The 72089-nt window shown below is 40.5% G+C and overlaps 1 protein-coding gene across 1 annotated transcript; it reads right to left on the minus strand.

Annotated features, from left to right (window-relative positions):
* Nucleotides 1-407: 407 nt before the first annotated feature.
* On the minus strand, nucleotides 408-47874 carry HSPA12A (heat shock protein family A (Hsp70) member 12A). Its single transcript, XM_042863899.1, has 12 exons — nucleotides 47837-47874; nucleotides 35337-35422; nucleotides 33057-33184; nucleotides 28648-28834; nucleotides 27651-27755; nucleotides 25286-25402; nucleotides 8487-8658; nucleotides 5704-5790; nucleotides 5100-5204; nucleotides 4082-4340; nucleotides 3257-3360; nucleotides 408-2038 (listed from the first exon to the last, which is right to left on the minus strand). Exons 1-12 carry the CDS (start codon nucleotides 47862-47864, stop codon nucleotides 1404-1406), a joined length of 2013 nt encoding a protein of 670 aa, XP_042719833.1. The 5' UTR covers nucleotides 47865-47874; the 3' UTR covers nucleotides 408-1403.
* Nucleotides 47875-72089: the final 24215 nt, after the last annotated feature.

Consider the following 72089-nt stretch of genomic DNA (forward strand, 5'->3'; position numbering starts at 1 on the left):
CCTTGAGAGAAAGAACGCCAACAGCTGGACTGCACAAGGACTGCCAGCAGGATAAGGAAGGTGAATATTCTTCGCTATTAAGACCTGGTGAGACCACATTTGGCATCCAGTTCTGTGCTTCTCAGTACAAGCAACAAGGACTTGGGGGTTGAGTCTGTCAAGGCATCAGATGAAGGGATCAGAGCATCAGTTGTAAGAGGAGAGGCTGAGAGATCTAGGACTTCAGACTCTAGAAGAGCATGCTTGTGGAGCAATCAGGAATGCGTATAAATGCCTGACAGAAGACAGTAAAGAAAATGGAGCAAGACTTCTCAGCAGTTTTCAGCGAAGGGATAAGAGGCAATGGGCACAAATTAAAATACAAGAAAATGCTTTTAAAAACATGTGGTTCTTTGTTGCTGTTTTTCGTTTGTTTGTTTTTGTTTTTTGTTTTTTGCTTTTTACAGTGAGCATTGTCAAAGGCTGGAATAGATTGCCCCAACAAGTTTAGGCATCTCCAGCTTTGAAGATATTCACAGTCTGAAAGGACAGAGCATCCTGTTCTAGCTTAGAGCTTATTAGGGCTTAGGGGTTGGACCAGTTAATTTTCAGAGATCCCTTCCAACTTCATCTGTTCAGTGATTCTGGAAGGAAACTAATAAATATAAGTTTCTAAGACCTAAAAAGGGAAATAACTTTGCTCTTATTAAATTTCTGAAGTACGAGGGCAATGTTAGCTACTTAATCCAATAGCTAGTTCAAAGAGCTTGACAAGAAAGGCCTTCTTCTCAAGCTTGGGCAACCGACATTAGGCTACTAAAATATGTATGTTTCCTAAATCTACTTTTAAGGATTTCTAAGGATTTTCTTTTCAGTGTGATCTCAGAAGTGAAGCCACTCACTTCCTACTTCTTCTCGTTCCTGATTTTCAGCACTTACATTTTTGAAAGTGCAGGCCAAAAACCAAAAGAAAGCTGTAACTTGTTTCCATGCTCAGAGGATGGTGCTGTTTCAGAAAGACAAGCCATACAGACACCCCCCTACACCAACCACCTGGACTAGCAAATGTTTCTTGGGAGGAAGAGGAAGAAGAACAAGAGCAAGGCAAAGAGATTATGATTTTATATTTCTTAACCAATCTTCAGGATGCAATAATAATACTTAGTAAAGGCAGATCTTTACACATGCTTGAACAACTAAATAACTTTTACTACTTCTGGAACTTTTCCTCCTCAAGCTTTTTAAGGGTCTTTTAAAATCCAGCTTTTGGTCCTTCAAGGGCACAAGCATGACATACCCCACCTTATTAGCTGTTCTCATATAGCCTGCTGAAATTCAAGATGATTACGTGACACATGAAAGTCAAAAAATGAAATACTGGACGATGAGTCTCACAAACAGGCCACGGTGGGGCAAATGATCTGTTAGTAGTTTAAGAAATCAATACCAACTTTGACACTTTTAGAGGTGGCAACATCAATGGCCATGGCTTTGATCTCAGTGTCCCCAAACTGCATAAGTGTTTTGATCTCCCGTCTGTTTGGCACGGAAGCATCAGTTCCTGTGAGATCCAGGCGAAGGGTGCCACACTTTTTCACTCCAGATTCAGTGATGAAGCTGACATTATCTTGTTCTGAGCTATAGATATTGATCACTATTACTAACTGAGAAGGTTTGGCAGGTGTGTAACTGCGTGTCACAGTTTCTCCAAGGGCGACAGATTGGTCGGCAGAGATAAATTTGTCAAAGACATCAGTGCACCAACGCGTGCCATCTTTGATTAGCAGCTTCTCCGGTGGATGCTTCCCTTCCACAAACCGATTCAGCACACCCACACCATAGGTGAGAGGCGAACGCCGTACTTTGATGACAGCAGGGTCTAGACCAAAGAGAACAGCTCCTTTGAGGATAGTGAGCCCCACATCCTGAGGAATGATGACTCGACATCTCGAACCAAAAGCGCTCTGGACAGCTTGCTGGAGTAGAGGGGATTCAGCGAAGCCACCCACCAGGAACAGAAACTTGACATTGGTCACTTCTGGCTTATCGAACACATCACCTATACAGAAACAGAGCCCATTCAATAGGGAAAAATTCAGTGGCAAAGCAATTCATTTGAAACTCCAAATGCCTGACGCATCCATGTTCCATGCGCATGCATAAAATCTGAAACACTCACATCTGCGCCCCCACTGCTGCTCTCAACATGCATCAGTTCCACTTCTGAGGTTTCTTACTACGTTCTGTTTCAATGGAGCAATGACTGTGAATGAAAACTTGCTTCAAAGCAGATGACATTTCTGAGGTAGCATTTATGGTTTCTAAACAGAATTTTTATTTGGGTTGTACCAGCGAAGGGAGACAGATTTTTTGCAAGAAATCTCCTACGTTGAGGAAAATCAGACAGTTCTGTTGTAGGCTCATCCACAGTCAGTTCAAATAACTGATGCAGCACAACTAAGGTATCTGTCACAATTAATGTGAGGCCTCTCCCTCCCTGCTCACACGGAAGCTATTCTGTCCTAGTTGTCCCACTAAGTTGTGGTCTCTCAATTCCACTTAACAAGTCCTCACACAGCAAGTGTGCTAAGCTGGATATTCTATTCCAAATACAATTTGATTAGCACTTTGTAATGAGTAGAACAGCAATACTTCACTCAGCATATGTATTATACTCAACACAAATCCAATCTTTCATGAAAGAGAGTTTAAATAACAGATTTCCCAATAAACCTGTGTCACTTTTCATTGCCAGATAAATAAATCTATTACTGCTTAAGATTCCTATGGCTGGAATTTATTTTATTTTATTTTTTAACAGGAACCATCATTTATTTATTGCGTTCCTGACATCTCAGTGATTCAGAGAGTCATCAAAAAATAGGACTTTTTAAGTCCTCCCACTGATGAGAAATGAAATACAGGTCTTAATTTCAGCAACAATCAGATACTAGTTATGATTCTGGCATTATTTTGTTCTTGTCTGAAATAAGAAAAAGAAAAGTAGGATCTGGGCTAAAGCAGTGCTCTTTAGGGAATGATTGTAGCCCTGGAAACACAGTTTAGGCAGCAACAGGACTGAATCACACTGAAAAACTAGCTCTAGAAATAGGTAGTTAGATGCATTAAAGGCGATGTCCCTTACTTGAAATTACCTTCCTAATCACTTTTTAAAGGACAAATGTTTCAGAACTAAACTCCTTGCCCACATTTAGGGCATAATAGCAGTCTTCAGTCTCAGCTTAGTCAGAAAATGGAATTACACACAGATACTCACTCAGGTGTTGAACAATCTGGTCAATTGTAGGTTTGAAGAGTGCATTCATTGCATCTGGGCTCATCCTCAACATTCCTTGGGAAGACCACTTCACAAAGTCCACGCTGAAAAATAAAAATAAAAGCATTTAGAAAGGATATTAAGAGAGTACAGAGTACAGTCAAGCACTCATAAGACATGACACACAAATAATGAGTTTATAGAATCTGTATGCAGTTTGCTTGGAAAAAAGTACTTCATCTAACTTCAGCCCCACACCAAATGGAACAATATAAAATTTCCAGGGACAATTGCTATTTTTGCTTGTTTAATTGCTGTGTTCTTTGCCTGATTGCCTCCTGCAGCATTACCAATGTTTATCTGCCCTCTGAAACAGCTGGCAGTCAGTGCACTGTTCACTCATCTGAAACAGCACTGATTCAACCCCAGAAGGGCAGCATTTAGATTATAGCAGCAGCAGGCCAAAGCCACTGAAAACAAGCAAGCAAGCAAGCATGGGAAGTCTCAGGAGAAAGAGAAAAGAACAGTACTTTTAATGAGCTGTAATATTTGTTAACTGAATAGAGGCATTATATGATTTCATTATGCACATCCATATAGCTTAGGAATTTCCTTCTCATTCATGCACATCCTATGTTATCTTTACACTTCCTATCTCATTATTCTGTTAGTTTCAGTATACCTGGAGAAACACTGCATTCTGAAAAACAGACACTTCTTTTGCATTACTGTCGTTCAGACTACATGTAATTAGGATATTTTAATTGCCTGTCTTTTTAAAGACTAGGCAATTCTGTATCTATGTGGGTTCAATCATCTACTCACTTGCTTTTCCTCAAGGCATGTTCTACACTGTGACCTCGAAACTTCTTATAGTAATCGATGAAGGAGAAAGGCAGAGTGATGTTTAGTGGATTGGTCCTGTCTGGAGCTGCTGCCCGTTTACGGGACTCAAATGCTATCATCAGATCTACCCAGGCAGCAGGACGCTTGATTTTAAATTGCTCAATAAAATCTTCTCCAAATATTTTACACAGGAGCTTTTCAAATTCATAGTCCACACCTAGGGAACCATATGGCCCACCTGTATTAAAAATAAAACACAACTTTAATATTCTGAAAATCGCATTAGATTTCAAGTAGACCAAATACACATCAGATTGACACTACAAGGACTGTCGCTGGAAACAGTCTGTCTAATACAGAATGTGATCTTACCTTTGCCTCACTTTTACACCTACATTGTCCTAGACTCTGTAAAACTACAGCAGAAAGTTGTCTTAAAGCCATCAAGACTGAAGACACTCAGCAGTGAACGATACAGATGAAGACCAACTCAAGTAAGTGCACAGGCTGTCTTACGGGGTTAACAGCTTAGCAAAGACAAAGAGGGGATTATGGAGTTCAGGAAGGGAGTGTCATTAAAGCAATTGCATTTTATTGCACTTATTGTTGTGGATCTATCATTGTGAGCTGCTGTCAGAGGATGGCAGACCACCTCTGTTACACTGGCTGCGGAATTACTGGAACATACAAGCCTTCCCTAAGATCTAGGGAAATTTTACAAGGATCTCGATGTGACACACTTGGCTTTTCGTACCTCCACAGCACTTCTCAGAATAGCTGGTCAGAGACCTCTTAAAGGAGTGGAAGATCACAAATTTACTAAAAGAAGGCAGACCAGGACAGTGACCCTTGTCCAGACAGCAGATAGACTACATTATTTGGAATACTGCTCTGATTCGAGGAAGAATTGTTAGTGAAACACAGTGATCAGTAAAGACATGTATTTTCTCCACAGACAGAGTACTGCATAAATGCAAGCACTGGAAGTGCCATCTACCTGTTGCTTTGTACAGTTCCTTAAGATGTCCTTCAGGGAGCCTGATCTGATGGACAGTCATATCCACTGTGCCTCCTCCACTGTCAACAACGATGTAACGGTCACCTGGTTTGCCAAAGGAATAGGCAAACGTGATGTATATTATCACAGTGACATATTGCAATGAGAGAAAACGACTTCCACACAGTTATAAATCTCTATTCTGAAAACTTCATCTTTATTAATAGTGATTTACAGTAAATACAAAATTTAGGTATCAAAAAAGATTGGTTTAACACAGAAAGAAAAGGGATTAATGGAATTGCTCGTGCTAGCGGTGTCCACTTTAGGGGGTTACCAAATTAATACTGCAGTATATTCACAAAGCCTATTCTGAAGAAATAGTCTAGCTGTACTTTGAAACTTGGCTTATACTCTGTCATCTCCTTAATAAACCATACATTGCTATACAGAACTGCAGTTTAGCTTTAGCAACTCAGAGCTGCATATGCACTTTTATTTCTTTGTTTTCCAACTCATAATCATTCTGAGAACAGTGCAGATTTGTGAGAAACAATATGTTCGTCAGCACTATAAAACCAGTTTATTCAAGAAAGGACACTACCTTCTTCCAGTTCGGACCAGATTTCTCCTATAACATTTTCCACCAAAAAGGTGCGACTCTGTCGATTGCGACGGACGTGTTCCTTAGCTAGTCAGAGACAGAGAAAATTACTGAGCATTACGAAGCATAAAGAATTTGATAACACGTGGTGCAGAAAACAGGTGCAAGTATGCTGACAGATCTCGTTTACTGCTTCTTAAAACAAATGAACAACCACTGCACTGGTTTGGGGAACATTATAACATTACTTCTAGAAAGAGCAAAAAAAACACATTTTTCAGATTTTCTGTTCTTTGTTCATACTACTGGAATTAGAAACAACGACTTAGTGTGAAAGCTATGGGCAAATCCTTCACAGTTACTGTATTCTGACTTCCAAGTACAAGCTGGAAGCTGTCCCAGCTGCCAGCCGCGTTCAGGCAGACACTCTGCCACACGGTGGCAGCCCTGGTCCACCGCAGACCTGAGCTGTGATGGCAGGCAGAGAACACAAGATTTTCAAAAGCAACTTCTGGGGCCGTGTGCTGGGGCAAGGCCTATGGAGACGTTCAGGATGTCATACTGCCTCAATGTAAGCAGCCAAAAGCACTGCTTCACAGCTTTGTAACTTCTCAAGTCTCAAACTGATCACTAAATCTGACCCTCTGATAACTCAGACAGATGACTGAAGAGATTAGCAACTATTTCAGCCTTTACTTCTGAAAATCCTGGTTTGTTATGACAGCCTGTAAAGCAGAATCTAGTGCTGCCACGATAAGCAATTAAATTATGTCTTGACTAAGACTTGACCTATTAGAAACATGGAGGACACTGGCACAGCATATTTTAAATTTACAGCAATTAAAAATTAAGCACAATCTCACACCAATACTTCAGCTTACAAGACTTAATTTCTACTTAGACATTCAAAAGATGAAAAACAGTCTGTAAAGAGAAAGTAGAGCAGTGAGAGCCTTTGCTATTAAGCTTCTAAATCAGTCTGTACAACTGGATGATCAAAAGTCATTTCCTGTATTACTTTCATTCATTTTCATTCAAAGGTGCTATATAAAATAGTACAGAAGATAGACATCCTGCAATATGCGAAGTAGGAAAATTGTTGAATGCATTTTCCTTCTCATTTCTATAGTGTCTATGATCAGGAGATGAGAGGCTTTGCTTTCAGCCATACCTGCTCCATAAAGACCCTATGATGCAGACAAGTTGTCAGCCTCATACACCAACAGCTCAAATCACACAGCATTCAAAGACAGAACAAGCAAGAGGTCCAAGCAATGGACCTAGAGTCCACAGAAGTCAATGGGAGTCCTTTCACTTTGTTTCTGTGGACTAAAAGTAAATGGAAGAGCCAGTCTTTACCTGGCTCTACAACAAACAGTAACTTTTTTTGTTCTGACTTCACTGCAATAAGACAGCCCATGGAGTGCATCTGTTCATAGCTAAATGGTTTTCCTCCTTAATCTGTTCTCAGCTGGTCTTGGGTACCTGCCATGCCTTTATGAAACTTTAATTTTAACCCCAAATTAATTCCCTCAAACTTTATTTTCATTAATTTTGACAATAAACCTTTCTCATCCCCAATGTCCTTTACCTTACACAATTAAGAAAGAGAATGGTTTCCACTTGCAGAAATCCAACATCTGCCAGATTCTGCCCAGCTTTAAAACTTTGCCAAACACAGAACTTTTTTTTTTTTTTTTTTTTTAATTATTATTACTTATTTTCTTAGAAGCAAATCCCCCCCCCTGCAGCCCGAAAGCAAGTTCATGGAAAAGTGCATGGAAGTGGAACAGCGCAGGATGAGACCAAGGTGGAGAATGTGAGGGGCCCTTGAAAGGACTATGCCCTGCACAGACCTCCCTAAAGCTGAGCACATCTGACAAGTGCTAGCTGGGAGTGATGTGGCTAGGAGAAAATAAGGAAATGACTTATGACTCCAACTAAGAAAAAATGCAATCTGGTAAGTACAGGAATAGCTTTACAGGCTGAATTTTCCATGTGCCTGTACCATTTTGACCTAGTAAATATGATGACGAAATGCAAATTCTTTTGAAAAATTCCTCTGGGATAAACTGATACAGTAACACTTACATCAGTGCAACTACTGCAATTCACACGGAGAGGAAATCGTTATGTAACAAATACACCACAGCAGTCCACTATTTTCTTTTTTTTGCCCTCCAGTCTAAGACAAGATACTAAATCTTGCCTAAGTCTTTGGTGACGAAGGATTTTTTGGCAAGTGACTTACACTGTGGGCCCATCTCTGCAAGTCAGTCTTAAAGCACCAACATGAGCAGCAGATCACAGGTCAGTAAGTTAGAATTGCTGTATCTAATTTCTCTTCTGTGAGAAGACAAATGCATTGCTGTATTCCATTACCATGTGCTCTTCCAAGTGTTCAAAGTAAATAATGGTATTTCACAAAGATGACTTCAAAAAGCATCTGCTGAAACTCTGGAAGAATACTTCAGACTGAAAGTCTCATTGAGATCCAATAATAATGCAGCTAATTGAACACTTAATTGCTTTCAACAGATTAAATATAAAATGATCCAGCATAAAGTATTAATTTCAATAAAGGCAGAAAAATACTGCAGTGAAAACGCTATGGGACAGGATGCTCAGGGAGGTGGTGGAGTCACCATCCCTGGAGGTTTTCAAGAAACTTGGAAACATGGCACAGAGGAACAGGGTTTAGTGGGCAAGGTGGGGATGGGTTGATGGTTGCACTAGATGATCTTAATGGTCTTTTCCAACTTTAATGATTCTATGATAAGCACCTTGTGTAAATCCAGTTCCGATGGTGTCACTGGGGCTATAGCCATTGACAGGTGCTCTGCTGCTCAGCTCTATCATCTGGTGAAGGCGGAGCTTCCGGCAGTAGATAGAAGCTGCCTCGGGTTCCAGGGCGATGATCAGCTGCTCGGGGTTTTCGGGGCTTGCCATTCCTGCCTGTGAGAGAGAATCCATCAGAGAAGCGAGCTGAGAGGTCCCGTCACCTAACAGACTCTTCCAGCAGGAGAACAAGCACATCCCCAGCTCCCAGGTTCAGTCAGTCAACCCTCGAAGTTAATACACAAAGAAGCTGCTGCTGCTCCCCAAAAGCCTTTGGCTGGGATTCATCCTGCCCACAATGGATAGCCACCACTTCACAGGCTGTAGCAGGGAGGTAGGCATGCACTTACCATGCTGTCTAACTGAGCAGCTGTGTGCGTGACGGGAGGAGAGAGGAAAAAAGTCCTCCTGAGGCCTGTGCTGAACAGCCTACAACCTGACCTCCTAACTAACCCATGAACCTGCTAGCAGGGGCTCAGCCTCCTGTCAGAAATACCTTTGGCATCTCTTCTCCCAGTGACAATTTTAGTATGCCTTGCTTTATATCCCAGAAGATATAAGACATACATAGCCCTCGCCAAAACCAACCTTTCCCCCACTGTGCAGCTTACTAAAATATATGATACACTTTGCCAGTACTGCATTTTTTGACTTAAAATCAACATTTCTCTAATCCAAAATAAATTTTAAGCACAATCAGTTTTATAATAGCTCAAAAATGCTCAGTTTTCAAGGAATTGAAATACAATAGGACACATTCCTTAAACTATAATGAGAAAAAGCCTAAAAATACTTTAACTAACTTTTGCAAGCCTACTCATTGCAGTGGGTTGGAATTGGATGCTCTTTGAGGTCTCTTCCAACCCAAGCCATTCTATAATTCTATGATTTGCCATTCTTTCTATTTGCTTTCTGGATTTTCAGTCTTCACATACAAAAAAAAAAAAATTGTTTTCATTTCTTTCATCCTCACTTCTGCCTACTGTACAATTTTCTGTTAAAAGATAACTACATTCCTTCAACTCTTTCTGCTCAACTTTTTGGTCTGCTCGTTGTGGTTTTTCAGTTAAGTGTGTGAATATAAAAGATTAAAATATAAATGAACATTCTATTGTCTCCATGGTCAGTCTACCAGCAAACTCTCACTTCAACTTACACATATACATTGTGTTTGTTTCAGAGCATCCCCAAAAGAAGGCAGAATCACATGGAAGACTGCTAGCTTGGACTGGACTTAGCTTCCTTCATCAGCTACGTTGTGGGCCATGCTATTGGTGGCCAGGCTATATCTGCGGCTAGAAACTCAGAGTAAAGCTTGTTCAAAAAATCAATACCAGGGTAAAATTTGGAGGCATAAAACAGTCCTTCTCCTTTACTGATTCATTTTTCCCTTTCTATTACAGCACATAAGAAAGATGCATCTTTATTGAAATCATTTTCCTATTTTTATCGGTAGCACTGGAAGGTGCAACACTCCAGACATGAATTAGTTCTTGGTCCCTCCTCACATGTTTATCTAACATGTCACATAATTCCAACAATGTACAGTCTGCTCACACAATCTATTCCAATATTTTCCTGTCTTTGCCTTTGGAAATTTTGTAAGAAGTCTCATTTGAACCTTTCTTGCTGCAATTTTAAGACCAGCACTTTTTGTCTTATCCAACGTGGGCACAGAAAACAAGCAGTTCCCTCCTTCCCTGCTGCAATTTTCAGTCTTCTCTACGTACTGGGCACACATCAGTAGCACAGATACAGCAATTCTAAGCCTTGTGTCATATGTGCCCAAAAAGAAATAACTGTGTTTTAGGGAAAAAATAATTTGTTGCTAAGGACATTTAAATCCAAAGTCTGCATCATAAAGTATTTGCAGAGATGACAAGAACTGAGTTATGTGCATAAGAAATGCACTGGTATTTCCTAGCTAAGAAAAAAAAGAATATATTAATTACAAAGTCATCTATTCTGGGGGAAAGGGGAGATTTAGGTGCTTATTTTTCCAGGGCTGGTCCCGCTAAAGGAAAACAGCAAACTATTAACACAACCATTTGCTTCTCCTCTTCTCTAGTTCAGTCTGTATTAAGAACTTTTCACATTGCAGCCTGCATCAGTAGAGAAAGGCAGTGACCTGCGGAGCCTGAACTCAGATCCACGTTCTCAAACCCTCCAAGTATAGCAGATGCTATTCTTGCTACTTTTTCTGACTAGATACTATTTTAACAGATTCAAAATATCTCCCGAGGAAAACATTCAACAGAAATGACAGTTTTTAACAGTTCAAAGCACAGTTGATCCTAATAGAATTTCATGAAGCTTTTTTTTTTTTGTTGTTATCGTTACAAAGCTTTCCTTACAGAGTTTGACAGGCCAGTTAAAAACGAGGAACATGTTATTTCATCTCAGAAAATAGCCATACCAAGAATTGTGTACAATGAAACATACGACATCCTACATGTATATATTGTAATGCGTAAATCTACATGTACACATACATATAGATCAATACTGATGTTATATAATACACTGCATACATTGTATTTTTCTCCATATATCAAGATAGCACATCACTGTATATACATATCTAAAGAACACACAGAATGGGAGAAGGGGAGGTGAGATAAATGTGACTGGGTTCATGCTGCTAGGGAAGAAAGGAATGATGAGATTACGTTAGTACAAGGTCTGGGAAGATGAAGACATAGGAGGCAGCATCTGCCCCATTGCTACCGCTAAGGAGAAAGGGACAGGAGGAAAAGCATGCAGAGAAAGAGCAGTAAAAGTACCAGGCAGTCAACGCAAAGAAATGGTGATGAATTCACTAGAAATCTTAACTTTAAAAGTTCCAAAATTTGCTGTATTTTCCATTTGTCCCATTCCATCTGCCTTGCCCACTACTGCCCACTTGCCACTGCAAGTAGGTGAAAAGTTTAAGAAGTTCACAGGGTTGATCAGAACGGATCTAAGCAATATCTCAGGCCTTCTTACACAGATCATTTTGGCAGCTGACTGATTTGCCACGGGCAATTAACAGTGGACTTTACAACAGACCACATCCTGCCTCTAGTCTGAGATCTTTTTCCTCACTTGCAGTATAAATCCAGCCTTCACCAATGAAACATGAAGGAAGCAGAAAGAATGCAAATGTGGAAAACCATCACAGAAGATCTCCCTCTTTTTTTCATCACAGAAATCTTGTTAGCATTAAGTTCCTAAAAGTGATTTTCTGAGGACTGTTGCAGCTATACACCTGGAAGAAGCAAAGAACTAGATACAGAGTGCCCCAAACTCACTCTGTGCATCTGTTTGAGCACCAGGACCTCACGCTATGACAGGGCAACTCCCACACTTAACTCACTCCAGTAAAAACACACCTCTGAGCTGCTGCCAGTGCTCTGCTGCTCATTCACGAAGATGCATCATCACCCAAACCTCAGAATGCTTCAAATCCTTAAGCACTGGAGCACATATAACTTTTCCATCTGGATAGAGGATAATGCTTATCATGATACACCAGCTTTGCTGTTGCAGCCAAAGATGTCTTACTGCATGAGAGCCATAGCTGACCTCAACTATATTCCACCAAGTGTTAATTTATCTCAGAATTTACAAATACTGAGTTCTGGACTGTGGCTCAGTACAGCAGACTGAATATACACAGAACTAAACGATACTCATTTAACATGCAGGCTCATCACTACTGCAGATTGAAGACGATAAAACCCAGCCCCACATGCCACGATGCACTGTGAGAAAAAGCAATACGCTTTCTTTTTTTTATTTAATATTATAACTTGTAAAGCCCTAAAGTCATCATCAGAGTAGAATGGAGCTTGAGTCTTTCTAAAAGGTGCAATGAAAGCCATGAGGTAGATCTTCATGAAAATTCCCCACCTCTGAGGTGTAGCTATAGGGAATTCATCCAATTTGAGTGGAACAGACAGAACGCATAACCTGAAATTGAAGCAGAACCCAAAAGTTATCCAAAAACTTAGCTACTGAGCTTTTCTGGATCCAGTCAACCAAATATACACACCAGAAGCCCACTAGGAGCACTATCTTCAGAGATGCAGCACCTGCTATGAACAACCAGTCCTTGAAAGTACCAGGCTGCTCAGATTGGAGAACATCTATTACATTTTTAGCATCACAATGAAGCGCACCAAGTTAAGACCAAATTACAGAGGATCCATGCTAGTTGGCTCTAGGAGGGTCTTAACTTCTTTGGATCTGAAATGCACAGCCCTGCTTTGATCATCTTCTTGCAAGGGCTGGGGAGATAAAAATATGAATAGAAAAAAATGATGCATTTAATTCCATGCACATGGGATTAGATTCATGTGGTTCTTGCATCAGAATGCTATGTAAGGTAGGCAATAACAAATCTTCAATCTGTCAAAATGTGGCTGCATGCATGTAATATAAAATGAGCAATTTCATTATGGCAAAAATGAAGCTAACACATGTATTAATCTCATCACAGCCTGTGAAAAAAGGCTCAAAAATATACAAGAGAAATGGTTAAGAGTCCATATATATTAGAAACAACAGAGGTGACAAAGGAGCATTCCTCAGATTTAGAGCTAATCAAATCTACACAGGCAGTCTATGAAGTCTTGACCCCTATTTAACGAGAATTTGGAGTCAGTGCCAAAGCAAACTACAGCTGGGTCTACTACAAGGCAATGCTCACGTTCACTTCCAGAGCTGCTGCAAGAGGAGGCCAGAGACCACTCTGATCCCACGGCTCCTCTTTGGTCAGGGGAGTAGCTCCATCCAGTCCTCTGAACCAGAGACAGTGATCTGAGCTAGGCTCATTTTCTTTCAGTAACGTTTGCTGTGTCACTTTACATCACTTCCAGTGTTAAATGAGATCAGTGAATTATTCCCACGTACGCACATAAATTTTTAAAAATGCTTTTTCTCTGGATAAATACAAGCACTGTGCTTTTACTTTAACTCTGCTGCAGTGCAACCAGTCAGATGATCCTGGGCAGGCTCTGTATCCTTAGCAGCTCACGTTACCTACCCGTAAAATAGGTACACTGCTGCCTTTGTCCTTTATGCACTGAAAGGCAGTAAAGGAAAACACTTCATAACCTAAGTACAGAGTAATATACTATGTTATTTTCACAGTGGGTTAAATTTTATCTTTCAGAAAAAGAAATAAAGAATCGGGTCTGACCGGAGGAATTCTAATTTACTGCTTTAATAAATTTTATAATCATCTGAAGTTCAGTTCAGTACTGTGTAGGTGCCATAGGCGCTGTAGTCACACTTTATAAGACAGTTTCAGATACAGAACAGATCAGTATAAACAAACTGGACAAATAAATACGTGCAAGAAGAATCCTCATTATACAGCTGGAGAGACACAGAGACTAAATGTCTCAGAATCATAGAACAACTTGGGTTGGAAGTGGTTTTTCAGGGGCCATCAAAATGGACTTCAGAGCCTTGAGATGTCTGCTGAAGGAATCAAGGGCACAGCTCCACGGTGGAACTGGATCAGTGATGAAGCTGATTTCAGAAGTCCACGCTATTCAAGTGTTGGGCCTCCATGCAGCTTTCACAGTTGGCCACCTCCACCAAGCATGTTACTCTATTTGCTTTTGAAGCAGTGGCATAGACTAGGTGGGTGTAACGATCTACTCTTCTTGGTGGCAGAAAGAACATTTAAAAACTGTTTTTACCACTAAAGGCATATTTCCAGGCTCCAGAGATAAATTTGAAAAGTTGGATTCCATGAAATAGCTTTGTAAAGACAATATGGCTCATTGGGAAATAAAGCCCTGCTTTATTTCCTAATAAAGTACAACATCATTCAGCTAGAAAAACAGAAGCTGTGAATTAGCATCAACATTTCTGTATTTTCCAAGATATTTATTATAATTAGTAACAATAGGAAAGCTATGATTGCAAGTTAAGCACTATGCAGCCTGCACGAAGAAAGTATTGTGTGACTCCATCCAGGCAACACAAAACAGCAGTTGGAAATTAAGAGCCTCGTGAAATTTCACTGTTTAAACTAATCAGTTCATTGTGTTAACAGATTCATGATAACACCAGCCACTTAGTGCCTCACTAAGCAAGCTCTTCTCTAATCCTCCTCCTTTTTCACTAGCTAGCACTTTCTCCAGTTTTATGGCATCAAATTAGGATGTCACAAATAGATGACTGAGACCTAATTAAGGCAGAGAATGCCAGAAAAGATGAGCAACATGAGAAATGAGCCTCAGTATTGTTACTCAGAAGCACATAAGGAGAAGCTGGGTTGACAGGGAGTGAGGCTAGAGGATGTCATTTTGACTGCACCAAAAATACAGTTTGTACAGTTTTGATAGACCTTCAGCCTTGACACTTAAGGAAGACTCATGAAAGACCAGTCTGAAAATCACTATGCCATCATCACAGACCAATGCTCTGCCATTAGTCTTCAGGAACAACGAGAGTACCGCAGTGCAGCGTGCAACTCATGAATAAACACAGCAGAGGGAGGTCAGGCAGCACCTTTAGCTCAGGCAACTTATTGGTTCAAAGACAGGTTCTTAAAATTGCTCTGCAGCCACAAAGAAAACAGAACATTCAAATGCACCCAGATTCCTATAGGTACCACAGCACAGTGACTGGTTTAGGCAAAGACAGCAGGAGGAGCCACTGGGAGCTCTGCTGCTTTGGAAAATTTATCCTTGGATTTTAAGTGCCTAGATGAAAACAGAGAATTGATTTTTCCTCCCATTCTTTCTCTTTTTTAAATAGTCAACCCAATGTTTCAGTGATAATTGATTCTATAAAGATCTGATACTTGCAGTATCATAGTATCACTTGCTGCTTTTCAGAACCAAGAGCTTTCTGCTTTCTCTTAAACATTATTTGCTATGCATATATGCAAATATATGTTAAAAAATGCATATATTTTCAAACTATTGTAGTCTGTTGCCCTAAAACTAGGTTTGTGGCACAGGCTGTCCTTTGTCCTATTCAGATCTGGTCGCACTGATTGTATTTTGTATTTCACAAGTGAAAACATAATGGATAATTATCATGGCTACAGAATTCCTTCAGTGTACATTTCTCCATCTTATAGTTATCTGCTAGGACAGAAATACTCATCTCTGCGTGAGAAAACTACTTGAGAGAGAAGTGAAAACTCAGGTTATGAGTGAACAGCAGTAACTTCATTTTGCAGACATAGGAAATACAAATCATGAAAGACAACAAACATAAAAGCCAATCATTTTAAAGAAAGGGACACTAAATTGGAAAAGACTCTTGGAATAATTCTCATTTGTACACTTGCCATTAGCATAATTAGAAAACACGAAAGACTTAGAATGACAAATCCCAATGGAATTCCATCTTCAAATGGTCCTTGGGATTTGGAGATTACAGATAGCTTTCTTTGAGAATCCAGGTGTCTTCCCTTCTGCCTTGACAAAGTAGAAACCTTATAGATGTGTACACACACACACACAAACAAAACTTTCCCCTGCATTTAAGAATCAGAATGTATGCTTTTCAATGCTTTTTGAATTCCCAGTGCCAGCATATACCAGCAGCTCACACAAAGTACCTAATCCACAGAAAATTTACGCACTTCTTAAGGCCCTCATACAGGAAGCCTGAACTGCTGCTTACTGAGGAGCTGCAGGAAATCAGGATAGACGATTATAAAATATCTCGAAGTTGAACTCTTGTAGTGGGTTTGGTAAACATCACCAACCAATATATATTAACAAGTTTATTCCAAGAACTGGCTGATGTGGCTGCCAAGCCACTCTCCATCACATTCGAAAAGCCGGCAAGCAGGCCTACAAGGGCTTAATGAGGGCTTAATTAAATGCCAAGGGCAAGGTGTTGAACTAGGGTTGGGGCAATCACTGAGATGACTACAGAATGGGACAACAATTCAGTGACAACAGACTTGTGGGGAAGGACTTGAGGATCCTGGTGGATAAAAAGATGGACGTGAGCCAGTAGCATACTGCTCGAAAGGTCAACATTATCCTAAGCTGCATCAAAAGAGGGGGGGCCAGCAGGGAGAGGGAGGCGGCTGCCTCCGTGCTCTGCTCTTGTTGAGACCCCATCTGGATGCCTTTGTGAATGCTGTGTCAATTCCCTGCCTACATCAGTGAGCATTTGGATCTGACAGTATGACAGCAGAACAAGCCCAAAATTATTCCGGACCTTATTTATTTCTGTACAGAGTTCAGTAATTTTAATGAGAAATTTAGAGTCTTCTGGGATCAAGAGGAAACATTTCTTACACAGTCTGAAGGCTACACTATTTATGTCTGAAAACAAAAAAACACAGCTGTCCTAAGAGGTCCTGTAGCTTTACGCCACAGTCATTCTAAGAAAAGATTAAATGCAGAGAAGACTATAAATTCACTGTATTGAGGGTGCAGAAGTTGAGTTTAAAGCACAAAAAAACCCACCATGCCTCAGTTCACTGTCTTTTCATGGAAGGAAACTCAATTCCTAAGTAATTTATTTTCTTATATTTGGCTGCAGAGAACCAGAAGACCACAGGAGAATCTATTTCATACTTTATTTCTATTTCCTACTCTGTTAATAAAACTATTCCCCTGAAAACAAAAAGCAGAATCGGTAATAGTGCTTCCTCCTAACAGCTGTTCAGAAACCATGGCAATATCCCATTCTGAAAAGCAGGAAGACAAAAGTGGCACCTGGAGAAGTAATGAAGTGTGACTTTTACTTTCAGCATGCTCTTTGAATAATGAGTTTTGTGGACTAGTATTGCCTAAAGTCAGAACTTCTGCATTCGTGTGGTCACTGATTAGATGAAGGGATTTGTTATAGATGGCTTGGCTGTCTTATGCAGATAAATGCCTCTGCTAAGCATGGTGAGACTGCCTCAATTTATCTTGCCTGAGGTTGTTGTTACCCAGCTCAGCGTACAGCTGGTTCAGATGGCTTACCTGTACACTTTCATTCTTTATACCATATACCTTGCTTCTGTAGCTGACTGTGACTCACACGTTACTAAACGGCAATTTGGTGATGGAGAGGCTGTGCTGACAGCCTGATGGAAGGTCAGTGGGACCACTGAGTCACTGAAGCAACGTTAGGGTGATGTTTCTGCAGCCTGCCCCCAAATGCTTGTTGCAACAGATCCCACTTAAACACTAAATGAAAGCATATCACCAAGTGGTATCATCAGGATTTTTTTTCCGTATTTTATTCCCTAAGATGCAGAGGACATTAATTGCAATTTTTATGACTAGCATTCATTAGAAAAATTAAGCCATCAAATTCTCATAAGCTTTTCAATTTTTCATCTTGTATCATTTCACAAATGCCTTTAGTACCATGGGCATGTACTGATTACCACAACAGAGAAGCCTGACTCTCCTCCTTTTTAAATATCTGCCCAGTGTGTCACGTTCTCCCATTCCATTTGTTTCAAAATAACCCAGATGTAAGTCCTTATGTCTCAGGCTGATTTTTATTACGGACACAAGTGGCTCTCACTGAGCTGTTTTGTTAGTCGCATCTTATTTTTTACCTTAGGCTTTCTGATTTTGACATTTTTAAGCAGAGTTTCCAAATTCAGCTTCTATTACTCCTTCTCCTGTAATGAAATACTAGCACTTAAGATGTCTTTTCGACAGATCAATTATCTTCTTTCATTGGCTTTCCTACAGATATATCATAAGTAATCCTAACCAGTAGTTTCAGACCAGCCCCTATTGATTTACAATTGTTTTGCAGCCTTGCAGCAGTCCCCCACTAAGCTCCCCACTGTAGTTTAGAATCTCTCAGCTGGTCATTTTCATCTTTTGACTGGAAACATCCACATAGCACAGTCTTTCCTCTACATGGAGGGAAGATTCTGATTTCCACCTATTTCTCTTAGCTTCAGGGTCCTTCCAGGCAATTTCTAAGATCCTAAGAAACACATGTTGAGCGTAGCACACCTTTCTTCACATAATGGAGATTCTACCTTACAGGGAGAACTACTAGAGCAAAGAGCCTGCATTCAAGGAAGCTACATACTTTGCATGGCAGGCACTAATCTGTTTATCTGCTCATACCTAGAATGCTACGAAAACCTGCTTTACTTGCAAAATGAAAAGCTGCAGAAATTCCAACTTGTGCCTCAGCAGTGGACAATCAAAACCTTACAGAGCTGGATTAGCAGATGGTTTTGTCAAGTGCCTGCACCTTCATGTAGACCTGGCTAGGTAATTAAAATGTGTAAACTGAGATCAATTAGTACACATTTCCCACTGTGCTGAGCTCCCACTGTGTAGATATTCGCTCCTTGATTAATCATTGCTACAAGATGCAGAATCCTCCCAAATATATCACTTCATAAACATCTTAATCCTTATGATTAAGAAGATCTTAATACCACAAAAGTGAAAGCATGGACTCAGCAGAACCCCAGGCACTACAAATAATCAGGACGCTTGATACGTAACACACTTCTGCCTTTGCTAAGTACTGCTTTCATGCTTTCACCAGCTTCTCGCTTCTGCTTATGCCTGAATACTATTTGCTTTTTATGCAGTTTACAGGAAGTCTGTTGAGCTGTGCCTACACACAAACAAATTTCAGTTGTAAGTGCACCACATGCCAAAAAACAGACTGTACTTAAAAGAAAAAGCTCAGCTTCAAATCAGATATCAAACAGGTTAAGGCTCTTTAGCTGTCTTTTTAAATCACATCAAGAGAGGAAATGACAGAACAGTAAGAGCATGTTCAGGCTCATAGCCTATGTTTAAGAAGAACTTTAGGTCCCTCAGTTTTTCCATCAGCACTGCTCAGTGCCTGCAGGCTGGGCCCAACATGCAGGCAGTTTCGCCACTCCACACCAATGGTAGGTTTAGGTAGCAGATGCTGGCAAGGAGCCCGGTGCTACTTCAGGAACCTGTAAATAGCCCAGCACAGGGCTGTTGCTCCCACTACCATCTCCATATATGGTGGAAAAGGGCCCTAACTCATTTTTCTTGCTGTTCATATAAAAATCCTGACAGAGCAGCAAGGCACAGCTGCTGCTGCCTCTGGGTCAACACTGCCAGGGGTTTCTAAAATCTCAGCATGTCTCGCTCGACTGGAGAAGCAGAACTATGCTAACTAACGTGACAGATGCAGTAATGCATTTACTGTCCTTTAATTAAAGCGACTCATTCACCAGTTATATTTTCAGTTTACACAGTTACAGCTCTCAATAAGCACAACCTCCTTATCTGTTCTGACATCTCTATTGTCTTCAGCTTCCTGCCTCTGTGAGTCCCCCTCAGAGGACAGCCCCAGCTGCGATACAAGCCAGGAGGACCGCAACTATTTTACTGTCTTCTTTCTCTCTTTTCCTAAAGTAAAAATAAATAAACAAACAAACAGATAAATAAATAAATGCTTTCCAAAAGGTAGAAAAACACGTGACAACAGAACAAACATATCTCAGAGAAAAGCACAAAAAAAAAAGTGTGCTATTTTTATTACATAAATCCTCCAGAGATTTACAAAGCGGAGCCCACCTAGGCAGCTCGAAGGGAGCCCTTTTAAGCCAGTGTCTCATTCATTTCAGCTGGAAGCACGGCTTCCTTGCTTTTTCTAACCAATTTCAAGACAGACAGAATCTAAAATCTTTTTTTTTCCTCCAAAAATATCCTAACTAAGAATAAATGCAAGCATCATTATGTAGGAACGCTGGTTCAAACCAAAATTTACTTAGCCCGAAACATCACTGTGAAGATATTGTGATATCTAGAAAGTGACGTTCCACAGGACCATCTTAACACTGTTGTTTGCATCAAAGCTCACTGCGGACATTACGTTTGGATGCTGGCTAAATCCTGACACTCGAAGACTCACAGCCTTTTCACATAATATGACAACATACATATTGAGCTCAGCCTGAGTATCAGCTCTTGCAGAACTGCTCAGCACCCAACTGTTTGTAATAAGCAACTGCTACGTTTTCATCTGGAAGAAAATTGTTGCCTTTAACAGATTTCCTGCTATTTTAGCAAAATATTTTTTGCTTAAAGTTGTGCACAAGGACAATATTAATTAATGGTACACAAAACACTGGTTGGAGATTAAAATGCAAAATGTTTCTGGGTTTCTGCATATAGCACATTTCCGCTTTAATCTTAACAGTACCAGTCTTTTCTGAGAGTGGCTTTTGAGTTCTCACATAGTTCTCACACTTTCCAGGTGTATTGGCAGAACTATTCTGTTCTGAATCTATTCCTGTTCAGTAATATCCTTTTGAGGCCACATCAGTCATAGGCTCACGATCTAAACAAGGCTGTAGGATTTATACACAGGAAAAAGGTGTTGCAGTATTCTCCATATTGCTCACTGTTCCCACTGCCCCTCCTAAAATCCTAAAATCTCGCTTTGCAGTTAGAAGGAGTGGTTTTGTGTTGTTGTTTTTTTTGTTGTTTGTTTTTGTTTTCCCTGTAGCATCTCTTTTTGATATGATATAATCCATTTAAAACTCTTTCAAGCTTGGCTATTTATTGCTACATTCCAAGGTATTCACGCTTATACTGGTGAGAGATTCTGTGCCACCAAGTTACTCTCTTTACAGATTTGTTTACTCTTCTAAGAAGATTCCTACAGAGCAAGCTAGTACTGATCAGTGCAATGTAATGTAAGCCAAAAGACAATGTGATAATAATTCTCATCATGTTCATTCCACATTGACACTAATAAATATTCAGTGTAAGAGCCAGTTAAAAAAAATCCCCTACAATTCCAGGCTCACACAATTAATCCTACAATCTAGATTGCCTGTTTGTTTATACAAGCTTAACACGCAAATAATTTTATTTGCTATTTGTAATTGGAATATAAATCTACTTAAGAGTCCTGAAACTTCATTTCAAAATCAACAGCTCATAGTGGAAGAAAAGATGCTAAATTATCTCTGAGTAAACCAACAGACCAACGTTTGTAAGACTATAGATATTTCAGGCCAGCTTATGAAAAGCATCATCTTTCCCTTTCCCTTGGTCTGCCCTGAGTGCATTTGATATACCATATTTTGCTTTTCTATTTTACAGCTTCTGCACCAGCATAATTCTCTCAAACTCCAAATTCTCCCTTAAAACTTTATTTCTATTGGCACATTCAAGAAATTCCGGTCTGTAGATTCTGCTCCATGCTTACTGTGTCTGAAGAATTTGCATTGAAACACGAGCTGTAAGAATGCCTTCACTAAAAAGAAAGACTCTGCCAAGAATATCGGATCTTGTGTCCCTCTGATAAACAATCCACAGTGCCTGAATTTCATTTGGAAAAGGGATTAAATTTGCTGCTTATAGTAAGTAATATGTTAAGACAACAAAGTGCTGTTAAGACTGAACCAAATATTCCCACCTACCAGCATTCCACAGATTTCTATACAAGTGGTCTTGAATACTTTCAGAGTTTCATCTTCCCACTAGCAGACACTTGTTTTTGACCATCAGTAATCCAGGACCAACAGAACACTGAATTCTCGTGTGTCCATAAGACCTCAGATGACACGCAGATGGGATCCTGGCTTTGTGTCCATATTCACACGCCGCGCTACTAAGGCTGAATGTTCATAAGCAGGAAGTGGCCTGCCTAAGCTCTCTTCCATGGTGAGGTCTAAACCTCTGCCACAGCACAGCTCGGTGCATTTGGCAGTCCCTCCTTCTTTGAGAACAAGAATAAGAGCAGGTCCCAGCTGGGTGAGTGGGATGGAGTCCTCCCACATGCTATCCAACTGGACCACGCTGCCAAACTCACCAAAATAAGAAAGCATTTCAGTCATTAGGATTAATTTCTCAATGCAAATTCTTCAGGAGAATGGGAATCCTTCTAAGGCTGGTAAACTCACAGCTTCTGACGGAACTACAGTAAAGCAAAGTATTTGCAACAGAAGAACTAGAATACAAACAAGGAAAGTGAACACTATTTATGATGCCCTATGTATTTCATGGTGAGGACAACGGGAAACCTGACTGATACATCCTAAGAGTCAGATGCAATGAACCCTAAAATCTGCAGACATGCTTCAGGATCCTACAGAGATGACATGCTCCACTCTTGCCACAGAGCTCTCTCCTGGCGTGACCAGACCTCAACAGCAGTCACACGGCTTTAGAGCTTTCTGGATGCACAGAACAGCAAGAAGTGTCTGTGGACTATTATCCAGAAACAAAGCTATTTCAATTCACAAAGTGAGGCTGTAAAGACATGAAGATCTCTACAGCCTACCAAACTTAATCTTTTGAGAGGTCCCAGAGAGCAAAACAAATGAGAATAAATGCCTGCTTCGCAGAGGTAGCAATTCAAGTATGAAGAAAAGGAGTTAAGAATATGAAAAGTACAACAGATGAACACAAATAGCGCAGGCAGGGTAACAGCAAGAAGCAGTGCAGAGCAGTTTTCCCATGTCAGTAGTTCACTCACTGTCACGTTTTTGTAGGCGTGACAGAATATGCATTTTAGAGAGGATTTCAGAGGAGGAAAATGAGTTAGCATTATAGACACTCATGGCCAGGACATGCAGCTTATGTCTGAAATGACACAGGTGGAGGAGGCAAATGCGGGTCGACTCCCTGTCAAACGTGAAGTGACAAAACCCGTTAGTGGCAGCATTCTAAAGGGATGCAAAAGAGGCCAATTACAGTTGCCAAAGCTACGAAAATGATGTTGCAATAACTGAGATACAAAATCAGTGACAACTTTGATGAGAGCTCAGAATTATGCACAGACATGAAAAGCTGTTATGCAGGTAGAATTAGTAAGACTTTGGTAGGCTGGATGGGAGGTCAGAGGAAGAATTGTGAGCTGAAAGGAACACCCAGATCATACCTTGGAATGACAAAACAGCACAGCATCTGGAAGGGAGAGTTGCGGGAGCCCTCAAACAGACTAACAGTTCCAGGAAGTGTTTTGTTCAAGGCAAGACAATGATGAGTGGATGTCAGAAATGCATTGAGATTGCAGGCCAGACAACAGCTGATAGATGTTGAGAGCAGAAGCAGACCTACACCACTTTACCTGACCTTCATAACTCCATGTAATATTTAGATTTGCCTAACAACCACGTAGCATTTTGGTAGCATTGGGAACCAAAGACTGAAGTCATCAGTATTTTTGTTCTCTCAGAGTTACATCACTTGCCACAGATTACCCAAGCAATTGCCCACATCTCATTTCATTTCCCACTATCAGCAGCAATTGTACCTCAGCATGTTTTCAGCAACAAGGTTTCTACCACTGCCTTTTCAACGCTGTTCTCTACTCAGTGCTCCAATTACTCTCATGAACACAAGCTCTTACTTTCATGACGCTTGCGTGCTTTGATAGCTAACACCAAGGGCTGGAACTTCTGCTCTGTCAGCATGCACTGGTTTGAAACACATGCTGGATCCTGCAATAGGAATCTGAAGACTGAATGCTAAAGTAGAACTCTCAGTTTTCTGCATTTCTGTCTTTGTCCCCTTTCCTATAAATATCAACTGTGTCAAGTAAACATACAATTACTTCCCTAGATGCTTTTTTTTCCCTGTAAATGATCACACACCCTGAGTTAAAGGCCTTGCCAGGCCTTGCTATTTATCAAGCTTGCCGATAGAAGAACACAATCACAGACAAAACCACAGACACAGACACTAATCAACAACATTCCATTGTGCCACAAATGAGAAATGCCAAGAGATCTACCTCTCTCTGCCCTGCTCCTTACACAGCTCCCGTTTTACGAGCACACATGCACACAGACAGCAGGCAGACAACAATATACGGAGATAATGAATGGGTCTCTAGTGTTTCAGATTTACCTACAACCGTGTCCTTCCATCAGAACTTTAAGAATGTTTTGCTTCTGGCACTAGCATTAGCAATCCCACAATAAAGACTGTTAAGAAAAATGTTGCTCAACATTAGAGATAGTCAGGAACAGTTAAAAAAATTCCGGGTGCTTTCCAGGAGCACTCTGCAAATTACACACAAACTGCTACATGTTTCACAAACCACACATGACGTATCTGCTGCCAATGGGTTATGCAAGTCTGTGACAGAAAATAAGTAAAATAAAATGCAACGTGAGTATCTTGATGAAAAGAAGAATGCACGCATCGAGTCTACCAGAGACAGAAACTGAATTTGAAATAAAGCACATGCGATATGGAATATGCATGACTGTGGGGGCTTAGAGGGGAGGGGAGAGGGTTAAATGCTGATAAACTGGTGAAAATAACATTTTTATTTAATTTTATATCCAGACTATCTGGACATGGTCTTTTCATTCCTACTGTGGGAAAATGGGAACAGAAAAAAGAAGTCCCTACTGTGGAGGGTCTAAGCTTTCCCTACTCTTCCTTATATTTTCCTTATTTGAAAAAAGCCCGTGATGACCTAAAGAAATTAACAAAACAAAACTATGTCCACTGTTTTACATCAGCTTTCTCTTTGGTCTCAAAGCTGCATCTGTTCCACGTGCACTAAATTCAGCAGGAATATCACGTACAAGATGACTACAATATCAGTCTGCAGTGAGGGACACCAATACACAAAAGCAAATACATAAAAAGGCATTTAAAACGTGAATACATATGGTGTGAAGCCACTGCTTTGTTGAGCTAAATTCTCTTTCAGAGTTTCTAGCCCAACTGTTTCCAGACTAGCTTATGTATTTTATATTCGTGCTAACTGTCCCAAATACAGTTTAACATTTAGCCTATCAAGTAAGGCTTTAAAGGGTATTTTTAAGCTCACTCTGTAACCTTACCTTGTAGGCAGCTTGTCTCATAAACTGCTTCGCAGGCTGCTTCCAAATAGCAGGCACTGTAATAACCCATCTTACTTCAGTATTTTCAAAGTCTGAACCTGCTTGGTCACTGAGCTCCTAAATAAAGAGAAACAGAGGTGAATGTAAACTGATGGGCGTCAACTTGGTAAGAAAATATTTTCTGCAGGTTCCAGCAACAGAAACTCTTTTCAATCCTTTTTCTGCTACACCTATGCTACAAATCCAAATATTGAAATTATTACCAACCTTTCAAGAATGCTTCACTGTGCCAACAGCTAGGATTAGGGCTGACACTTTCTGAAGGAGGCCCACAGAAAAGTTTACTACTTAACATGAAATAGAAAAGTTACTTTTTCCAAAAGCAGCACGTGCACTGCCGAACATTAGAGAATGTTTACGTATACTCGTAGTCATAGTGGGGGATTTGCAGCTAGTTTGAAGAATTCATGCTTACATCTGGATTAATACACAGAAAAATATCAGAAGCATTGATGAACATTAAGTTTTACAATCCAGATTTTTCAATGACTCCTTTATAAAGCACTCACACGTAAATTAAACTTTTACAACTCAGTTAACAAGGCAAAGTTACAGCTGAAGTCTTAAAAGAAAAAAAAAATCAACTGATTGCTCCTTGAAAATTTTACTTTAAGCAAGCACTGAGGAGTAGTTTAGTTACTTTATTGTTCTTCCCCTCCCCATTAAAAAGAGGAAAGTCTGTATTGCATTTGCAAATTAGGTGATATACTGACATGTTTTGGGAAAGGTTCCAAGTAAAATGTCATTACCATATGTCCTATCTAAATCTCCATCCAAACAGGGAAAGCTTCATAAAGGTGAACAACAGGCCTTTAGAATGTAAAATATGTTTCTGTGTGTGCTGTGCCAAGGTGTTGCGTTTGCTTAGTTATACTGCAGTTTAAGAATCTGTGGCAGAAAAGCAGGACCTCTATACTGCTCAGGGCAGTCGGTATGGACAGATCATAGTCCTAAGCAACAGCATGAACTCAGAAATCACAGGGATGTTATACTGACACCAAGTAAGGATGCAGCCCAGAACAGGCAGCACAGCAACTATGGGGGATTCATATTCACTAAACATTTCCCCAGGCAATGAATGCATGGGTACAAGTCTGTGACTGACTATTCAATGCAATTCCAACAGTCTTAGAAAAGATAATTATTTTGAGTAGTAATGATATGATTGTTCCTTTATGGCCATAAAGGCAGAATAAATTAATCCCATTCAGAAAAGTAGGTTAGCTTTACATCAACAGGGCTAATTTCATGCAAGCACTGCTTAGGATTGTGATTTGGCCCAGAAATTACTACATGTTGGCAGTATACAGTAGCACATCTGAAACTAATGTACACTAAATTCACAACTGGTTGTTTACATGAGACCTTAAATCTAAAAACTATTTACTGGAGACATGTATTTCACAAGAGATTAACAAATTCAATCTCGCGACCCAAGGATAAGATTACAAGTGAGCATTGTAACATTTCAACCAGGAAATGGAAAATGCAGTATATTTTCCAGTTCCCTACCAACACCCGAAATAGTAGCTTAAAATAGGCTAATATACTGAACCTCTTAGCCACACCAAGTAGCCTACACAGATCACTGCAATAGTGAAATCATACTGCTCTCACCATATTAACTAGCAAGTCATAACTGTGGAGAGTGACACTGAAAATTCAACTCACCAAACTGTGAATCAGCTTTTCATAATCTTCCTGTTACAAAATAAATCCGGCTCATCTGACTTCCCTACGATCAGTCACTAAAACAATGTCAGATTGGGACTGCAGAGATTGGAAGGTGCCCAACCAGTTGTGTTTCATGGTGCTCACTCTTCAACATGAGAGAGAACTTTGAGAATGCACAACATTGAATCGTCCCAGCATCAGAAGCGTGGGGGGCAAGACCAGAATCCAGTCTCAAATTTAATTCTTTGCAAGTTAAAAATGTAGACTGAGTGAAACAATGAGCTGCAGCTCCTGCACTTCTAAGTTTTCTCTTCAAATCAACATTTTTAATGATAAAAACAAAGCAACAACAAAAAAAGCAACACAACAACAGAGAAGTTTTATCCCCTAAAGAAGACACTCAGAACTTATTACTATTATTGAACCAAGCTTCCCCTGTGCAAGAGGAAATCACCACAGGACTACTGAGAGCTCTTTTAGAGCGCACAGCCTGCCTAGAGTTTCTACAGCTGCCTTGCTTTGTTTACATCAAATACAACTGAGGTCAAAGCTCAGCAAGGTTAGGAATGTTGTGCTCACATTTATACTAGTGATAAATATAGAGAATCTAGATAAGGAAGCATTATTCTACCTTTAATGCCTGTTCCTTAAAAAATTGCAGGGCGTAAGCAAATATCTCAAGCGCTTTGACTTTTTTGCCATTTGCAGCTGTCAGGTCCGTCTCCATGGTAAGATTCTACATGAAAGAAAATAACTGGAAGTTATTCAAAGGAAAAGGTAAACATAAGATGAATTCTCACTGCCTGAGGAAAGGGAATTCTTCTTTATCCACCTGGCTAGGAAAAAGTGATAAAATTGTTCTGGAGAGGATCTAACTCATCAATTGAATTTCCTGGACTATTACATTTGCTGTTTATTTTAAGCTTTGTTTTTAAACATCTACTGTGTCTAAAAATAACTGCAGGCAGAGAGAGTAAAACAGAATAAGTATTAAATAAATACAATAAAACGCATCTGTAATTAATTGCTGCAAGCTGCATATGAAAGATATTTCATCCAAGTCAAGAGTTAAAAGCACGCATTTTTGGCTTCCCACCAACACATGAAACCAACAAACACCCACCTCAATACAGAAAGTACTGGCCTGGCCCCAGAAATCTAGAATGGTTTAGTGGAAAGATCAACATATAATCATTAGGAGTAATGTCAAATTAACAACATGATTTCCACTTGCAATTATTATGAAGAACTCTGGGCCAATTTGTTCCTGTGCATACAAGATCAGTATGCTTCTTATATTCCATTTCTGCTCTCTGAATAAATTCTCCAAAACAAACTGACCTCATGCAGATTCCCTGCACAGCTAAGAATTTCACCCAGGAAAAGTAGGGATGCAGATACTGAGCTTCTGAGATCTACAACGAATACAAGCAAAACACACTCGCCAAACGCATCAAGAAGCAAAATGAATTGGAATATATTAACTGACATTTTCATTTACTTTATTTACTCTCGAAACAGATCTAAACACACACACATACATATATATATGATATACAGCTCTCTCCACAGCAAGATGATCTGAGCTATAAACGCAGAACTATTAAAGAGTGATAGTTATTACTTACACTAGTGGTATGTAGCTTCATCTTAAACTTCTCAAAATACAACCAGTGCTTCGATTCACTGGGATCCAAGTCATGGTAGAAATCTCTCGCTGCGTACCCAAAGCTATGAAACTTTCTTTCTGGTGTTAAGAGGATAGTAGTTGGTGTCTTCTGGTTGGATACACCTGGATCTCCACCTTCCCATCGTCTGTTCAAGTGAAAGAGCTTCAATAAGTGATATTAATGCTTACAGCAGCAGAAAAATTCAGATACTCTTAGAAAAAATGTGGTAGAATATTGCACTTACTGCTTACCCCTCCGAATATGTTTACATCGATCCTTATAATACCAAAAAGATGGGCTTATTTACATTCAAGAAAAGAGGAATGCAAGTCTCATTTCAGACGATTCAGCAATGATGCTCAACAAGCCACTCAAACCAAAGCCCACTCATGGGCTTCACCTCTTGGATGCCAGAAACACTGAAGAAATGCCTGCAGGTGTTGAGCTCTCTTTGTTGCACACTCTATTCACCTTTATTTACCTTTAAACTTCTAAATGGTAGTAATAATTTTAGATTAAAAAAAACAACAACAAAAACCTGTGAAAAATAAAGCAGACTCCCTCAACCTCACAACAATCCACTGAAATCATGAAAATAAGTATCCTATCTTAACAGGATCCCACAGGCATCTGCAGGATGACCTGCTAGGCACAAAGGTAGTAGATGAAAATAACACAATACTTGTTTCAGAGATCAAATAAGAAAATAAATAACACTGAATATGGGAAGACCCTCTGTACTTTGTGTTAAATGCAGAAGGAATTTAGGAGCAAGTAACAGGAAATTAGGCAAATAAGGAAATTAGGGCAAGTAACAAGATCATAAAGAACTGTATCACAGAGAGCTGTGAGCATTCTGCTTTTCTCCTGACATCTCCATTACGAAAAAAGCAGAATGGAAGAACAAGAAACTCTCGTTAATGTTTCCCCCTGCCCCACACACAAGTACTTTCAGCATGGGAAACAAACACTTACCAGACAACATTATCCTAAAAAAGCACCAGTGGAAAAACTGCTTTATGCTATCAGCTATCATCACAGTGCAGCTCAAAAAGGAACCAAGATCACAAAGGCAGTTGCATTCATTACTAAAACACATGTTGATTACTTTTTTCTGAAGATAGAAAAACATGCTGTCATAACACACTACAGCCAAAGTCCCTGTTCTGAGGTACAAAATGACTGCTTTGTTTTGTGGTTCTTGTTTACGTGACATATGAAGATTATGTAGAAGCACTATTTTTTATTTTTTTTTTCATTTGAACCAAGTGAATCAACTGAAAATTAATTGACCTCAAGATCATGGCAGACCATTGACACAGAAAAATTCAATCTTGGCCAAGCAATAAGCAAACAGGATCTTATAGACTGCTGGGAAGCTTTAAGACCACGCAACTGGATCAAACAGAGTAAAGTGTGCCCTTTTTTGAACTAGCAGCAGTGATGGCAGGGAATCTTCTAGTACGGAGAGCAATCCCACTGATCTGAAAACAGAAACACCTTCACCCACTGGGAAATATTTTGCTCAACTTCACTGGTGCTGCTGCTCAGCCCCACACCTACAGCCAGCCGGGAAGGGCTCTGCTGCAGGGCAGTACTTGCAAACCTCTGCTGGAACATATCTGGGCAACTCCAACACCAGTGAGCATGTCTTACAGCAAACATATGGTTCCACTGCTAATAAGCAGGGGTTCCACAGCCCACAAGCAGAAAGCACCGCCTCTTCCACCAGAACGTTACGTCCCACACAACAGAGAGGAGACAAACTGCTATCGTGTTCACTTGGAATCATTAATGATTCATTGTGAGTCACTGGTGGGAAATTCCATAAATAGGACGTGTACTTAGCTGCTGCCTAATAACAATGCCTCTTTACTTCTCTTTATGGGTAGGCACATTTTTCTCTCCTGGAATAGATACCTATAATACTTAAATGAAAACAAACTCATGCTCCGTAGTACAGGCTGAAATTTTCATTACCATCCTGAGCGTTAGGTGTTCATTTCTGGATGTGTTGCTAATGAAAATCAGACACTGTAACTGCTCAGCAAGTACTGAAGTTCTCAGCCTGTGTTACTGACAAGAGAACAGGAAGCCTGACGTCACCATTTGTAGCCAGAGCTTTAGAAATATTCCAGCATGACATCTTTTCTGGAAAGAAGCAGCTGCAGCCAGAGGCATGTGCACACAAACCTGACTGCTGCATTTCTCAAGGGGAAGCCCAGCTTCACTCTGCTTAATACGGGCTAGCAGGGCTTTGGCTTGCTGTTGAGCTGCTCAAACCAGTTCAGAGTCACTCAAGATCTGACTGTATATTAAAGGCAAAAAGAGACAAAACAAAGTTTCTGTGGAAAGGATCATAAGGTTAAGCTAAGGTTAGAGAAATGCCCTTCCTTACACAGGAATCCAGCTAACAGAGGAAAAAAGAGCACTCCTTGTAGTGAGATGAGAATTTGATCCAGAGCTGCAGCATAACAGGGAAGCAAAGCAGCAGGGTCATCTCACAGAGCTGGATGCCTCCAGGAGCATGCATGCAGCAGAAAGGCAAGCACATGTCTGCCAAGAATCATAGTCAAACAGGGAAGAAAAGAAAGAAAAGACTGAAGCTTGAAGTTATATTGAAGAAAGACCATATGCTCCCTTCTACCAAAGACAGCCTGCACCTTCAAAATCCCATAAGTTTTTCAAAGTTAGGAGTGGCCAACGATGGCCTTGAATCATCTTTGATATTTTTAAGGGAAACATTCTTGAGTATGGGTGGGAAATTTATGTTTACTCTGTAGAAACGTTTGTAAATTATCCTACATATAACCATCATTATACCAAGTACTGGAACTTATTAGTACCTTTTGAACCACTGAAGTCTTAACTCTGACCCAACACAGCTCTGTTCATTGCATCTCATTATTTCGCATTTACTAAAATATGTATTATTTTACTGTACATTTCATAATTCAGTATCTGCTGTATGTTACCCCAAATCCTTCTCTACCAGCAATACATTTTATGAGCTTTCTCAGTACACCTTCAATACTTTTTAAAACTAAAAACATAATACAACTTTGTTATCAAAATATTTTCAATTGTTTGAAATAGCCATTGGAAATACGAATAAGTGCTTTTCCCCATCTAAGACACATTTCTCCTTTCTGGTTGAAACAGACAAATCAGTTTGTTTATTTTCAAATCAGGATCTCAAATAATACCTACAGAAGTCTGAAATTACAACCACACTCTTGTTATCACATGAGAAACAAATAGTTTCAAGCTGTACAAAGTAAAATGCCAGTTAAGATTTGAAACACGTGTGCTGTCCATAAAGCACCTACCTTTCAACATTTCAGTCAACAGCTAAAATCCTGTATCCAAAGGGTTCGAGGGACATTCATAAAAGCAGAAGTTGTTATGCATCATAATGTAGCCACAAAAGTCACAGAAACAACATGATACATAAGACTGAGGATTGCTCAGCTACAGCTCTGGGGATGGTATGCATGGGTTGTGACCCCATCACCCTGTAACCTGGCAGCAACATGTGGTCTGTCCTCTGACTTCCAGCACCAGGCAGCTCCCTGTGCCATCAGCAGAACGTCAGGTGGACTGAATGCAAAAGAGGCCTTAAAGCATTACTCATCCTTATCAAAAATGGCAGGCATCTCTGTCACTGTACAGCCTACTACCATTCCTGAGTTCCCCTCTCTTTAGATAGCATTTCCCATCACCCAGATGTGTCAGATCTCTCTAAAATACAATACAACCACACACAAGGTGACCGTGCAGGCTGACTGCACAATGAATTCTGTCTGCTGGGATTTAAAGACTGGCATTCAGCTAGCAGCTGCACTTAGAAAAATTACAGTATATCATACTGGACTTCAGCAAGTTTGTCTTTTTGCCCTTTCCTTAGAGCAGGTGGTGTTTTTTTAATAACTTCTGTGCCTAAGTTCATATATACCTTTCTCATGCCTGAAATTATCTGTATCTTGGCCTTGTTACAATATAGGCAATTCAAAGATACTTTAATAAAAATCATATAGGCTTTTAGTCATTAAAAGGTCTGAAAAAAATATCAGATACACTACAGAAAGGGATTGTGGCACATCCCCTTTAGATACCTCCAATAACATTTTCTGCATTTGTGGTTGCATTAGACTTACACATATCAGAACTGTGAAGGGAAAGAAATACATCAGATTGTATTGATTTAAGCAAGAAATAACAGAAAATTATAGCCCTGACAGAAGTGTACATTGTTACAACACTAGATAAACCTGGTCACTTCAAGGTACTGCAGGACATAGCTATAGCAACTGCACAGATAGCTGCAGATGGCAATCCAAAACCAAATGCTGCATTGCAGCTCTTACCTCATTACATGAATACATTCCGGCTCCTTGGTGAAGCTGTAGGCGTAGCCACTGGATGTTGTGCCAAAATCAATAGCCACAACAACAAGAAATAACTGTTCTACAGCATCTTCTGCATCAGAGTCCTTCTGTTAAACAGCAGAAGCAAAATAGATGCTGAGTCATTGATTAGTGTAACTGTAATCTGTCTTATCCCTCAGTATTTCTGCTAAGACATGCATCCCACTTCAACGGAAAGAGGAGGAAATAGGAACTTTGCCAAAGCTGCATTCGTGAACAAAGTCGTTGTAAAAACTTTCCGTATTCCCATTAGGGTGAAAATTTAATATACAACTCAATCATGTGTTTGCTAGAGGATATTTTATACACATCCTCTTGAATCAGGAATTCTTCTCATAATCATTTGAATGGCTTCAAGCTACGGCAGGGGAGATTCAGGCTGGACATTAGGAAGTATTACTTTTCAGAAAGGGTGGTCAGGCACTGGAATGGACTGCCCAGGGAGGTGGTGGAGTCACCGAGCCTGGGGGTGTTCAAGGAAAGGCTGGACGTTGTGTTGAGGGACATGGTTTAGTGGGAGCTACTGGGAATAGGTGAACGGTTGGACTGGATGATCTTGAAGGTCTTTTCCAACCTTGGTGATTCTATGATTCTATGATTCTATTTCTTGGCATAGCTGTCATCTTGAAGCACTAGAACCTATAGTTAAACACTAGGTTACAGCGTGCTTTTTTCTTGAACTGAACAAAGAATGCATTTATATCCATCATTGTCTTCAATGGGACTTGGTGGTTTTAGGAGTCACCCAGGTTATTATCTTGACTCTGAGGTACTGCTACCACTCAGAAGTAATACAGATAGAACCACCTAATCTGTAGCAATAGACTTCACATCTCAAGATAATTATTTATCAATGAAGAATTTACAGAAAGCCTCTTTAGGAAATACTCCGTGCTGGTGGTGGTTGTTGCACAAACAGCTTGGCAGGACAGGAACAGAATGAGCTGGTAATACTGGTGGAAAAGCCACGTGCTTCAGGCAGGCGGATGGTGAAGGAGGGCAGTGCACCCACCTGCACACATGCCAGCGTGGTAAAATCAACATGGGACAAAACTGTTGACCTCTAAGTATAGAGATCCTGTTTGAATCCCCTTCTACTGCTGTTCTCAAAAATATTGAAAAGCAATTATTATCTTTACAGAGGAACCACCAAAGGTCCTCAGTCTTTTGCAGCATCCAGCCACCTTCCTCATTAACATCCTGCAGCTTCACAGCTTCATGCCTGCTTCCTTCAATGCCCTTCTATTGTATCTCTACATTTTCCAAGATCATCCCATACGCTTGATACTTCACAAGGGTGTGAGAAAGGAGAAAGGAGCATAATAAGGTTTCACTGCTAATAATGCAGGACTTATTTGGATTCTTCTAATATATCTTTACAATCAGAGGAATATGTGTTTATAGGTCTTCCTCGGGGACCTTAAGAAGCAAATCTAACTTGAAGAGGGAATGAAATCACCAGCATGGGAAAAGTAAAAGCTGTAGAATGTATGGAGAAAGATAGGAATGGAAGCTAAAATAATGAGCAACAACACATGAAATCCCAAAGAGGAATGTTGGTCAACTGAAAACTTCAGAGCAAGAAAACTGACAAGGATAACAATGTGTTCTGAACATGATCACTTGTGATACCAGGAAATACACTATGCCTATATGTGCTACAGATTATGCAGATGACCTTAAAACAGATGGAACTTAATTTTAACAGGAGTGTTTTAAAGTAAAACAAACACTGTATAAGATTAAAATGCATTATCTCTATGGAACATTTGCTTGCTTCTAAAAGCTTACAGGTAGCTATTTTCCTTTGGAAATTAAAGTAGCACTGTTCTGAGCTTCTCTGTCTGCTGGAGAAGATTCTTTTTGCTGGGAGTTCATATTATAGTGTTGAATACCATTTATATACTTTTTAAATATATATAAGTTTTTTATGGGTCTGCATAAACAAATCAGTGAGACAGACAGCGACATAATTTGGAAACCCTGAGGATCAGGAAACCCCTCACTGATATAAAAATACACAGAACAAATCTATTAGCTCAGCAAGGAGACAAAAAAAAAAAGAAAGAAAGAAAGAAAGAAACCAGGATCCTACTGAAACATACGGGATCTCCACCAGAAACTCCAGTAGGATCAAAATTTTATTTGAAACTATGGATAGCATAAAAGGGGCCAGCATGTGAGGAAATCACAGCCTTCCAATGAAACAACTTCCCTTACCACGATATGCGACGGAGACAGCGGAGTGATTCCAGGGTCTCCCAAACTTTTGGCTGGTGATGAGTAAGCAGATGTAGAAACTGCATCTGAAAGGAAACAAAAATTCTTTCGTGTCAGTAAGCAGAATAAGTAGAATAGGATAGCTGCTTTGCATAATATTATCCACTTTTCCTGATGTAACAAACCTGCTGAAAAAGAAAGCAAATTCCATAGCCTCCTCATAAAAGATACTTTTTGCCCTTAGAACATGCTAAGTCCAAACAGCAGCTTTGCTTTTGAAATGCTTGGTCTTCCTGACTAACTTCAATTCTTTCACATCTTAAATCACCACGTTCAATTGCAGAAGCCCTCCTGAATATACGGAGAAGTTCCAGCTAATACAGATGGCTTTAATACCATACACTTACATTAACAGCCTAGGATTAAACTATGTGAATGCAGAAATTAGACACAAGTTGAGATATAATAAAGAAAGACTAATTTTAAGAGAAAAAGAGCAGTTGATAACTGTTTGAAAACACAGTAAGAATAAGTTGCAATTATTCCCTTATGAATCTTTATTCTTAAAATTTCTTCATACTGCCTCTGTTTTTATTCTTCAATACACTCTGCACTGAAACATTTTGCAGCTGTTAGTATTACTGCAGGACAGAACCCAGCTGGGAAAAAGGAAAGCATTATTAACAAATCATCAAACAAATATTTCTGTCCTGCACACAATACTGACATTTCATTTAAAGGAATAGAACAACTAAGTGACAAGTACTGTCACGCATTATTTGTATTTTCCTTTCTTGTATTTACTCCATGATGACTGAAAAGAATTAAAATAATTAAGCACTGAAGATTCAGATGGGTTCCTACGTCACATATTATTTCATGAAAACTACATAACTTCACAGAATGAATGCAGAAAAGGTGCCAATACATCCTGCAAATGTTCATTCCCCCCACTCCCAGATTTAAGCCTTGAGAGTTCATTGAGCTAATTAGATGTACAGCAGAATTATTTAGTAAGTCTTTAAAAATGAATAATAAATGTTAAACAACACATTAAAAAAAAAAACAACAAGTGTTTACCTAGCCTACTTGGATGTACCACACAACAAAATGCACATGGAAGTATGGCAAGGAATTCCTAGACCTAAGACTGATGAGTCAGACCATTAATGTAAGGTAGCACAGGAGCTGCTCTGCAAGAAAAGACCTTACAGCTACTTTTCAGGGAAGATGTTTCTGAGTAGACAACGATGGGACAATCTGCTCATCAGAAAGTTTTCTTCCAAATCCTAGCATTGCTCTTCCAAAAATGTTTACTTTTGTTAGTTACCCAAGTATGCTGAGTTAGATGTTCAGAAGCAAAAGTAGAACATTCATATTCCCCATACAAAGTTCTTCAGGAATATATTACATTACTCCTTTTGTGGTAAAGTACAAAAAGCCATAGGCAGCACAGAATCTGCCTGTGACAGCAGACAATCTGCTTGATTCATCAAGCTCTATTTGGATCAGATGCTGTTATCAGCATCCTTAACCATGTGTACAATTTCTTCCTCTTTTCAAAACAGATTTATTTCTGTACCATCATCACAGCTTTTTTTCTTAGAACTGAAGAAAGAGACAACAGAAGAAAAAGAAGAATTCGTTTCCTTAGTTTCCTAAGGAAAAGAATTAGGTTCCTTGCATCCTGCTGCCTTTCCTGACTGAATCAGAACCAGCAGCAACCCTGCCTGAACCGATTCACAATGCTGACTCAAATTTTTGCAGTATGCTGCATTTCCCCTCTTAGGATACTCCTATAGAGGACAAAAAGGTAGACATCAAACTACTACTAACAAATATTATCTGTATCTCCAGTGCTCCTCCTTGTTACCAGCTCTTTTACCTGTTTCAGCGCTCCAGTTTCAGCATTCTATTTTCCAGCCTGCCTTCAGTTATCAGCCTTCACTGTGTGTGCCTGGAAAAGCTATTCATTGCTCTCTACAAGACTCATAAAATCCTGTGTGGCAATAGAGGTGATTAAATAACTAGTGTGATATTCATATCCATCCAATGAGAGCAAACTAATTTGGATGGAGTTCTATCAAGAATGTACTTGACCCAATTAATTTGCAATTATCCAGAACTATAAAATCTATACACAGGCATTTGCCATATCTGCAGGTATAAAAACTTGTAGCAGTGAAAACACATAAAGCACAGACCAGAGGGCTGTCACAGCACCCCAGAAAACATTACCTAAAATAGTGAGCAGATGAACAGAATTAGGTATTTTCAACCCAAATCTTTAAAATAACTGTCCCTTTCAGTTTCAGAAAGCTCTTGAGACTTATGCATAAAGGTTGAATTTGTGGGAAGGTTCACTTGTTTTAATTCTGATAAACTGCTCAATTCTGCTGGAAAGTTAAACTCTCTGTGATGTACCAGTATTTGTAACTAGAAAAAAAGCTCCTTCCAAGAACATAACCATTCTGCACTATTACTCCCTGTTATACTGCACCTCAGTAATGCGCTGCTTCTGCAATGCCCAGCTAAGACAAGCAGAAGATGCACTCCATTAAACCAGTTTATTTCTTAATATCAGTAACTAATCACATGCAATAATGGGGGCAACCATAACTGTTTTAACATCAGAGTTATAAAAGAGGCCTTGACATTACCAGAGTTTGCAGAACTAACAAATGAATCAGTGCAGCTCAGCATAGTAGGAAGTCAAAGCCATTCATCCAAGCTGCTGGCACTTACACAAAATAGCTTGCAGGTTAGTTGCTCTGGATTTAATGAGTTCTACAAATTAGTGAAAAGGTAATCAAAAGCACGTGAAATTAGGGAATTTGTGTGCTATCTGCCCTACACAAACAGAAAGGTGTCAAAATAAGCTTATGCATGCGGGAGGATGGGGTGAGTTGGTGCTTGCTTAGGGGAAAGAAGTGCGTGTGTCATAATTTTACAGATCTTACACGAAGAAAAGTAAATGCACAGATATTCCTGAAGGAGTTGCATATTTTGGAATCTCTTACTTGTAGGCAAATCTGAAAGAAAGCCAGAGAACGGGCAAAGGGTTGGAAGGAACCCTATTTGGAACCATGCAACAAACACCAGTCTCAATTGAAATTGACCTAGGAGCCAATTTCTCCTCTAGGCAATTAAGAAAAAGAATTACGACCAGGGCAGTACCACAGTATTTGATTCTGTGATACAACAGTCCCTAAATTTTATTTTGAACCCAAATTTAAGTAAGCATTCAAATACTTAGATCAGCATTTAAAATAACCTTTCTCTAAGACATGACGAGAGATTTACTTATTTCCACAGTAAATGCTTGTAAACATTCACTTGAAATACAACTGCCAACACTGGAGGTTGGATAATTTAACTAAGTATGTATAGAATTAATTCAACCTGTCACTGCATTTTCTGACTTTGGTCCTACCCTAAGGAATTGCCCAAAAATGCATTCTGAAGAATAGCAGCTAAAAAGGAGAAAACAGAGAAGCCTATCTCTTTCACTTCTTTGAGGATCTTTTTGTTTTGTTGGGTTTTTTGGTTTTGTTTTAATTCAGAAGTTTCTATGCAATTCCAAAACCCTGTAATATTTGGGGAAGTGATAAAATGATGACACCAGCAGATACTGTATTAATAATGATCCATATCCATTATTTTATTAGCTACAATTGCTGCCTTAGCCGATTTTATCTGTATTTTTCCTTCTTTTTATCTAACACATGCAAGAGTTTATTTTCCATGGTTTCCTGCAGCAGCTAATCAGCTTAGCTTTTCCTGTTTTTCAGTAAACGATTGGCCACGTTTTGGTTTTTCACCTTAGCTTATGACAAAATGCAGCAAAGGAATAAGTTTCAAGACTCCCAGAATACTCACAGAGTAAAAGGAAAGTCCACAATATTAATAACTCAACTGATGCGATGGCTGCGACAGCAGTGCTGAACCTTTCTGGACCTCACTCACTTCCCAGGGAGGATCAAGCCTCAGGACTCGTGTGCACGTCTTTGCTAACCCTGGAAAGTATGTCATGTCCCAATTTACGCATCTACAGGTAACTTCTATTAATAGGATCCTACCAGAGTGGTCACAAATGCAACGTTTGCTAATTCAACTCTTTCACGCTTCTGTGAACCAATGAGAGGATCGATGCTATTCCCTGTTTCAGGTGAGAATTTCAGCATGTTAAGAAGTGTTTTCACAATAACATTCAAATATAAATGAGTATCCCAAAGTCATTTGTTTCAATCCATGACCAAAATGTAATGAAATTCATTTCTTGCATAAAGGCAAAAATCTGGCTGAGCTTGGGGACTTCACTGGGACAATCAATAGAACACACTCTTTTCTGGAAGCTCCCAAACTGAGTATTCCTGCCCTACACAATCCTGACTCAAAAGAAAAGCTCCAACAATCCATTTTTGGTTCGTATAATTCACATCTACTGTTCCCTATGCTCAGCCAAGCAGCCTCTTGGTTATTTGCTGGCTGATGAGCCAAATGGTCCTGCCACTATTGCAGGCGATCTCCATGGGTCCAGTAAAACCAGGTAAACCGAAGGCACTGTGCTCAGTTTCACAGATCAACCACTTGCACATAGAATTATAGGATATCCCAAGTAGGAGGATACCCATAAGGATCATCAAAGTCAAATCCTAGCTCTGCAAAGGATCACTCAAAAATCAGATCTTATGTCTGAAAGCGCTGTCTGTATCTTAGGGCAATTTTTCTGGAATTTCCAGCTATCCAGAGGCTGGTAACAATGACTACTACATGTGGATCTCATTCAGTTTGCTGGTTATACCAAAACCTTGATCAAATTCTTCATTTTTCCATTTGGGTAACATCTCTGGATTGAAAATAAAAATGGATGTGCTGAATGAAATACGGGTGTAGAGCAGCCATCATGCAGCAAAAGAACAGAATTCAAAACATGGCTTTTCATTCCAATCACTGTGTATCATTTTGAGCATCAATAATCATTTTGCTGCAAGCAAAGCTTGCTAATGATGTTTGCACAACAGGGAAGGAAGGGCTTTCCATATTGCTATTAGTTGACAACTGCTGCACTGGTAGAGAAAACCTTATTCAGCTTTTCATTTTGCTGAGACTTTGCTTTGCATTAAGCACAAAATGTCATAGCTTCCAAATGTAACATGACAACCTAGAGCAATTTTACTGCAATACAAAGATGGCCTTTGAAAATAATTATAGAACAACAAAAAGAGAGAGATGGGAAAAAAAGCAAATACAAAGAAACACTTAAAAGATTCTCTTGCATAATAAAAAGATATTTCCTATCAGAACTAAGAACCTCCTGCTTCTACTGAACCAAGCGACACTACTGCTATTAACATCAATGGAATCAGAGCTCTTTGTTTTAAAATGCCAGTAGGCATCCAGCTGGTTTGCTAAAGACTGCAATGCACTTTCCTTCTCTGAATACAGCCATGGCAAATCCCTGAGACAAATCCAACTTTCCTGATACTCTTTCATAACAACTGGTTACTCAAAGAACTGATACTCATTGCCCCAATATCAATTACAGCACAGTAATTTTCTATAGCAAGAATTCTGCCAATTTTTTGATACAATTCTGAAAATCAGAAATCTCATTATGAGCTATGAACTTTCTCACTTACGCTTCTCCATTGTCTCCCATTATGATCGCAGCTTGACTGGAGGTGTCTACTTTTTCACTATCTACCAAGCTTTCAAATATCATTCAAGCCTTCCATATTTTTGCTAAGACTATCAGAATACAATCCCACGTCCATCCCATCCCTCATTTTGTGGATAACATTCATTTTCCCGCACCTCACCAGCAGAAGGAAAAAACAGACACTGCCTACTTTTTGTGAATTTAATTTAAGATGAAAGACACGCACAGGAACTTGCAAAAACTTACTGAATATGCCAGGTGCTGTAAGTTCAGCTCTCCTCTCCTTGGCAGTATGTAGGATATTACCTAATTTGATCTGACCTCCCTAGCGCATGGTAAAGTGGACTTCAACAGAACTATCAAGCACTCTCCATAACTGGGTCTGTAAAACCTCAGCCAACTCTTCACCAGACCCAAGACTTTTCTCATGTACTCAGAATCTACCACACCCCAGAGCCTGGGGTTTGAGAACTGAGCAGCAGCAGCTTTGTACTGATTGCTCACTTCTGACCTCCAGCTCTTTTGCCCCAAGAACAAAATTGACTCTGCCTTATGCATCGTAAGGAAAAGGCATTTTGCTTTAGCAGATGCACGTTGTGATAAATGTGGGTTAACAAAAAATTCTGTGGCTCACTGTAGCGTAAGACAACTCTGCACAATCATTCTAATTATTCCACAGACACAGGTATGCTACAGGCACCTTTAACACACAGTAAATAACCTCCTCTCTCCTCAACAGGCTCCTCTGAACCTGCTTCCTTCAGGCTTCCTTGCACTACCAGCCCCCATGCAAGCAGTTTTCTTTATCACTCACCTCCTCCCCCCTTGTTTCCAAACAGAAAGACCTAAGCAACAGAAAACAAACCACGCCAATAAGCAGAATCTAGATTCTTTGAAAAGAGAGCTTCCTAGAAAAGGTCTCCTGCCGCTTCTCTTTCATCAACATGTCTGTCATCATCCACCTCATCTACTTGGTTCACTGCAAGGTTGTCAGGAATGGCACTAATAAGATTATGCTCCAGTTCCCAGGACCACACATAGAACAGAGCATGTGCGATGTTGGTCACTTGGGGAAATGCACCACTTACCAGCTGAGAGCGGGCTGGCTTGTTTTTTTCCTTTAAAAAACAATAGGAATCAAATAAATACGGCACTACAGAATTCCCTGTCTTACTGCGAGTTCCTACATAAGATCTTCTCGAGATGTAATTACATCCTGAAAACAAAGCAATGCTAGATTTTCTTTTCTGGGTGAAGATATTCAACGGAGAATTAGTCAAAGACTGAACAAAAATCACCGTTCAGTTTTTCTGTATCTCTTGTCCAGCAGAGGAAATAAATTTGTCTCCCTGTCCCCCCACTTCTCCTTCAAAAGCAAGCAAACTAACAAAAACTAAGGAAAAGAGCTATATGAATCCCTTAACATTCTTCAAGGCTGAAGTGGGAAAATAAGAGAGCACTAGCTGTTGTGCAACTGCAAGAAGCAGTGTCAAATCTGACAATCCATCAGCAAAGTCATCTGTGAATCTATAGTCTCTGGGTTTTGATTTAGATTGACACTTCCCAGCTAAATCAAAAATAAGTTTGTGTTTCTTTATTCTTTTTAACTTACAGTCTTGAGAACACATTTGCCATCAGGCTTAAAGGAAAATACCTTACGGGGAGAAAAGTGAAGGACAGAAGAGAGAAAACTGATGTTTAGGATCTGTGGCACAGATCATAAAATCATGCAGACACTGATTAAAATCAATTTCCAGAGGTTTTTAATACCAGCACCCATCAGGACTACATTCACGACTACGCATACACATCACACAGAGGCCAACACCAACCTAGGAGACAGCCAACTGAAAAGCTGTGCTTCCACAGGGACAAGCACAGGATCCAGCCTGCTATGGGTAAAACCAGAAGCTGAGTAAGAAGGAGAGCTACTCTAAAAGGACAGGTTTGAATTCAGCAGTTCCATTATGACAATAGTGAAAGCTTTTGCAAATGGCATGCCCTACTGGTTTGATTACAGCATGTGTTCTAGCGAGGTATCCATGGAAACTTAAGAAAGCGATGTTAAATTTGTTGGATCTATTTGGAACAAGGGAATGGGGCCATTTGCCAGTCAGCCTATCATAACCACAGGTACTTTGGTCTTTAAATAGAGAAAAAGCCTCAGGAGTCCTCAAAGATGAAATCTGCAACATCAAGTTGTCAGGAATGCATTTCTCAAACAGCGACTAGAAGGTGGTAAGAACTGAATAAAGCAACTGTGATTTTAATGCTCTCATTATCTCTGACTAAAGACAAACAGCCTGGCTGCAGTAACAAGGGGGGATATACCCAAATATCCACTGTCCAGAGTTCATATGAAATGGGAAGAAAAAAAACCATGAATTAAAAAAACCTCGTGACAAAAGGCCATGCTGCACAGGCAAGCTCAGAGCACTCTGAACTTCAAAATGGTTGGAGTACACACAGAGACTGAGAAACCCTTAAAGAATGGTGCAGAAAAGCATCATCAATGTAAAATATATCTAGACAAGAGCAAGTCAAAGCAGAATTCATAGAGGATCTCTATGCTGCTTGCTTCACCCAACACAAAAACAACTTGCCTCCTTCCTCAAGGAAACTACAGTTGACTGGGGACATTTCTGTAACAGAGACGGTAGTTCTTCTGAGATGATAGCAAATAATCTTGCACAGATTTCAAGCAAATGCTGCTATAAAACTGCATTCATATACATGCTTCTTTCTGACTGCAAACAATACAAGCTGATGGAAACATCTCTCAGAATTCCTAGGAAAACTGCATCTCCAGGGCACAGACTGAGAGTCGGCCAAAGCTTACAGAATTACTGATGGAACAAACAGAGGAAGACCCTTCCGGGTCCCTTGTATTTGCAAATTAAGATACTTCCAGAGCCAGTCCACGCGCCCAAACCACTGCTGAGTGAACCCAGCAGCTTCTATCCATAAGCAGAGCACAGCAGCATGCCAACAGCGGGGCGAGCCAACGCGGCTCCCCGTGCAGCTCCCTGTTCCTGACATACCCTGATGCTGCCCTTAGCAAAGGCATCAGAAGACAGGAACAAAGGCTTTCCAGTCTCAGCGCTGACCTCCAGATTCTGAGTATTTTTTTGTTTATTTACTTTTTTTGTTAGAATTGACTGCATTTTCCTTTTCATTTACACAAAATCCTCTCTCAAATCCCTTTGAGGCAGACTTCGAAGGAATTTCCTGTTTTAATACGCACTGCCATCCTAATTTTAAAACAGTGAAAAGTTACTGCTTCAGTAATAGTTACAGTAAAATTTAAAACTTGCATATGTTTATTTTAAATGCATATCACTATGTTCCTTAACACAACAGCAAATGGGTCATAGTTGACATATTTTGAGTAATGAGATCTATGGAATGTTCTTTTTAAGACCAAAAGGCACCCGGTGGCTGAGCAGAGGCAGCCTCAATCTGATGAAGCCAGGAGCCAGGACCTCTGCTGCAGTTAGGAACATGAAGTCTTCACGTACACTAGTGGCACAGCAGATCCCTTCAGTTCATACTTGACAGCAGCTTTCTCTGAGTGCAACATCAACATCTGTGACCTCATGTTACAAACCAGCTGTGCACTTTTTCAGTAAAACATCTGTGAAGTGAGCATACCAATTACAGTCACAACTGATGGACTTCAGAGTTCATTCTTGAAACAGATTCCAAGTCTTCCTCTTTTCTAGTGGGAAAACACAGCTGAGTAGCCCTGCACGAATGTGTCGTAACTTGGAGCTTCACCCATTTCTACTGCCAGTTAGCGAGGGTGCTTAACAGGAGAGCAGAGGATAAGCAGGGTGGATTTAGGTTGGATATCAGCGGGAAGTTCTTTACTATGAGAGGAGGTGAGGTGCTGGAACAAGCTGCCCAGAGGGGCTGTGGATGCCCCATGCCTGGAGGTGTTCAAGGCCACACTGGATGGCAGCCTGGTTTAGTACTGAATGCGGAGGTTGGTGGACCTGCCAGACAGGGTGGTTGGAGATTCATGATCCTTGAGGTCCCTTACAACCCAGGCGATTCTGTGATTCTGTGAGAGTGACAACTGTCACTCAGAAGGTCACCACAGAAGAAGCTGAAGTCACTTCTGAATGCAACACTCAAAGACTCTCATGATTTCACTGAGCTGCTTACGGCAGATCTCAACAACTACCTTACATATAAATAAATAAAAGGAATAGAGCCAAGCTCCCATAAAAAGTTGTTTCAGAGCTACTTGTGGTCACGACTGTTCTCCTCCTGGGAAGTCACATCACTTGAGTGCCATGCTGTTTATTCCTTACCCATTTCTCTGTTATCATTCATTGAGGGCCAGCAGTGCTTTTTAAAATACTGGACTAAGCTAAGCTGCTCCTTTACAATATGTAGACTAAAATAGCCACAGAGAAACACTTCTAAGCTATAAATGTTGCACTCTTTGGAGTAAATGACTTCTGAAATCCCACCTAATACAACACCAAAAGGCAGAACTAATTCAGGTACAGAAAATGGAGGTGAAGGGATTCAGAAGTGACATCATAGCAGAGTACAGTAAAAAGCATTTGGCAGAAAAGAGCACGAGGCAAGACACCAGTCAACTCATGTGTAACCCCAACAACAGGGACAGAGTTAGAGAGCAAAACAGAACCTACACCATGACATTTACACCTGCAGATCAGATCTTCTGCAGCTGAGGCAGCATTCAGGTCTTCCTGCACAGCATCAGCCTCCTGGGGCTGCTGACTTCAGCTGCATCCAAAGCCGCAGCCGCGTCCGAGCCGCACTGCTCCCAGCTCTGGGCCAGCACAGCGGTGTCACGCCATACGAGTGCTGAGCAGCGCAGGGCCTCCCTGCAGTCAAACCCAGCTTTGGGGAAACCCCGCAGCTCAGAGCAGGGCAGCTCCCTGCACTGCTAGGCACCCGCTGCTACCCCAGGGGAATGAACTGAAAATTCACAGGGTGCGTACAGTAAAGGAGAACTGAATCAGCATCACCCATTGGCTGACCAGCACTAGAAGGCAGTACAATGAGAAGTTCCACATGCAACAGCTCAGGGGCACAAATGACTGCATCGAGGCTCACCCTGAGCAATCTGCAATCTGCAGATACCGCAGTGCTGTGCTGACTGGAGATATAAGCGATGGGCAGATTCCGCATGCAACGCCGTGCTGTTTTACATACAGACCTCTCTTCTACGCATTGTACTACGCTGCAGTAAGTGGCTGCAGCCCCTGGACTGTCAATACAACACCTACTAAATCACATTTTATCCCTGAAGTCTTTCTTCTCTGACAGCTTCAGCATTCCAGAGAATGGAAAGCACATAAAGATTTCTGGCACAGCAAATCATTGATTTACTGCATGACATTCCATCTTCTAGCAAAACCCCTCCTGAACAAATTCTCCTTCTGTCACAAGTCACTTATTCTCAACACTGCCTTGCACTAACCTTGCAGCTTTATTACAGCCAACAATATACAGCACTCTGTCACCTAACACACAAATGTCACTCTGTTCCTTCCTGTTGTCAGCTACAGAACTGTCACAGGTACCTTCAAACAGAGTAAGCACCAGCAACTTATACATAAAGCATTAAACATGTACATGATGGGGGTGAATATGCAGTAAAGATCTTGAAAATTCAACCAGTTTATAAACAGTATTATCTGTACTGTTTGAAATGGGCACTCTTTTATTCCACGTGTGCTACAGTTTACCTCTTTTATTTAAAGTGCTCCCCAAATCCCACTCACAGATGCACTTTTTTCTTCCTTCTCTCCAACAGAGAACCTCAGTTTTGGGGGGAAATTTTGAAAACAGGCCTCCTGAGCATCACAAGTTCTCTGTGCAAAGAAGGCTCTGCTGTCTTCTGTAGGAAATCAGTCCATAAGGAGGCCTTCTGACCGGTCCTGTGGCTGGTGCTTGTCTGCACCCATCTGAGTCACCATCCCCACCTGCAAAACAGAGCTGCATCCCCAGATGTGCTGAGGCTTACAGCTGAATAAGCTCATCAGAAGAGCTTTCCTTTAATTTATTTCCAGGATTTGTTGCTGCAACCTACCTCAAGGGAACTTGCTTTATCAGGGGCTTGGACTGGATGATCTCCAGAGGTCCCTTCCAAAGCCCACAATTCTTTGATTTGTACTAACAGTCTTTTAAGTTTCTCTGTACACATACCACCACCACCCAAGGCTCAGCATCCATTTCCCCAGTCTCTACACCATTCAGTGAGGAAGAAGGTTTGGAGAGACACAATGAGACGAGCCAGGTTAAGCCCACACTGTCCTTCGGGCTGTTCCCCCAGCCACGCATTTACAGCATCCCCAACAGGAAGGGATCATCCCCGTCCCTGCGGAGCTCTGCCTGTCACCGGGCGCGGTGCGAGCATCGACGGACCGCAGTGAGACCCTCCCTGCAGGCCCGCGGGGAGCAGCCCCTTCCAGCCGCCGACCCGCACGCACCGTCCCGGCGCCTCGCCGCAGTGCTGCCTCCCGCCCGGCTCTCCTAGCACACCACAGCGATGCCCGCATCCCGCTCTCCCACTCGAGCCCTCTCTCTCCCTCCCGGCCGCCGGGCGGGACGGCCACAAAAGGCCTCGGCGGCCGCATTGTTCCCGCACCCCGCTCCCTCCCGGGTCGCCGCAGCGGCTCCCCGGGGCTGCGGAGGGCGGCGGGATCCGCTCCGAGCCCCGGCTCCCTCCCGAGGTGCCGCCCGCGGTGCTCCGCAGCGGGCAGCCGGCCGGGATTCCGCCCCCGCTTCCCCTCCACCGGTCCCGGCCGCCTCCCCCCGCCGCGCTCCCGCATTGCGGCGAATCCCCCCGCCTCACCTGCCGCGCCGCCCTCGCTCTCCGACATGGCCGCCCGCCGCCGCCCCGCGGCTCCCTCAGCCCGCCGCTCACCGCTCCCGCCGAAGCATGGGCCGGCCACGGAGCCCAGCCCGGGGGAGGCTCCGCCGCTTCCTCCCGTCCCCACCCCGCCGCGCCTTCCTGCGGGCGGTGCCGCTGCAGCCAGGCCCCGTCGCTGGCAGGGGGCGGCGCGGCCCCTCCCCGCTGCGGGCCCGGCGGCGGCTGAGCGAGGAGCGCTGTGGCTCGGAGGGGACGAACGTTCCGCAGTCGCTGACAGGTTCCCCACAACCACAGACTGCGGGGTTACCGTCACAGCACCGCAGTGCTTCATTGGCCTTTGGAGCGGGCTCTTTCTCGACCCGTGTCCTTCGGAAGCTCCGATCCCGCTCATTAGCTGATTCCCACCTCTGCAGGACCTGGGAGAGAGGCACGCCCACGGGCACTTGCACCACCATTAAGCTGTAAAGGTTTTTCCAAAGACGCTATAAACCCGAGAATAAAAAGCCGATATCCTGCAGCCAGAGCAACCGTTACCCTGTTCTCCCTTGCTTTTCGGGTCCAGTTCTCCCTTATTTTCCAGCCTCAGCAGCCATTCAAATTGTGGAAGCACTGCTTGCAGTTCTCGTGGAACAAACAAGGCTACTGACTGCAGTGCAGCTCCTTACTGACTTCCAAGCTCAAGAGATCACTGAGATTCACTGTAAATTATTCATGCCACCAAAGATTGCCCCGAGCCCTCTCACCAGAGGATCCCTTTGAATCTCTGGAGGACTGGCAAAGTCTGAACCAAAGTCTGGGTGCTGCAGATGCTCGCTCAGCACATTCTCCTTTTTTTTCCCCCCAGGTTTCCTCCCTGAGTGCACGGCTATGAGCAGAGCCCTCACTCAGCCCTCATTCATGCAGCTCCTTGCAGCCATATTCCCTCTGTGAAAGACCAAAGGTGCAATGCACAAGGTAAAGCCCCAGTGAAATGCTTCACGTGCTCACAGTTGACTCACCTGGAAGGCCTGCACCAATCCTGTAGGCACCACAACCAACACCTCCTCCTGAAACCCAGAGAATATACCAAACTCCTCAGCTTTCTGCCTCTCAGAAGGACGTGGTGAACCGCTGAGGAGCAGCGAGGGACAGAGCAGGAACAGCAGGGGGATGGCAGCACTCCGCCAACCCCAGCCAGGTGCTGAGCTTCTGAGGGGATCAGGCTCCCAAAAAGTGGGGACAGTGTGCCCCAGGGCTGCTGCTTCTTGTGCTTCCCTCTGGCTCCAGGCCACGCAACAAAGGGAACATCTGGCCAATAGTCTGCTGTAATTGCATGTTTAGTCAAGCTGAATATTTATGCTGTCATCAAACAACCTCGGAAGTAAGAAACCAAACAACTTCAACACTTGTTTTCCTGACAAGAGGCTTAAATAGCAGAAACTTCTGCTTCAAACTAAATGCACTTCAATAGTAATTGACCGTAGGCTTTAAAATGTATTGGGATAATTAATGAAGGAAGGAAGAAAAGAAAAAGGAGTAATCAAGAAAAACAAACATGCACCCAAATCGTATACTTCCAGGAAGAAAGCCTGCCATGCAGGCTGCTCTTGCATGATGCTTCAAGCAACAACACACATAAAAATAGCATTTGCTGGGTACAGACATCCTTCTGAATGTCAAGGCAGTGACTGCATTATTCAATATCAAGCCAGGTTGCCTAAGCTACGCATTCAGCTGTAGGTGTTGTGAATAATGCAGAAGGAGAATATTTGAAGGCATGTGACTGCTAGCTTCAGAAATAAGACCCTTCCCAGAGAGCTTAGCATCTCCTTTTAAAATCTAATGAGAGGAACTGGGGGAAAAAAATGTATTTGTGGTAAATTTGGATTTTTATTCTGAAACATCAAATATTCGACTAAGGCACCTTAGATTTTGTTTTGTTTTATAGAGATAAAAATGAATTACGCAGATAAATTACAGAAAAATTAAGGAATATACTATTTTTTCAACTCTCTCAACTGAAAGCAAACTTAAAATTGCATTTCAATCTAAAGAAAGAACACTTTGAGAAAGGGCTCCCGTATCAAATGAACCACTCTGGAGCTGGAAAGACTTTATTTTGATTCCTTAGGAACTTTGTCACTTTTATGGTTGTTTTGATATGTTGTTTGTAATCTGGTTGGTTTTAGAGGTTGAGATTTTGTAAGCATAACAGGAAGTGAGTCTAAATATAGTAAATCAAATGTAAAAATACTGCAGATAGATTTTGAAAGGATGGCAAAAGTAAAGCCATCTACATTCTCAGAATACCTGTCCTTACACACATCCTTATGTCCTGGATGAGCTCATCAGCAGGTGTCCTAAACAAGATTCAATGTTAGGGTGGGCTTGGAAAGAGCTTTGCTTCTCAGTGAACAAGCATGAGCTGGCTTGGTACATTGCAGGGGAGCAGCAACACAAAGGAAGAACCTTTTTTCCAGCTCTGAACCAGGCAGTACTGCTAGGCTACCAAAGCACCTACCGGCATTAAACTCTAGCAACCAATCCAGTACTTCACAGGGCATTACTGTGGCTATGCAGAGGAGCACGATCACTGCAGGAGCTTGGGTTTCCCCTCAAGCACCTACTTGGGATTGACACCTCTCAAACACATCAGGAACCGTGATTTCATATCCTCTTTTGCAAACACAGAAAGTGATCTCCAGAAAGCTGCAGCGGCAAACATTCAGTTCCTCACACAAGGGGCTCAGACACACAGTCATAAACTTCCCATACAAGAATAATAGCTGTCTGACCTCACTGCTTCTAACGGAGCTGCTGCATAGATGTTAGCCATTAGCATCGATGAAAATTTCATGAGAAAGCAGCAGATCACTGCAGTGCCCTCTAAGGGCCACACTCACACGTGGTGTGTGCTGCACAAATCTGTGGCTAGCCAGCAAAGGGAGTTCTGTGTTTCTCACACATGACTATGAGGGTCTCAGCAAGGTGCTGATCTGGCAGCACTGAGAGTCAGCAAGCTGGGAGCACAAGGCACAAATGGCAGGAATATAGGCACTGGGATAATGCTTTCAATGCATCTGACAGCAAGATCTACAGATCTGATTACAGATGTGGAGATCAGCATGCTGTGTACCCTACACTGGTACCAGAGAAAGTTGCTATCTGTATAAATCAAACTATATGTAAAACAATGTGATGGTTTTGTACTCTGAATATCCCTCTTAGATATTCTGGAGCACCATTAAATGTATGGTATCTGATTTTTTTTATCATTCGCATAACTGTTATTGCAATCTCCCCCTACATTACAGTTTACAGCACTTTGACATCTTTAGTTCTGCTTATTGGTTCACATAGTAATAGCTTATAAATTAATGTTAATGCAGAGTCAACTGGGAAGCTGTGCTCCCCTAAACGAGTTGCTATCTTCCCTTTCCCTCTTCAATTATTTAGCAAGAAATCTTTGTAAGGACAAGAAAAGCTGTTCATCACTATTACAGCCTTTCAATAAAGAAGCACAAGAAATACAAAGCGTTTCTTCAAAAGAAACAGTTTATACTGTTCTTAGTACACCTGTTCCTAGTACATTTCTCAGCATCATTTGGAAACATGTTATTCTAAGATCAGAATCTGCATAGAATTCTCCACCATTTCATAGCTGGATGTTTCTGCAGCAAATCTGCTGTATTCTAGAAACTGAAAATGCTCTTCTGGTGCTTAAAACACCTAGACACACACCTTTCAAATGTAGAAATGGCAGCACAAAGCTAACTACTGCTTGCACCGTGTTTTTTCCCCCCTTCTTTTGGAAACCATACAAGGTAGGTATGTTGCATGCTGAACAGCATCTCCAACAGAAACACATCACAGGAACATCTGAGAGTTTTACTGTGGACCTCAGTGGACTGTGCCAGATGCTGTGTATATAAACTGGAAGATGGACTCAGTTTCAGTGCTTCCATTCACACTGTGTGTCCTGAGTACAATTCCTCCTTAAATTCACTGCTCTTCCTCTACCTTGGATGTATTTTAAAAAAGGGAAAAGAAGCAGATGAATATAACATTTGTTATATAATTTTATGTGGTCATGTTATCCTCTGAGTATTTCTCTCCAAATGCACACCATGTATGTAGAGTAAAACTACTGTTATCTCAAGATGTTTTTAAAGTATCAGCCCGACTGCTTGCTTTACTTTTTTGGCCCTGCATGTGGCAGGGGGGTTGGAGATTCATGATCCTTGAGGTCCCTTCCAACCCTGGCCATTCTGTGATTCTGTGATTACTACACATTTCCTATTGCTCCAAAAGAAACAAAGCTATCTATTCATCAGCCAATGAATTTATTTTTGCTGTCTATCTGATTTCTGAGAGCATATGCAGTGATTAAGTAAGTAATGAGCACACTGGCTCCCACAGATCAGCAGAAGGTCAGGTCACTCAGCCACCTCTACAAGCGAGCAGCTCAGCATGTCAAAATTCTACATACCCTACTCCGTATGGCCTCTGCTCAAGAGAATATATTGAATCCCCAGGCAGCACGTCTAGGTGTTATTGTTCATAGCTATGTTTTGCTGACTGCTTCACTGAATTAGGCATCTCCAAAATTGCAGCGCTATTTGCAGTACAAGTCATAATTTGAACCCTTAAAAATATCCTGTACCAGGCTGATTACATTGAATTTGGCAATGTAAAAGGGAAACAACTCAGAAAATTATCAACCTCAACAAGTCACATGAAAGCATTATCTCTCATTGTGCACCTGTGACACATAAAAATGTCATCACAGAAATAGAACATATGATAGTTACCAGGCACCTCCCTAGCTGCTTTCTGAAGCTTCCTGTGGTCCAAAGAAATAATGGAAAGAAAATGCATGGCACTGAAAGACAAGGAGAATGATTGATGTGATGCTGCAAATAACCTGCATCCAAAGGGAAAATTCAAAAGTAGGAGAATATTCAGTTTCCACATGTTGACTACTTACAGGGAAACAGTCATTTAAGTTGCATGTAGGTACATGTCAGGTTAAGGTATTCATTTTTCTAAGATGTTTGGGAAACTGTTTGACAAATCTGTAAATACAACACAAATGTCAATCCAAATCACTGAGACGAGAACAGAATGGATCAAAGGAGCGGGCACCTCAGTGCACATTAGGTTACATCTGTCTCACTCTGTATCCGGGAGGTAAAAGAGGTCACACAAACATACACCTGCATAGAGGAATAAAGGAAGCTCACAGATCAGCTGAAGAAATGCTAAGGAAGTTACAGAACAAATAAGAAATAGCTTGATCAGTTTTAGGGGCTACTTGACATAAACAAGGACATCTGTATATCCTCCTAGGGCTGAGGAAACTGACTGCTCACTGGAGGAAATCTTAATGAATTCCAATGACCTCCAGTTTAACAAGGCAGCAGGACCCAGACATTTCAGATCTTGAATGGAAATGAAAAATAACAAAAACCCCTCTGATGTTCATAAGAAATGCCCAGTGAATACCAAACACAGTTTTTACCATAATAAACATATTTTGGTTGGCCTTAGGATGTTTAAAATGTGTATTAATGCAATATAGTTTCCTTTTTTGTTTCATAGGATATTCTCCAAAGCAAAAAGGTTAAACCATTATAGCTCCTTTACAGAGATAGGTGCTAGAAATGTTCTTGAAACATAATCTACAAATGTAATTGATTGTGTTTTGTTTTGTTTTTTTTTCAGAATGTAACTTCTAAAAAAGAAATATATGACAGAAAGTTACATTTTGGACTATAAGGGGGACTATTTTATTTGGTAGACAAAGTATAGCAAACCAAACATATGAAGAAAAAATAGAAATATTGTGGAAGTGGCTATTTTAGTATGAATTCTCTGGTTAAAATAGGTTCTTGGAAAACATTCAAGACGATTCCAATAATAACACATTTTTAAAAATTAAAGTCTAGATCATCATCAGTCACCATGAGTAATTTGTCTAGGTTAGGTTAAGATGTCCAAACTGAATGATATCCTGAGTAGTATCAATATTGCCTTAAAAGCTTAATGTGCCACTAATCCCTGCATATTCTTTTTAAACTATTGCGTACTTCTATTTGTGGAGCCTTTAATGAGGGCACACACACACACAGATGAAAGTACTCGACATCCCAAATGAACAGAGTGAGGTTCTCTGCACGGTATCTTATCTCATCATGAGAGAGATGAGAACTCTGACGTATTTTTTCTCCCTAATCACTAGAGAGCTGAGAATTCTGTGAGATGATACCAATCTATTACTTGCTATAAACTCTTTCTAAAGGAAGATATCAATGTCAGTTCTTGAAGATTTCTAAACAGGGAGCCTACTATGCAAAAATAAAGGCTACCAGTCAGTAAGTCACATTATTTCTGCAAAGGTGAAGAATTACTATGAGCAGTAACAAGCAATTAAAAGTCAAATTAGATCATAATATGAAGAGATGACTCTTTTTAAGAAAAACGGTTCAACTTATACAAGACTAACATCTCTGTGACTGTTTCTATGACTGAATGCTGAAATAATTACAACGGCTACATAAAAAAAAATAGAAACCAAAATAAGCCACTTCCTGTATTTACACAAATGTAAACAAGAACACGGTCTGCCTCTGACTTCACAATTCAGTAACAGATAAAGAAAGATGGCAGAGCTCACTGGCTTACAAATGAAATCCGAAACAATTATTCAAAACTGGCTTTGATGATACATAAAGCTGTGAGTTGAAGACTGATATTTGTCCGTTTTCATTTAAGTACAACAAACTGCACCAACATCTTCAAACTGGAGCATACAAATGCAAGAAAGATCCTTCCTCTGCTTTTGGTCTTTCCAATATTGATTTATTATTTTAGTCTTCTTTGCCAGCAGAAAAGAATGCTGTTGACATTCCTCTAAGTGTTTAGGCTAAATTATTGCTAAACTGCATCAGTCTGGTAATTCAAGAAACCAAGAATTTGTTCAAGAGAAAAAGTAATTCTCTAAATGATGCCACATTTTAAACTTAATGTCTATAAAGTTGTTTTAATGCCTCAAAGAAACAATCCTTTAATCATGTTTATTTGCTTTCTCATTGCAAAAGAATCCTGTAGGATTGATCCCATTAGATATAATAAAAAGATCTGGATCTGGTTTCTATTTCTTTGTGAAGATTATGATTTAGAAAAAAAAAACAACCAGTTGTTTTAGTACATTCTGCATGCATGTGTATCTTATAAAACTAGGATTTTCACTGACCACAAAAATATGCCTTGCCTTTTAGTACTTAAGGCGTGGTGGCAAGCTGTGATCACAGCTTCTTTCAGCTGGATTTAAAGTCTTTTCAAATTAATGGAAGATCTCCCATTGGTCTCAGTCATTTTAGAACAAACACTGAAGTTAAGTGACAGCTGTCCCCATGCATTGTCTGCAGATAACATTGGACATAATGTTTCTGATGCAGATATTTTTGAGCTCACACTTCACGAATCTGTGCCGCTTTGCAGAAACTGTGATCACCTACAGCATCAGACCTCTCATAGTTTAAATTCAGATGTTTTAGTAGGTCTGCCACACAATAGGATTATTTTTTTCAGAAAGCGTGAGGACAGAACGTGCTGAGAAGGGGACAAGATTGTTTTCAGGATCATGCAACACCAGCAGATCTCAGCAAGGACATCAGGAAACCAAAACATATCAAATGCACAGAGACTATTAATGCATTCACACCTTGGATTATCATTGTTCACCCAAGGTCTCCTGTCTCTGAAACAACAGGCAGTGAAAGTTCAGCAGAAAAAGTGTGTCGTGCAGATAGTAAGCGAGCCCAATGTGAAAACCATCACCAAAGAAAAGTGTATTTAAACTTTTATGTGAAAAGAAGCACTCGACACTGTTTATAAATAGTGAAATATGTGTAAAAATACTGTTTAAATCCATTTCACATCTATCTTACAAAGGATTGTATTTTTGGCTTTGTCCATATTTTCAATCCTTTGCCTTAAGTTTGAATATGGCTGCTCTGTTATTTAGACAGCAGTACCATTTTTACTAATATAAAGAATGGCCAATTTTAAATTTTAACGCACAAAACTACTGCCACTAAAAGTAAAATTTTGTATGGCGCTCAGCATGGGCCCAACTCTCCTCCTGAAGAAGCTTTGTGCCAAAGAAACGCAAAAGAAACAGAGAAGACAAGCTTACAACAAGCCACATGGCTTACAAATGTAATTCTTGTTCTTGCATAAAGCAGGCCTTTAGATTGCATGCCTGCAATAAAAGCAGATAGTAAACAAACAATGGGTACGAAGGCATTGCTCAAGAAACAGGGGAGCACATGGTAAGGAACGTACTATGAGGAGCGTCTGCCAAAAGAGAGAAATAAGCATGAGGAGATAAGAATAGTGTTTTCTAAAACAAGGTCACTGCAGAAGTTTCAGATTCCAGTCTACGTTTATAGCCTTTGGTGTCAAGCTGTCCAAGAACAGTTCCAGAAAGACTGACGCTGTAAAAGTAAATTTTCTCTGTCATCGTTTTTCTCACCCGAGGTGCTATCTGTCAAGGCCTATAAACTTCACCGTGGATATATTATGTTAATAAGACATGAAATACTGTATATAGCTACAGGGAAAATAGGGTGCTTGTATCACATACGTCTTCCTGTTCACTGATGCAAGATCTGAGGGGCATTTTCTGCAGATAAATGAGTCTGGGATAACAATTTAAAATTGTGTTTCCAGTTGTAAACTGACTATGTAGACAGTAGACATGTAAGCAACCCAAACACTGCCATGGAAGACTATAGTCAGCCTTCCGCATTCACACTTCAGTGGCAGATGTTTAATTAGTGTAAAAGTAGACCCTCATCATCTCATTTTGCACCTGAGGTAACTCAAACAAAGTATTTTACTGTCAGTGTTTCACTGGAATCCACAACTCATTTTCCATAGCACTGCATAGGTATAACAAACAGCCAGCATCACTGCAAATATAAGCCGAGGAAAACAATAATTCAGAAGGACTCTCTTACTCTGAATGGTTAATTTTGATTTTCAAAAAGTGCTACTTTCTCCAAGGTGCAGCTGAGCAACATCTGAAACAGCAAATATCTAACAGAGCCTTCAGAGTCAGCCAGGTGCTTTGACTTCCCAGTGCAGTCAGGCACCCAATCGTCTGTGAAAATCACAGCAGATAACTGTGAAGATGTTTTCCAAAGGCAGCTGGAAAACTATCTCCATTTCTAGGTCCTTTGACAACCTCACTGGAACGAGTGTTTTACCCTGCAATATGTTTTTGCGTATCTATGCATTTTGAGAGCATTTACAAGATTTTATACTCTGCTTGCAATTGTGAGGATTTTTGTTGAAATGATTATTAAGTTTGCCTGAGACAGTTATTTACAACTGCAACTTCCTACAAGCATTTCAAGCTGCAGGAACATACAGTTCTAAGGATTTAGAGTTACTAAGGACATACAATTACTATGGATGAAGAAGGGACACAGTTGAACTTACAGGTGACATTTTTTCTCTAAGGTGTGAACAAATTCTATGTGGATACCCATCACAATTTCCTGATGTGGTATAGTTTACAGGCAAAAAATTACAGGTGAGTAGCCACTATCGTAGTTCCTTTCAAGTCACTGCTGAACCTCACTTTGAAGGCTCTTTGGTTTGTAATGCCTGCAGATTTGGTTTGCCCCAGTCAGCAGTGCAGCCAAGCAGGGGCACTAGCAGCATTGGGCAGCCCATTCCCTAGGCCCTCGCTCACCCTTCAGGGATCACTGTGCTCTTGCAGGGATATGTTAGCATATCTCTAAGCCTGTGCATTTCTGTACCTGGCTTACAGCCAACTGGCAGAGAGGCTGATATTCTGATACTGCTTTACAGCTAGAAAGCTGCCTGCAGCTTCAGCTCCAGCTGATGCCTTGAGATCTGAAATGGGATTTTTAAAGTGAGTTCCATTGCTTTCATTGTTAGCTCCTTCTCATCTTCTCAGATGCTTTGAGTGTGCTTAAGCCTAAAGGTGACCAGCTCTACAGATGTGCACAGTGGAAGAATCAGGTGCCTTTCTTCCCTTGCTTTTCAGACAGCATTCTGACAGTGTGATGAAGTTTCTCTTGCAGGGGGATATGGAAGCAAGAGGCTTTTTGAACACCTTCATGTGAGTGATTGTAACTCGTCACAAAAGAGCAAAAGGTAAACCTGTAAAGCATTTCCAATTTTAAAGGTCTACTGAGGACACCAAGACTGCAGTGTAATATGAAATACACATTTAAATATTACAAAGATGCCAGATTATATATATTTGTACATATACAGAAACTACTAAATTAAATAGATTTATGATGCAAAGCTGAAGTCAAATGTGGATTTACATTTAGAAGTAACAAAAGGGGAACAAAAGCATGTGGCTTTTTAGTACAAGATGAAAGGTTTGACCACAACTTCATACTTGTTTGCATGACAGCCATCCCCACAAGCCAGCAGACATGACCTATAAAACTCTGCTACGAAGGCCTAAATGAAACTCTTTGCAGTTTCATTAGTAAAAGCTCCTCAATCTTTCCTACATAAATCAATAAAGTCTTCAGGAAAACCTATGAGAATAGAAAAATATGCTGTGATCAAAAGCTCAAATATGTAAAAGATGCAAGCTAAACATGTGCCAGCGAGGTCAAGGAGCCCGAACTCCTTGTATCTAACTCCCTCGAGATCCAGAGAAGGGAAGGGTGAGGCTATAATCCTGTGCTCTTGCAGTTACATCACCTTCTGCAGTGTGAAGTCCTCCAGACAGATGATTTCACAATCATGCTGGATTCAGACCGTTCAGGACTTTGAACACTTGAATCAATCTCTTTAAATAAGACAGCAGCCACTTTCCACAGCAGCCAAAGTCTCCAGTGATTGCAGTGCATTACTCAAGATAGCACATACTACACTAATCTACTCCAGAGGTGACAGAGGCACAGAAAGCTGTGTAAGGCCAGCATCTGAAAGAAAAGGTTGCAGACTCTTGAGCAAACACAGATGATAAAAGCATTCCAGGCGGCTGCTGCTATCTAAGCATTCTGAAACACCCAAGGACATATTCAGAATGGCACAATATCATCTTCAGAAACTCCACTCTCATTATCTAGTTTGTTTGTGCAACGCTTGTTTTGTCCTTTGACTACCCTGCATGACCCTCTTTAAAGCCAATGGAAGTTAAACACACTCAGGTGAGAACAAAATGGAAATCCACTCCTTACACAACAGCAGTACACTGACTTGACAGACAAACCTGAACCCAGTAACATTCTTGAATAAATATTACTTTGATTACCACAGATCTAATTGGGAAGCAAAACCAGAACAACTAACGTGTTGGTGATGAACAGGGCATGTCTTAAAAACAGAAGCAAAACCACACACAAGATCAAATGGAAGAACAATCAGAGGGATCTAAAAGAAAAGCTGAACTGATCGGACACAACAATTTTACAACCGTGTCCCCACATTTCACAAGGGCAAGAAAAGATGCCACACTGCTCAGCCTGTTCGTCCCAAGGCCTGAATTTTGAAGCAAATCTGCATTTTTAGCTTTCCTTTTCTACTTACGTGCAAGCAGTCTCAAGGCCCCGTCCAGTGATCTCTATCAAACTTACATGCACTCAATCAGTGACAAAATTGTCAGATCTTTTCAGTGTTGCTCACGCCATAATTGCTTTTTGATCATCCCCATGCATGCTGCACAACAAACACAACAAAGAAAAAGACAGGAACTGCAGAAATACACAGTGCTCAGCACGTAGCTCACACTGACAGAAAGGCGTCTGTCCTGGCAGCCTCATTTTCAATTCTTACTGACTAATGTTTTTATTTAAAATTATTCAGCTACTGATACCATTTTTCTTTCTGATTTATTTTCAGCATTAGGATGTACAACAATTATGTGCTGCTACTGTGTCAGGAGACTGGAATTAGGTTTAGAGAGGATCAGAAGATGTGTCATAGAAGACGTAACATGGTCAAAACTTATGTTGAATGGCTACCACAAAAAATAGCAGTGGTATCTTGTGCCATACTTTTACAATGGATATTTTATCCTGTTTAATCTTGATTGTTTCCCTTGATTATGATAATAATGGAAATCTGGCATCCTAACTACATATTCCAGCTGTTTATAGGACCTTGGGAAGTGGAAAAAAAAGGACACAGCTGCCCTACAGGACAGAAACTGCTCACCTTCCCACTGAAATAAAAGTGTCAGCTCAGAAACACGCCAGGAAGGTGCCAGCTGTCTTTGCCTCCTGCAAACTCTACCTCTAAAAGACAACGAACTATTTTTTTTACGTAACAACAAGGGATGAATGAAAAGTCTTCAGCAGCACGAATGGGAAAAGTCTGACATTTCCTAAGGCAACCCAGGAAATTGCATATGTCTAATATACACACGTGACTAAACAAACATCAGTTAAAACTGACATCAAGAGCTGATTATTGCCCATTTATATAGAAAGATTTTCAGAAACATGGGGACACATAAACCACAAGTTCTCACCTCCTTTTGGAAAACCTCATTGGAAATAGTATCACTGAAACCTACGCTTAAGCATACTCTGTCTGTACTTCTATCAGGTACATGTTCTGCTTTTCATATCAATTGTGCCATAGATTTACTTTAGTGAAAACTCTTAATGTTTTGGGTTGGTTTTTTTTCTCTCTTTTTTTTTCTTTTCTCTTGCTATGAAGCCCCTTAGCATTGATGTTTTCTCAGGATGTTAATTTTTTTTTGCTGTCCTTCTGGATCATCTCCCAAAGAAAGTTTTCAGGTTACCGAGAATTGTGCTGCTCTTTTAATCTCTTGCTGGACCTGCTGCTGTTTTCACACTGTTATGTTATTTGTTGAGCTACATTAAGATGACTTGGAAATTGAGAAAAGGATTAAATCCTTGTTGCTAATCTTTAAAATTGTAACAAAGCCTAATGACAAGTTGGAGGGAATTCAGAGAGAAGTAAAAATGACTAAGATGCTTGAGCAGTACATATTTAATTACTTCAGAAAGCAGTGGGTTACAAACACGGGTGTAACCAACATTACCAACCTTTGACAAAATTAAGAGAAATACGGAGTCACATTCAGAGTAATGTGAGATAATTGTTACTACAATGCTGAAAGTGTAACAAAATGAAAGGATAAGAAGGAGTATTTATAGGAAACACCAGGAAGTCTTTTAAAATTGTAAATCTTAAAGGCAAGTCAAGACCAAGTTATCAAGATCTGTTATCAAGAGGCATAACAGATGGACAGAAAATAACTTTCTGGTCTTAGAGAGGAGCTTCGCAGTGACCTCTTCAGCTGGTTTAGAAGCATCCAGCCTTTCCATCTGAACACATCACACGCCTGCTGCCAGAGCCAGGAGAACGCCATTGGCTGCGCTCTCCTGGCACTCTGCAGCTAGCCATGCAGCACGAGCCAGCTGCTGGAAGATCTGGTTTTACTGCACTTATTGCCCATGGGCCCAGTGCTGCTTTATGTCTGTATTTGTACAGTTTTGAATGGGTTGCAGCAAGGTGAAGTCAGTGTTCACTGCAAATCTTGGACATACTTCACTGCAACTGTGCAAGTTCTTCACTTAGCATCAGTGCTTAAAGAACTGTCTGTAAAAACACAATGTGAGTATTCTCCTATGGCTCCTAAGGAAAGATAATCTCAATGGGAGATAAAGTTCAAAAATTTTACACACCTTTGAAAATGGCAGCCAGAACGAGCAGCGTGCATCAGAAACAGCCCCTCACTTAGCTCTGTAACAACAAAAGCTGAACAGGACTCAAGCCAACCACTCGTCATTCAGGACAGGGAAGGGAAGGAGACCCAATCAGGATTTTGTTTTAACCCTAATCCATCAGAACTCAACTGTCAGACCACAATGTGATGCTCATTCCTCACACTTTGGGAGAAAGAAAAACTTAAATGATGGTGGCAAAACCTGTCCTGTTATTGCTTTTGCAATTGTTTTGAAGGTATGCTGTGGACAAACGGAGCAGGGTATTTTGCAGTATCATTCTTTTCCCACTCCCCTTTTACTTATTTATTTTTTTGTTTGTAAGAACAGCCAGGACCAGTGCAGGGGGTGCTTTACTCAGCAGTTCATGAGCAAGACAAAAGGCTGCATACAAAAACTTCTAGAAAATTCTCTTTAGCAGTTATTATTAATTGATGTGAAAGAAAGATCAGATTCCATGAACTCACACACTCTATTTCTTCTTATCAGCGAGTTAATTGCTGCTTCTTTCTCTACCTCAGGAGAGGCCCCAGCCTCAGACAAAACTCGAGTGCCCACCTTTTCAAAGAGACACATCTATGGACCCAGCATTTTCCATGTGACCTTTCAAAGGTTGTTCTGTGCTGCTCCTTACAATGGACATAAGAACTGGGATCTTTCTTTGCTGTCCCTAATTACAAGGGTAATCAAACCCTACATTCACTAACTAACAGTTTTAATATTGGCTTCATTGGGATTTGAAGCATTAAGTTATATTTGGCATTCAAAGATGATGTATTTTTCCCAAGGTCACAGTATTAGGACTCTGGAAGAATCTGTAAGCTCTTCAGTTTCTTATGCTCTTGGGTTTACTTGAAATAAGCCTGAGTTGTTTTTCAAAGAGTTTATTTCTGGATATGTTTAACCAGATCCTTGGGAAAATCCTCCTTGTGCTAAAATTAGAATTCAGTGATGCTAAAAGACAAAAGTTACGCTATGGCAAAGTATCATGTGTGAGGTTGCTCTTCAGATTAGTTTAGCAGCCTGCAGTCTTTATCCAACAGTCCACTGCCATCGTGTGGTTCAACTCACCAAGCACAATACCTATGCAAATACACCCATGCAACGCTCCCAGGACGCATACAAAAATCTTTCATCATTTTAAGTTCCACAAAGTCGATAATATACCAAGGTTATATTTTCATGGGAGGTCCATCCTTCAAATAAGAAAAAAAGAAAGAAAGAAACAATGTGATCCTTTCTTCAAGTTAAAGAGTTCAATATTTTTATTAACTTTCTTCAAAATGCACTGTATTTTGCTTCCTCGACTGTAATAGTGGATTATTGCTAATTTGAGACACTTCCTCTCTTCTTTTCATCCAAAAGAGATTCTTGGACTCACTATATTCTTATAATCCTGCTATTCTGCTGGTATCCTTTGCACACCTGACAATACTGAATTTACCAGTTCTGCTTATCAATACATCATACATTTTGTTATCTTACTGAAAATAAGGATAACTTAACTGCCCCTTTGGCTGATGACAATCAGCTGTTTTTAACTGCTAATCCAGCTTTAAAAATAATTAATCAGGCTTCGCAGTGCTAGAAAGTCAATGCTGGCCAGGAAATTGAAAAGTCACACCTTGCACTTTATCTAGGGTGATCCTTTTTAAGAAATTGACTCTGACATGGTAGGCTACCACAGGTATAGCCTCACAGCTGTAATTGCACCATGAGAAGCAACAGCTTGTTTTAAAAGACTGGTTTTGTTTTTATTCACAAGGACTGCAGCAGCATCTCTAAACAACACTCCATCTTCTATTTTCAAATAAGGAACAGCTTGCCTACAGAAGACAGAGTTCAAAGCTCATACAAGGTATTTGTTACCACACGTAAATGGGAGATCTTCATGAACCCGTTGTTAGCACACTTACATTATGTTCTGAAATGCAGCAATACAGATCTTTCTAATCTAAATCAAAATAATCAAAAATCCAATCTTTTCTCCTGCTGGCATGTATATACACACACATAGAGAGAGAAATGTATCAAACTCATATGTGTAAGTTTGTATATACATGTACACATTTAAATTTACATTACCTTTAAAACGAAAGGAAACTGTACATTCATAGTGTAGCCCTCACTGTCGTACTGGGAGGACAGATACACTGGAATATCCCACAGCTTGTTCAATATGTTATGGATCATATATTGTATTACACACTTATTACCTTCCATGAAACTGGTTTATTGAGAAGCCTTTCCCATCCTTCCCATCCCCTGTTGTTTGCCGTTTCCCTTCCCGCACGCCTTTTTGCACACACTGCTTGCAGCTGGTCACAGTAATCCAGACGAGGGCGTGCTATTGCTTTGTATGGTGACCAGCCATCCTGCAGCTGAAGCCCGCTCTCTGTGGGGAGGGGTGAAGACCCAGGACGCTGTACAACAGTGTAAGATCAGCAGCACACGTACCACACGCTCGCAAAGAGAGGCAAGTGAGCAAACTATGCCTCACGAGCTCCTGGTGAGGCTGAGTGCTGGCTATAATCCATCAGGACCTGGAACCTGCCTGGTCTCTCACCCTTCCTGTGGCCTGCTCAAGGCCCTGTCCTTTCTCTGCAAACCCACACTTAGTATTGCACCTGAACCAGTTTCTACCAAAGAACAGCTCCTCTACCCCTCATGGGGAAGGTTGTTCAAAACTGGACACCCTGCAGCCATGTCAACACAAAGAACAGATGCCAAAATGAGAGAGAAGACGTATCCTGAAATATTATAAACCTTTTGGGACATCAATGAACGTAAAAGCCCTTTGCAGCCCTATAGAAAAAGTGTACGAACTGCACCTTCTAGAAATACTATGATTCACTTAACAAAACGGGAATGAAAGAAAACATCCCTCTGAATAAAAGTTCTCTTTCAATAAGCTTTCACAAAAACTTCAGTAAGGGCTGGGAGATGGATGCTTGCTTAGAATGTAGAAAAAAAAATTCAAACTATTCAGGGATGAAAATAAAATTAAAAAAAAAAAAAAACGGTAGGAAAAGTATAATTCAAGAAAATTGCAATTGTATATGAATGTTTCTTTACTTTAAATATAAAATTTTTGCTATATTATTAACTGCTATATAGCTATGTTAGACAGAAATAAAAGTTAGAGATATTTTTCATATGTAAATTCTATTACATTTCTATTACTTCCTGATAAGATAAGGAATCCCCAATCTGGAATAGCTACCATGTCTCCTACCTTCAGCTGCTGCATTATTAAAGGCAAGGGGAGCTTTACAGCTCTGGGCAAAGGGAAGGATCTTAGATCTTCCTGGTAAAAGTCAGGCATTTCGTTGTTAAGCAGCACTGTTGACAACTTCTGGTCAAAATAGTACCTTAGGACAGCTGCCAAATGAGTAGACAATATGATACTCACCACCCTAAAAATATACAACTCCAAATTTTTAAGATTTTTTAAGAACGAATTTCCTGTCCCAATCATTGAAACATTACTGAGCATTGTTAAACAGTTAAGGTATTTCATTCCATGATATTTCATTCCAGCAGACCTGCATCTGAACACCTATATCTGCAACATAACTTGTGAAGTCCTCCAAGCCCCTTTTCAAATGAATTACACTGCACATTTAAGACAATCAAGTTGCCATAAAACACATAGCAGAGCCAGCATAGTCAGTTGTATCCGGCCAATGAAAAACCATCATTTCTTCCACAATATTCAGCAGGTTCTGCAATTGTTCTCTCAACAGGAGACAAAATGTTAGGTTACAGAACCCTTAAAATTCCCTGCTGGATCTCACAGAATCTGCAAGTCCCACCCTGCAGGGAATGCCACTTTCCGGCAGTCTCCACACATTCCCTGAAAGAGTTCAAATTCTTTACACCAATTGAACGCATTTCTCGTCTGGTTTGAATGGCAGACTGAATGGAGACACTTGAGAGTTCTTGGTCGCAGACATTCTAATTGATCTCTTGGCTGCAGTATACTGTAATTTATATGGAAATATGCATTTCTCTGTGTAGGCTGTCCTGCAGTGGACTAAGCATAGTCATGTCACCTAACAAGAGCGCGTTATGAACCATAATTTTCTCTGTTCAAATTATATCTCTCAGCTTATGAGGTACATGAAGAACCTTTCCACATACACACACACAGGAGAGAACCTGTCAAAACATGTAGCTTTGATAACATTGACTCAAAAACTGAATGCTTAACAAGAACTCTCTATGAAATAAATAGGGAAGAGGCAAAAAATCATGTTTTCTTAGACTACAGTGCTTTCCTCACTATCTGTAAGACAAATTTAGCTGTGGCATTTGCACTGCAAATCTCATTAGGTAGGCTGGTAAGTTATGCAGGCAGAAACAGACTTCTAAGGATTGCTCTGCAAAGAGGGGGAATTGGCAGCACACAAAGCACTTCCCTTCCCACTCCCTATGCTGTGGGATCTGGTGAATCCCCAGCTGTGCTATAAAGCAGACCTGTCAAGTCTCATGCACTGACTCATTCTTTTGTATTGCACTCTGTCACTGCCAGAGTTGCACATTTTTATACGGCAGTGCCATGGCCCTCTCCCACTTTTGGATCCCACACATCAGATGCAGGTGGTCAGTCTGATCTGTGATTATCTGACCAGCTGCATCTGATGTGTGGGGTCAAGGAGCAAAAGAAAGGTCATGGTACTGGCACTGCAGCTGTGGAATATGTGTTTAGCCCTGCTAGAAGGCATGCTCCCTTCTTAAGGCTAAGTGCTCCAGGACTCAGCTATTTGATGACTACACAGATGCTTATCACCCAACCTTGGACAGAAATGAGTGCCCAGCACATGAAATTTCACATCTGAAGATTAGAGACTTAAGAGGTTTGTACTGTAAATTTTGTTTCTTCATGAGGTTTTTGCATTTTTGCAATAAAATGCAATAGGATGAGAACTTGATCGTGGTCAATATTTCCTCAAGAATGATTTTGTTGATGTTACCTTTCCCCATATGCTATCGGCCAACTCTTAAAGAAATAAATACCATCACATGAATTCTGGTGTTTTCTCTCTCCTTAATTTACAGGATCTAAAGGCAATAAGAAGTACTTATGGAGAAGGTAACACGAACTGACATGCCTACTTCTAAGTCTCTCTTCAAAGCAATCAAAAATTTCATTTCATAAATACATGTTTATATGCAGCTGCTTAAAATGAAAAGGTGACTGAGGTCTTAAATATTATCCACCCTAAAAAGCACTGTAAATATTTCAGTCACTCTAAGTGGAGAAGGTTGGTGAGTGGCATATTAAAAGCTTCAAGGCTGCAGTTATTTACGAACTCTAATTTTCTAGATTATTCCATATGTTTACTTCCCTTCCTCATCATCATACTCCCCACTGCTTTTCAGTGCAGGCACAATTTTGGTTATTTCTAACATTTCTGTCTCTGGTCTGATTTTATCATCACCTTTAGAACTACGTTAAGGAAAACTAAGAACCAAGCAATACCTCTATGCAGAGAGCCTCCATACGGTCATGCGTACCATCCATTCCACACTGATGGATGCAGCAAGCTTCCTCAGATGCACGTGATCTTCTGTAGGAGTCCCATGGAATAAGTCTCTATAAACAAAGGGATAATACTTTAGAATTAAAGTTCTAATTCATGCCAGAACCTTTTAAACAAAATGCAAGTCTTGCTATCCATCATACAAGGTATTCAGCACTGGCAATGTGTTGCAGAAAAAGAATGAAACACTAAAATTTAAAGTCAAGTAGTATCAGTATCCCACCTGTATGTTAGAAAACTGCGTGAGAATTCAGAGAAGTCACCGATGAGCCCCATGTTGAAGCTTCTAATGGTAATCCTTACTGTTCTGCAGAATGGAACACTTATCTCCTTTCTTTGTGCACTTTCTTCTTTAGGTACAGAAATTTGAGCAAACCTTGTTGACTGCTATTTCTGATCAAAGTGAAATAAAATGTCCCATGCAGAGATACCCCTTCTCTTTGGCATGTGGTCAAATGAACCCAAAAATCCCTAAGTAAAAACAGCCGTTTAAGTTCCACATTAGGTCTGAGCCCCTTGTTATCAGTTTCCATCATACAAGCTGAGCTCCCCTGTTTCTTTAACTCCTTGTTTTTATTTGCCACATTTCACCTCTAATATTTCACTTGCTGCATTTGGAACAACACAAATATTTTACACTTCACCATCAGCTTGTTTCACTAACCCTTACAGAACTGTAGTCAAGTCTTCAAAGTGACTGTACTAGTGCAGCCTCAGGCTGTACTCATCTCCATCAAAACAAACCAGATGGGAACCAGCTTGGCACCTTGGCTGTACCTAGCCTTGTACCTATGGGCGCAAGAAAGGTTTAGGAATCCTTACTGAGATCTCCATAACAAAACCAACTTTCTAAAAAATATTCCCACCTGTTCACTTCTGCTTGCTTAGGTTTTGCTCACAGCTCTACCAATAGTGGATCTTGCACAGACAGGGATGGGATTGACATTTCCAGCTCATCTCAGAGTGATGCATCCACACGTTTCCACTTAGAATGGAATTTGTTTTTCAGAGCAACCAGCTCCTACACTCATCAATGTTTTGTACAAAAGGTGGGCCTTTTCTGCCCCCTGCTCTACACACTTTAGAACAGAAAACAAAAGCACATCCTCACTTCCCAGTCCTTATCTTCCTTATTCCTACTCAGCATTTCTTGTAAATTAAGCAGCTCTTTCACTCCAGCAAGAGGGAAACCATAAGAAAATCCCATGGATACACTCAGAAGTACATTTCAATGATGTCAACAGGATAACTCTACTCCGTCTTACCTGGCGTCTAGAATTTCAGTCAAAAAAAAGCAGCTGAATTTTATGAAACAAATTATGATCCTCATTACTGTCACATCATTATACGGGATTCAGAGGTTATAATTCTGTCTTTATAACAGAGGACTTATGTTATTTATTTTGGATGCATGTGACTTTATTTACTTAATTTCTCTGAGGAAAAAAATGAAAAGAAAAAAAAGAATTTAATTCCTGGAAGCTTCCTGACTTTTCCCCTCCCCAGAATTTATGTGGTTCCATTCTGTTGCTGAACGCAAAACAGCTGGACAAGAGAAGGGGGCAGAGGGTGCTCAATTGGCCAGGATTAATTAATCAAATGCCTCCTAGTGGCAGGTTTGCAAATCTGCATTTTCTTGCAGTTTATCTTGGCAAAATCTATAAACACAGAGAGGCCAGGAAAACAAAAAACAAGAGTGCAGAGGCTGTTCTTTGTTTGGGTTTGACTCTAGCTTCCTCTTTCCTCCACTCTTTCAAAATAAGGAAAGACACACACCACGTGACCCAAATTTCTAATTATTTCCATTTTCAAAGGGGATTCACTCCTATTTTTTTTCTTCAATACTGTTAAAGCTGAATACTCAACTGACCCACTGTGATTAGGTTTCCTAAGGGCTTCACAGAGATTTGTTAAAAATATAAAATAACGTATCGAACAAGGAAAGAGCTTGTTTCCCAGCCATTTTTGTTGAAAGCTACTTTGTATATGTTCCTATGCAACAAAAATTAAGTTTATGTGTAGGTGTTCCATGTTTTTACAAACTCCACACTCCTTAGTTGTTATAAGATTAAAACAATTTTCTCCCTCAGTAAATGCTTCCTTGAAAACCACTGGAAGCACATAATTCATCTGACCATTTATAGCTTCTATTTTCTTCTAGGCGCTGTGAAACTGCTGATTGTGATTGTTGTTTTCTCTTTTAAGAAGCCAATGTTGAACAAGTGACAGATAAGACAATTTAATGTTTCAGCGACCATACAGATCAATTTTTTCATTTATTCTGAAGTTTAAAAGAAAAAAAAACAACAACAACAACAAAAAAAGACAGGCAACCAAGGTACGATAGCAGGGATTTTGTTTAGCAAATTGTTCTTCTGTATCTAGAAAATTTAACAAGCACTCTCATTAAACCTGCAGGGAGTTTTAAGGTAGTTTTAAGTCCTAATATTTTTCAAAAAATGCATTCAAAGATTTTTTTTCCCAGAATCATTTTCTTCTCCATGGAATCTATCAGAAAGGTTTGGAGATACAGTATAAAGTCTTTAACTGTGAATAATAGAAAAAGAAGAAAGACAGGTATTACCACAAGCCGTAGAAGATCTCAATAAAAAAAAGAAAAAGAAGATAGATAAGTGAAAAGGGAACATTGTGTAGCTGCTGTGTTGGATAGAGAAGTGGAAAAAACCACACATATTTGGGAAAGTGTTCATATAGAAAAGGTACAGCATTGGTATCACCATCAGCACTCACCCATTCAATACCAGTCACTGCAAAGTGACAGACACCTTGTCCACTCTTTCCACCCGTTTCACTTCTTCCTAGTTTTTCTCTCTGCAGATCTCTGCCTTCTGTCCTGCAGGATCCAACTGTGGCATCTGACATGCAACCCTATTAAGCAAGCTAAAGTTGTAGCACCATATGTGGGCTGCCAAAGTATGTGCACTCAGCCTGCTCACAACTGGGTCCTAGCAACATGATGGCTGTACAATTCATACTGGTTCAAATATGAAGACACTGAAAGCTGTACAATCTGCTGAACAGCCAGAGAGCCTTCTGGAGACAGGAGGGCCTTTAGCTATCTGACCTGGCTGTTCTCAGGAAGATTAAGGCCTAAGCACACCCCATTCAGAATCCCCCTCTTTCCATTAATGCGTACAAACTTAACTTAGATGCCAGGACTGTGCCTACTCCTGCTATCAAATAAGATGGCTTCCAAAGGAAGTTACGTAGTCTTCAGGAAAAATCAACACTGAAAGACAGCTAATCAACAGTGACATCTAAAATGCTACCAGTAATATACAGTGGTTTTAGCTTACTGAATTCAGGCAAGAAATTTAAATCTTATCCTGAGGATTTTACAGTGGCAATCTTGCAATAGCCCAGGAGATACCATATCAGTTTATATTCAGAAGCCATACTGACTTTGCAGTCTTAAGCATCAAGGAAGCCCTTAAAAAACAGAAGTTCAGATTCATAAATGCACGAAGCGGTCCTAGAGATACACCTGCCCCCTTTCTTTTTTAAAAACCTATCTTTACATACAACGTGAACGTTATTGAAAATAGAAGAATATTTCTACCTTTCTCAGACAATAGTTTTCTGCCTTGGTTTAAGTCCTGTTCATTTTATTGACGAGAAATAGAATTGTAATCCCCAAGGATAGACATCTATGAGAGTAAATGAGAACATGTGTCTATATACAGTAGTTTTGCCCAACTATTAATGATAAGATTTTCTTTCATGGGTTGAACTGTTATTCTCCCCTTTAAGAACATTACAGATCTTAAAGCATATTAATGAATGTGTGCCTATGCAAATTTTGCAACGTAACAGAATTAAATCACGCAGTTCCCTATAAATAACCTTTGCCCCTGCTAAATACTAAAAGCAGACTTTATTGCCTCGTATGCTACTCCTGACTACTTAATTAACTACCACAAAAACTAATTAATTAGACAACACAGTCTCTAATCATTCTGGAATTTGTTCTATTATGTTCAGGTGAAATATCCTCTTCCCTCTCAGACCCCCTAAAGTTTAGACAAAGCATGCCAGGATTTTCATTCCCATCTTTCCAGATACTTTGGATCAGAGTGGGAATGTTTTAGACTGATTTTATTACAGATTTTCCTGATTTAACTCTGTCTTTACTGCCAAAAACTCATTCGTAGGAAGCTGAGAATTCCAGCAACTTCACTGTTACTGTCAATTGCTTCCAGCTCAAAGCATGTGTGTCCTACACACAGGTATTTCCCGAAGCAACTTCCCATTTAGAGTCAAAACCAGTGCTGCCAGAATTTTAAATTGTCTTGTTGCCAAGATGCAATCAGTCCATAAAGCCAGCCCGTGTATTGTGATGGAACAAAAGCACCAATGAGAAACAAGCTGATGAATTGGTTTGACAAATCATTAAAACCCATCTAGTATAATCGTTTTAGCTGATCTCGTTTAAGTCATTCCGTGAAGCTGCCAAGAGAGTTCAGGGACAGGTCGATCTACTATTCGCATCATGTAAGGATCAGGCAGATAAAATCCGATCAGTTACCTGAGCATTCTTGCATTTATATGTAATTATTCCCCATTGTTTTAAAGCTTCCATCTGGAGGAAAGAAATCTCTTCTGCTCCTGACCCTTCCAGACCTCATGTCGCTGTATTTAGCTTTAACAGATGGATTCTACTGATTTGATATGAAGACAGAAATAAAAGACTGAAAATACAAAGAGTTGAAAAATATAGAGTCATTAAAGCCTTGAATTATCACTAACTGCAGGTCACTGGGTGAATCTTCACTGGATTCATGGGTCATTGACCAAGACTCGCAGCTTGTTCCTGCCCTAAACTGCACATGAATTAAGAAGACTCCATTAAGAAGGTGACTGCCGCTAAGCTCCTCTAACATGCGAGTTGGCGAGGGGAGGAAGGACTGCTGGCACACAGCGTATCTC

Source organism: Lagopus leucura, unplaced genomic scaffold, assembly GCF_019238085.1.
Source record: "Lagopus leucura isolate 7727_CA_CO unplaced genomic scaffold, USGS_WTPT01 Super-Scaffold_741, whole genome shotgun sequence".
Classification (NCBI taxonomy): Eukaryota; Metazoa; Chordata; class Aves; order Galliformes; family Phasianidae; genus Lagopus; species Lagopus leucura.

What these genes read in the sequence shown, in the direction of transcription:
- HSPA12A (XM_042863899.1), bottom strand. Translation starts at nt 47,864, where the DNA reads ATGTCGGAGAGCGAGGGCGGCGCGGCAG. An exon ending in CTGGTCCGAACTGGAAGAAG is followed by an intron (nt 5,205 to 5,703) that starts GTAGTGTCCTTT and finishes TTGGCAAACCAG; the next exon opens with GTGACCGTTACATCGTTGTT. An exon ending in CCAGATTGTTCAACACCTGA is followed by an intron (nt 2,039 to 3,256) that starts GTGAGTATCTGT and finishes GTTTCTGTATAG; the next exon opens with GTGATGTGTTCGATAAGCCA.